Source organism: Carcharodon carcharias, chromosome 8, assembly GCF_017639515.1.
Source record: "Carcharodon carcharias isolate sCarCar2 chromosome 8, sCarCar2.pri, whole genome shotgun sequence".
In the NCBI taxonomy this organism is placed as follows: domain Eukaryota; kingdom Metazoa; phylum Chordata; class Chondrichthyes; order Lamniformes; family Lamnidae; genus Carcharodon; species Carcharodon carcharias.
The window spans coordinates 1,563,986-1,636,074 of record NC_054474.1 but is presented as its reverse complement, the minus strand read 5'-3'; positions in this window follow the sequence as shown (position 1 = coordinate 1,636,074).

Sequence of the window (72,089 nt, the reverse complement as noted above, 5' to 3'; positions counted from 1 at the left end):
GAATTGGGTGCAATACTCTGGTTGTGACCTAACCAGAGCTTCATAAATGTAAAGATACGACAGAGAAATGGGAACAGCTCCGATGGAATTCTGGGCCAAGATTAAATTTCTTCTCAGCCTTGTCTACTCCAATGGAAACTGTCCCAGTATTGGAATGTATAGTGAAAATATCCTTAGAGAGATTGAAGAGATTGGGTTATTAGTTGGAAGTTACAACTTTAATAATATAAGATACACTGGTGATGACACCATTGTTATTGCCAACTCTGAAAAGAAAGTGCAAAAAATTTTGGATGGAGTAGTGAGTGAAAGTGAGAAGAAAGGGCTGAGAATAAATTGTGAGAAAATAAAATGTCTTGTAGTGTCCAAAAGGAAAATCAGACCAGAATGTGACATCACAGTGAGGAACAAAAATGTCACACAGGGAGATCAGCTCTGTTACCCAGGAAATATGTTAACATCGGATGGAAAGTGCGACCAAGAAATGAGATGAAGGATTGGAATTGTCAAAGATGCATTTCTAAAAATAAAAAGATAATGACCAACTCAAAATTAGCCATGAAAAGAAAGCTGAGGATCCTGGGATGCTACATCACACCAACATTGACAGACGGAAGTGAATGTTAGATAATCAGTGAAGCAATGCGGAGAGGAACTGAGCCTGCAGAGCTGTGGTTTTTGAGACAAATAATGAAGATATCTTGGACAAGTCAGCCTACCAATGAAGAGGTGTTCTTAAAATCTGAGACCAAAATAACTCTGCTGACCAAGATCAGGAAGAGGCAGTTGGAATTTTTTGGGCACATAATGAGAAAGTCTGATTCTGATGGGAAAGATCGATGGTGAAAGAGATTGAGGTAGACAAAGAACCATCTTTCTAAAGAGCCCCGCAAACCAGATGAATGTACCACTAACGAAGATGACCCATGTCTCTCGAGCAAGATTAACATGAAGGCCCATGGTTGCCAATGCCCTTTTAGGACATGGTACCTGGAGAGAGACAGATTAGAATGTTTGCAAGATCAGAAAACCTAACTATGGATTTATGTACTGCTTCCATGCCAAGTTTCTGTTCCGTGGGAGAACCAAGTAATAATCAGATAATTTCCTTCTTCACAGAATCAGAATAGAATCTTTCATGTCAATGGAGTCCATTTGGCCCATTGTTTCTGTGTTAGCTCATTGACAGGGATATTTAATTCATTGCCCACTCTTTCTCAATAACCCTGTGAACTTTCCCTCTCCCATTGTTTTTATCTTCCTGATGCACACGTGCCATGTGATCAGCATCCTTTTGTCTTTTAATCATTTTAAAACTGCTGCCCTTAACAAAAAGCATTCCTATCCCTTTTAACATTTTCCTGTTAAGCTTCACTACATTCAGTATTCACTACATTCAGTATTCACTACATTCAGTATTCACTACATTCAGTATTCACTACATTCAGTATTCTGCAGCAGAGCTCACAATGTTCACTGTGCTGGGTCAGATTTTTAAGCACATGGTTCCACTGCTCCTTGGCCCTTTCACAGTGCAGCTGATAAGGAGAGACGCTGTATTGCTTTTAGCTGTTGATTTCAGGAAGGTGAACGAAGGAGTTAAATAACGATTTAAATTTATATATCAAGTTTTACAAACACTGAGCAACTGCCCTTTACAGCCATTGGGGTGATTATTTCTTTGAAATTCAGTCAGAGTTCTAAAGTGAGGAAACACCTTTGATCACAGCAAGCTCCCACAGAAAAGGTAATGATCAGATAATCTGTTTTTGTGGTTTTTTGAGAGATAATTATTGGTCAGGAGGCCAGGGACCATTCCCATGCCCTTCTTTGAATAGTTTGAAAGGCGAGTTAATGTCCACCCAAGAGGCCAGAAGGAGCCTCGGTTTAACATCTCTTCTGAAAGACAGCAAACAGTACAGCACTCCCTCAGTACTGACACTCCGACAGTGCAGCACTCCCTCAGTACTGACCCTCTGACAGTGCAGCACTCCCTCAGTACTGACCGTCTGACAGTACAGCACTCCCTCAGTACTGACACTCCGACAGTGCAGCACTCCCTCAGTACTGACACTCCGACAGTGCAGCACTCCCTCAGTACTGACACTCCGACAGTGCAGCACTCCCTCAGTACTGACCGTCTGACAGTACAGCACTCCCTCAGAACTGACATTCCGACAGTGCAGCATTCCCTCAGAACTGACCCTGTGACAATCAACACTCCTCAGTACTGACTCTCTGACAGTACAGCACTCCCTTGGTACTGACCTTCTCACGGTGCAGCACTCCCTCGGTACTGATCCTCGCACAGTGCAGCACTCTCTGAGTACTGATCCACTGGTAGTGCAGCATTTCCTTAGTACTGACCCTCCAACACTGCAGCATTCCTTCAGTACTACACTCCAACAGTGCAACGCTCCCTCAACATGGACCCTCCGACAGTGCAGCACTCCCTCAGTACTGACCCTCCGACAGTGCAGCACTCCCTCAGTACTGACCCTCTGACAGTGCAGAAAGCCCTCAGGACTGACCCTCTGACAGTGCAGCACTCCCTCAGTACTGACCCTCCGACAGTGCAGCACTCCCTCAGTACTGACCCTCTGACAGTGCAGAAAGCCCTCAGGACTGACCCTCTGACAGTGCAGCACTCCCTCAGTACTGACCCTCTGACAGTGCAGCACTCCCTCAGTACTGACCCTCTGACAGTGCGGCACTCCCTCAGTACTGACCCTCTGACAGTGCGGCACTCCCTCAGTACTGACCCTCTGACAGTGCAGCACTCACTCAGTACTGACCCTCTGTCAGTGCAGCACTCCCTCAGTACTGACCCTCTGACAGTGCAGCACTCCCTCAGTACTGACCCTCTGACAGTGCAGCACTCCCTCAGTACTGACCCTCTGACAGTGCAGCACTCCCTCAGTACTGACCCTCTGACAGTGCAGCACTCCCTCAGTACTGACCCTCTGACAGTGCAGCACTCCCTCAGTACTGACCCTCTGAGAATGCAGAAATCCCTCAGGACTGACCCTCTGACAGTTCAGCACTCCCTCAGTACTGACCCTCTGACAGTGCAGCACTCCCTCAGTACTGACCCTCTGACAGTGCAGCACTCCCTCAGTACTGACCCTCTGACAGTGCAGCACTCCCTCAGTACTGACCCTCTGACAGTGCAGCACTCCCTCAGTACTGACCCTCTGACAGTGCAGCACTCCCTCAGTACTGACCCTCTGAGAATGCAGAAATCCCTCAGGACTGACCCTCTGACAGTTCAGCACTCCCTCAGTACTGACCCTCTGACAGTGCAGCACTCCCTCAGTACTGACCCTCTGACAGTGCAGCACTCCCTCAGTACTGACCCTCTGACAGTGCAGCACTCCCTCAGTACTGACCCTCTGACAGTGCAGCACTCCCTCAGTACTGACCCTCTGACAGTGCAGCACTCCCTCATTACTGACCCTCTGACAGTGCAGCACTCCCTCAGTACTGACCCTCTGAGAATGCAGAAATCCCTCAGGACTGACCATACCGACCTTGTATCCTTCCTCAGTCCTGAACTCTCCCCCCACCCCTCCCCCCTCCCCACCCCACCCCCGACAGTGTATCCTCCTTCACTGCCCGGCAGTGTCAGATTAGATCTTGTGGTCAAATCTTCAGAGTGAGACTTGAACCCAATCCCTCTGGAGTAAGAATACTGCCACTGAATCTTACAATGGTATTCTGTCTAAAAATGTCCCTGATATTACAGCTTGGTGAAATCTGTTAAACTGACAACTCTACTTCAAACATTAACAGTTCCCCAAATGAAAAGCTGCTGAAAGAATGGCAGAGTGCAGCTGTGGATTATAATCACTTCCAACATCGCCTACCAGAGGTTAGACAACCCACAATCAGAGAGATTTCAAGGCTAATAAACCCTCTGTCAGGAGCTGTACCTGTATAAACTATCTCTCGCTTTCCCAAGGGAATGTAACAATTCTCTTTTACTACAGGTGCTGCAACATCTTATTTTATGACGTGTTTACAATTTACATTTTCTTATTAAGAACTTTGAAAATCAAGCTGATGAGCTGTTCTGTTGCCACATGCAAAATACTAGGATCAGATCACACATAAAATGTTGTCAGCGCTTGGATACAGTTTATGAGCTACATTTATTCACTACACCTTGTTTTGACCCTGGATTAATATTTTCCAAATGGTTAAAGCCTTCATTGCTTCCAAAGTTTAGTCTGAGCGGCTAAAGAATGAATCATGGGCTGCAGCTTTCGAGGCCCAGGGCATTGTAACTAGGGGGTGCGGGGCTGGAGTTACCCCAAAGATGCTCTGGGGAATACCCCTTCCCTCAGCCGAGGAAGTTCCCAGGTAAGGCTAGCAAACTTCCGATGCGAAATTGCGCTGCACTGGAAGCCAATCAAAAATCGCAAAATTCGAATGGTTCCAACTGTGCTACATCAATGGTTACCATAGAAAGGTTCGAAGAATTAAAACCATTTCTAGCTTCTAGATAACTGCTACACGGACCCACACTGCCCACTGCCTACACTCCCCACCCCCCCGCCAACTGGAGACCCCCCAACAGGACACCCCCACACCCCTGAACCCCCATGGGATTCCTCCTGCCCCTGTGAGTATTCCTCCCCCCAACCCCCACACGGAACTGCCTCACTACCACCCCCCGCACAAAGGGGCTCCCCCAGCCGCCTTTCACGGAACACCCCACCCCCCCCCCCACCCCAGCATGGGGCTTCCCCCTGTCTCAGGGGCTTCCCCGAATCCCTGATTACCTCTCCGCCCAGTCCCAGCCTGACCCAAACCCCCCCTCCCCTGACTGTCCAACCCAGCAACCCCTCCCCCAACTGCGCGACCCACCACCCTCTTGCTGTCTTAATGCACCCCCCTCCCCACCTTCCTGGCTGGCCGACGCCGGACGCAAATTCTAACCACTTACCTGACAAACCTACCTTCTCCCTGGCTTCCAAGTAACTGGACCTTTAAACTGACCTGATTTTTGGCAGCCGGTGCAGTAAAAAGGGGGACGTGGCCTCAATCCATCCTGTTCAGCAGCGCTGGGCTGAAGGCTTCAGGACCGCGCTGCCTGGCACAGCTCCCACCCTGCCTGCGTCAGAAGGTCGGGCAAAACAGGATTGAAAACATTTCAAGATAAGGGACGAGGAGCAGATTGGCAATCCGAGGGAGTTCAGCCCCGATGCATCTGGGTGTGTCAAATCGGTGAAATGCTATGTTAATGTTTTGCAACTTGAAGTTTTACGAGAATTATATGATAATTTTGCAAACGACCTTTAAGACTTGCCAGAATATATCATGATGATTAAGTTGGTGGCTCAGTTTAATTACCAGCACCTTCAATGGTCATCCAGCTTTGACTGTTACCTTCTATCTCTGCCCAGTCTGCCTCGAAGATTCTCGTGGGAATTTTAACACCCCCCCATCCACCCCACCAAAGTATGCCCCCACCTCACACCTCCAAGGATGGGGCTTGGCGATAGGTGGGAGGGTATAAACTTAAAATTTCACTAAGTGAACCTTATCGCAGCTCCCTCTGGTATGGATGGGGGTAGGGTATTGGTGCTGATGGTGGGGAGACTGAAAGACAAACCAGTTCTCAGGAGGCAGGTTGGTCAGTGAAATCTTTTCAGCATCTGCATTTAACCCTTTAACTCTTTTTATTTTGAGCTAAAGGAAAGCAGGTATCCCAGGTCTTGGAAACCCAACAGGTAAATGGAGGTGGGGAGGGTCTTTATTACATTGTGCTTGGGCCAGGCGCAAGTGATCACACAGAATCACAGTGCAGAAAGGCCCTTCAGCCTTCAGTCTGCATCAACACATGAGAAACACTTGACCTACCTACCTAATCCCATTTACCAGCACTTGGCCCATAGCCTTGAATGTTAAGATGTGCTAAGTGCTCATCCAGGTACTTTTTAAAGGATGTGAGGCAAACCGCCTCCACCACCCTCCCAGGCAGCACATTCCAGATCGTCACCACCCTCTGGGTAAAAAAGTTTTTCCTCACATCCCCCCTAAACCTCCTGCCCCTCACCTTGAACTTATGCCCCCTTGTGACTGACCCTTCAACTAAGGGGAACAGCTGTTCCCTATCCACCCTGTCCAAGCCCCTCATAATCTTGTATACCTCGATCAGGTCACCCCTCAGTCTTCTCTGCTCCAATGAAAACAACCCAAGTCTATCCAACTTCTCTTCATAACTTAAATGTTTCATCCCAGGCAACATCCTGGTGAATCTCCTCTGCACCCCCTCCAGTGCAATCACATCCTTCCTATAAGGTGGCGACCAGAACTGCACACAATACTCCAGCTGTGGCCTCACCAAGGTTCTATACAACTCCAACATGACCTCCCTACTTTTGTAATCTATGCCTCGATTGATAAAGGCAAGTGTCCCATATGCCTTTTTCACCAGCCCACTAACATGCCCCTCTGCCTTCAGAGATCTATGGACACACACACCAAGGTCCATTTGTTCCTCAAAACTTCCTAATGCCATGCCGTTCATTGAACACTTCCTTGTCAAATTACTCCTTCACCTCACAGTGTATCACCTCACATTTTTCAGGTTTAAATTCCATCTGCCACTTATCTGCCCATTTGACCATCCCATCTATATCTTCCTGCAGCCCAAGACACTCAACCTCACTGTTAACCACCCGGCCAATCTTTATGTCATCCGCAAACTTACTAATCCTACCCCCCACATAGTCATCTATGCTGTTTATATAAATGAAGAAGGAGACCCAGCACAGATCCCTGTGGTACACCACTGGACACTGGCTTCCAGTCACTAAAGCATCCTTCTGTCATCACCCTCTGTCTCCTACAACTAAACCAATTTTGAATCCACTTTATCAAATTATCCTGTATCCTATGTGCCTTTGCCTTCTTTATAAGTCTCCCATGTGGGACCTTGTCAAAGGCTTTGGTGAAATCCGTATAAACTACATCAACTGCACTCCCCTCATCTACACACCTGGTCACCCCCTCAAAACATTCAATCACATTTGTTAGGCATGACCTCCCTCTGACAATGCCAGGCTGACTATCCCTGATCAAACCTTGCCTCTCCAAGTGGAGATAGATACTCTCCTTCAGAATTTTCTCCAATAGTTTCCCTACCACTGACGTGAGACTCACTGGCCTGTAGTTCCCCAGTTTATCTCTACAACCCTTCTTAAATAGCGGAACCACATTAGCTGTTCTCCAGTCCTCTGGCACCTCCCCCGTGGCCAGAGATGAAGTGCCCCAGTGATCTCTTTCCTTGCCTCCCTCAGCAGTCTGGGACACAAATCATCCAGACCTGGAGATTTGTTCATTTTTAAGCCTGCCAACACCTCCAATAACTTGTCACTCCCTATATCAATGTGCTTAAGAACCTCGCAGTCTCTCTCCCCGAGTTCGATACCTTCATCCTCATTCTCTTGGGTGAAGACGGACGTGAAGTATTCATTCAACACTCTAGCGATGTCTTCTGGCTCCACCCATAGATTGCCCCCTTGGACCCTAATGGGTCCTAATCTTTCCCAGGTTATCCTCTTCCCATTGATATACTTATAGAATATCTTGGGATTTTCCCTACTTTTACCAGCCAGAGCTTTCTCATATCCCCTCTTTGCTCTCCTAATTGCTTTCTTAAGCTCCCCCTTGCACTGTCTGTACTCCACTAATGCCTCTGCTGATTTGCTTCTCTTGTACCTGCTAAAAGACTCTCTTTTCCTTCTCATCATAACCTGAATATCTCTGGTCATCCATGATTCTCTGGGATTGTTACTCCTTCCTATCACCCTAGAGGGAACATGTTGAGCCTGTACCCTCCCCATTTCCTTTTTGAATACCCCCCACTGCTCCTCTGTAGATTTCCCCACAAGTAACTGTTCCCAGTCTATCTTGGACAGATCCTGCCTTATTTTACTAAAATCCCCTCTCCCCTAATCCAAAACATGTTTTTGCAACTTGGCGATTTCTTTGTCCATAACAAACTTAAACTGTACCATGTTGTGGTCGCTATCACTAAAATGCTCCCCCACCACCACCTCAGCCACCTGTCTGGCTTCATTCCCCAGAATTATGTCCAGCAATGCACCGTCCCTTGTTGGACCCTCTACATATTGACTTAAAAGTTCTCCTGTACACATTTCAAAAAATCCACTCCATCTAAGCCCTTAACACTATGTCTATCCCAATTAATGTTGGGAAAGTTGAAATCACCTAATATAATTACCCTATTTTTATTGTTTTTACACACCTCCACAAAATGTGCACATGTTTGCTCCCCAATTTCCCACTGACTATCTGGGGGTCTATAATAAACACCTAATAATGTGGTTGCCATTTTTTTATCCCTAAGCTCTACCCACAAAGCTTCATTCAATGCCCCATCCAAGATATCATCTCTCCTTACTGCAGTAACAGACTCCTTAACTAATAATGCAATGCCTCCTCCTTTTTTACCCCTTCACTGTCTCGCCTGAAGATTCTATACCCCTGAATGTTGAGCTGCCAATCCTGCCCGTCCCTCAACCATGTCTCAGTGATGGCTACTATATCATAATTCCACATGTCAATCCTCATCCTTAACTCATCTGTTTTACCTGTAATACTCCTGGTGTTAAAGTAGAGGCCATCCAGCCTAGCCTTACTCCCTTGAAGCTTATTGCAGCTGTACTCCCTCTGACTTGATTGTTTTACTGTGTTATAATTTGTCCCTATTCTTCTAACATTCTGTGTCCCCTCCTCCTGCCAAATTATTTTAAACTCCTCCCAACAGCACTAGCAAACACTCCGGCAAGGATGTTAGTCCCACTCTGGTTCAGATGTAGACCGCCCTGCTTGTACAGGTCCCACCTACCCCAGAAACGGTCCCAGTGATCCAGGAATCTAAAACACTCCCTCCTGCACCAACTGTTAAGCCACATATTCATCTGTGCTATTCTCCTATTTCTGAGCTCGCTAGCACGTGGCACTGGGAGTCATCCAGAGAGTCCAACCTGAGACATCTTGCTTTTCAGTCTACTATCTAACTCCCTGAATTCTTGAATCAAGACCTCATCCCTCTTTCTACCTATGTCATTGGTACCAACATGTACCATGACCTCTGCCTTATCACCCTACCCCCTTCAGAACATCCTGGACCCTAGCACCAGGGAGGCAACATACCATCCTGGAGTCACATTGACGGTCACAGTAGCGCCTATCTATTCCCCTGACTATAGAATCCCCTATTGCTATTGCTATTCCTCCCTTCCTCCCCTCCTGTACAGACAGGCTGCTTGTGGTGCCAGAAGCTTGGCTCTGTCCGCATTCCCTGGAGGAACCAGCACCCTCATCAGCCTCCAAAATGGAATACTGATTTGTGAGCGGGATCCTAGGAGACTCCTGAACTACCTGACTGTTTCTCTTGGACTGCCTGGTGGTCACCCATTCCCTTCTTTCCTCAAGTCCCTTCATCTGCGGTGTGACCACCTCTCTAAACGTGCTATCCATGATGCTCTCAGACTCGCGGATGCCCCACAGTGTCCCCAGCTGCTGTTTCAGCTCTGAAACCCGAGTTTCCAGGAGCTGCAGCTGGACACACTTCCTGCACACATGCTGGTCCCGGGCACTGAAAATGACCCCGGCTTCCCACATGGAGCACGAGGAGCACACCATGGCTTTGAGTGCTCCTGCCAATTGATTCCCCCAGGACCAAAACAAGCCAACCCCCATGTGACTGGACCACCAAAACCATCTGAACCCCATTCCCAAGATTTCTGACCTCTCAGAATGCCCAAACTGTCACACCCACTCCTCCACCCCAAAAACATCCATCTCCCTCATGACATCTGACACACCCCCACTCCTGCAAATGGCCAACACCCTGCAATGACCAACTGTCCCAAGATGGGCCAAATCCTGTGAGGTTCAACACCCTCACCTGCAATACTGACTTCTCACCCACCATCAGCAGTTCTGCTGAAGGGTCATGAGGACTCGAAACGTCAACTCTTTTTTTCTCCGCCGATGCTGCCAGACCTGCTGAGTTTTTCCAGGTAATTCTGTTTTGGTTTTGGATTTCCAGCATCCACAGTTTTTTGTTTTTATGACAACTCTGTTTCCTGTTAGCTAGCCAATCTTCTACCGTGCCAAGATATTACCCACTACACCATGAGCTTTTATTTTCTGCAATAACCTTTGATGTGGCACCTTATCAAATACCTTCTGAAAATCGAATACAGTACGTGACCTGACATGTGGCTTCTTTAAAAAACTCCAATAAATTGGTTAAACATGATTTCCCTTTTACAAAACCACATTGACCGTGCCTGATTGCCTTGAATTTATCTATATGCTCTGCTATAACATCTTTAATAATAGCTTGTAACACTTTCCCTATGACAGATGTTAAGCTAACTGGCCTACAGTTTCCTGCTTTGTGTCTCCCTCCCTTTTTGAATGAAGGAGTTATATTTGCTATTTTCCAATGAAACCTTGCCCGAATCTAGAGAATTTTGGAGCATATCGATATTTTCTGGTTCACTAACGCCCTTTAGGGAAGGAAATCAGTTGTCCTTACCTGGTCTGGCCTACATGTGACTCCAGATCCACAGGAACATGGTTGACTCTTAACTGTCCTCGGACCTGGCTGAGGAAGCCATTCGGTTGTATTAAACCGCTACAAAGTTACAAAAAGGAACTAGACAGGCCACCCAGCATCGAACTAGACACCAGAAACGACCACGAATCAACCAGCCCTGTCAACTCTGCAAAGTCCTCCTTACTAACATCTGGAGCTTGTGCAAAAAGCAGGTTAAATTCAAGCCAACCAGTTACCGCTCAATCAGGCTACTCTTGGTCATCACCAAAGTGATGGAAGGTGTTATTGACGGTGTTATCATTGCTTATTCAACATTGAGAGTGCTATCATTGCTTAGTCAACATTGACAGCACTATCATTGCTTACTCAACATTGACACTGCTATCATTGCTTACTCAACATTGACACTGCTATCATTGCTTACTCAACATTGACACTGCTATCATTGCTTACTCAACATTGACAGTGTTATCATTGCTTACTCAACATTGACACTGCTATCATTGCTTACTCAACATTGACAGTGTTATCATTGCTTACTCAACATTGACACTGCTATCATTGCTTACTCAACATTGACACTGCTATCATTGCTTACTCAACATTGACACTGCTATCATTGCTTACTCAACATTGACAGTGTTATCATTGCTTACTCAACATTGACACTGCTATCATTGCTTACTCAACATTGACACTGCTATCATTGCTTACTCAACATTGACAGTGTTATCATTGCTTACTCAACATTGACACTGCTATCATTGCTTACTCAACATTGACAGTGTTATCATTGCTTACTCAACATTGACACTGCTATCATTGCTTACTCAACATTGACACTGCTATCATTGCTTACTCAACATTGCCACTGCTATCATTGCTTACTCAACATTGACACTGCTATCATTGCTTACTCAACATTGACAGTGTTATCATTGCTTACTCAACATTGACAGTGTTATCATTGCTTACTCAACATTGACAGTGTTATCATTGCTTACTCAACATTGACACTGCTATCATTGCTTACTCAACATTAACACTGCTATCATTGCTTACTCAACATTGACACTGCTATCATTGCTTACTCAACATTGACACTGCTATCATAGCTTACTCAACATTGACACTGCTATCATTGCTTACTCAATATTGACACTGCTATCATTGCTTACTCAACATTGACACTGCTATCATTGCTTACTCAACAATAACCAGCTCACTGACACTCAGTTTGGATTTTGCCAGGACCACTCAGTTTCTGACCTCAGTATAGTCTTGGTTAAAACATGGACAAGAGTGAGATGAGAGTGACTGTCCTTGACATCGAGGGAGCATTTGACTGATGGTGGTATCTAGGAGCCCAAGCAAAACAGGAATAATTGGAAATCAGGGGGAAAACACTCCACTGGTTGGAGTCATACCTAACACAAAGAAAGATGGTTGTTGTAGTTGGAGGTCAATCATCTCAGATCCAGGAGGTCCTGCAGGAGTTCCTCAGGGTAGTGTCCTCAGCCCAACCATCTTCAGCTGCTTCATCGATGACCTTCCCTCCATCATAAGGTCAGAAGTGGGATGTTCACTGTGCAATATTGAGTATAATTCACAACTCCTCAGATACTGTAGCAGTCCATGTCCAAATGCAGCAAGACCTTGACAATATCCAGGCTTGGGCTGACAAGGGGCAAGTAACATGTGCGCCACACAAGTGCCAGGCAATGACCATCTCCAACAATAGAGAATCTACCCATTGCCCCTTGACATTCAATGGCATTACCACCACTGAACCCCCCACCATCAACATCCCGGGGGTTACCACTGACAAGAAACTGAACTGGACTAGCCATATAAATACTATGGCTACAAGAGCTAGTCAGAGGCCAGGAATCGTGCAGAGAATAACTCACCTCCTGTCTCCCCAAAGCCTGTCCATCATCTACAAGACACAAGTCAGGAGTGTGATGGAATACTCTCTACTTGCTTCAACAATGCTCAATAAACACAAAAACATCCAGGACAAAGCAGCCCACTTGATTGGCAGCACCACCGACACAGAGTAGCAGCAGTGTGTGTACCATCTACAAGATGCACTGCAGCAACTTACCGAGGCCCCTTAGACAGCACCTTCCAAACCCATGACCACTACCATCTAGAAGGGTAATGGCAGCAGATAGATGGGAACACCACCACCTGGAAGTTCCCCTCCAAGCCACTCACCATCCTAACTTGGAAATATATCGCCGTTCCTTCACTGTCACTAGGTCAAAATCTTGGAACTCACTCCCTAACAGCACTGTGGATGTATCTACACCACATGGACTGCAGTGGTTCAAGAAGGCAGCTCACCACCACCTTCTCAAGGGAAATTGATCACACCTGTAGGGGGCGTTTTGCTCCGTGGCGCTGACATGACCGCTCTACTGGTCGGTTAGGGTATTGCTTCCCCTGGCCTGGAATGTCCCTGTTTCTGTGCTGTTTCACTGGCTGGAATGTGGGGTTTACTTTGTATCACAGTTTGCTTTCTCCTCTTAAAATGGACCTGTGTTGCACACAGAGTTCAGACTGCCTAATGATCTGGATAGTCTTCTCAAGGGTTAGTTACTTCTTCGCTTGAAGTGTGTCTGAGAATGTGTCACTTCCCACTCCGACAATTGTTCTATCCATAAGACCATAAGACATGGGAGCAGAAATTAGGCCAATCGGCCCATTGAATCTGCTTGGCCATTCAATCATGGCTGATAAGTTTCTCAACCCCATTCTCCCGCCTTCTCCACTTAACCTTTGATCCCCTTACCAATCAAGAACCTACCTATCTCGGTCTTAAATACACTCAGTGACCTGGACTCCACAGCATTCTGTGGTAATGAATTACATAGATTCACCACTCTCTGGCTAAAGAAGTTTCTCCTCATCTCTGTTCTAAAAGGTCTTCCCTTTATTCTGAGGCTGTGCTCTAGGATCCTAGTCTCTCCTACTAATGGAAACATCTTCCCAAAATCTAATTACCTGGAAAAATGCTGCCAGACCTGCTGAGTTTTTCCAGGTAATTCTGTTTTTGTTTTGGATTTCCAGCATCCGCAGTTTTTTTGTTTTTATTTCCCAAAATCTACTCTGTCCAGGCCTTTCAGTATTTTGTAAGTTTCAAATCCTGATTAGCTGAGATTTCAGTTCTCCATAATCACATCCTTCAGCCATTGTGTACCGCTCATTAATAAAGGATTGACAAGTTCCCCTGGCTGCTGGACACATTTATTAAAATTAGCCCTTTCAAGGGTTTTGTTACTTCTGAGGTTAAAATAAACGTTGAACATTAAATTTTGCAGATGATGCTGTGATTTCTTGTCTAGTTATTATATCATTACCTATCGGGCCGACTGAACAAAGCAGTGTGTTAACCTGTTCAGCTCCTGTCTTTTTTACCCAGACCTGAAGCAATCATATATCTAAGGAACTTCTTTCTCGAGAGCCCCCAATCTTGTGATTGATCTGGACCTTGGACAAGTCCAAATTGGAAGAGCTGATTTCTGATCAATGGTTAAAATTTTAAAATTGAATGTTTTTTAAAAGGTTTTCAAAAATCCGAGTTGGCGCCACCATGTGCTTCTTCACATAGGCTCTTGCTGGTTTGCTTGAGCTTCTGCAGTAATGGTATTCATGATCTCAGTGTTTAAATTTTTTCAACAATGGCTGCCTGGATCAACTATTTAGAATCTTCCCGCTTTGGCACCATGTCCTCAAGTCCTGGAAATGTCGAATCGGGGCTTTTTCTGTGTTTTTTTTAAGTTGCCTCCTTAGTTACGATTAATTTTTAAATGTTTTTTTCTTTGTTCGTAGTGAGCTCAGCCACCATGTGCTCAGGCGCTGACTCGGGAATGGGTTTCTCGCTCTGCGATTTAAATGGCAATTTCTAACCACTGCAGTGTTTAACTTTTTTCAGGAATCGTGTTGACCAGGGATTTTAAATTTTTAGTTCACCCCTGCTGTGTCTGCTGACTCTGCACATTCTGGGTATTGAAGCTGGATTTCCATGTGATTCAGTGTAGTCTTCTGTTGCAGTGAGGTATTCACATTTTGCCTTCAGCTTCCAAGCCTTTCTTTGGAGTTTTGTTCTGGCGATTTCCATCTGTGTTTTCACTTCTGGAGCTTTTCTTCAGGTCAGAATGTTTCTTTGTTGTTTTTCCTTCAATTTTCCAGGATTGGAATTTTCTTCTGCTGTCTCTATGAAGTTTTGAGTTGTTCCATTCGCTGCCACCATGTTGTAAAGTGTTGGGTATTGTTCAGTAGGTCTTACTAAGGTATCCATAATCTTAGGTAGTTCAACGGGAAGTATTTATTAACTACTGGAAACTATATACATAAGGACAGTAAAGCTCCAAGCTAGAAGCTGTCTCCATGCTTGCTTCTACACACAGCTCTATTCAAGACGACATTGACCCCTAGGTACAGGTCACGTGTTATTTTACATCACTGTGTGGATGATACCTGTACACAGACCCATTTTAACCCTTTATATCCCAGACCTTTATACTACAGAAGCAAGATACAGCCACCACTATGCAGAGACAGTGGCAAAGTTATAATGTTGGTGGACTAGTAATCCAGGGGCCCAGGTTAATGCTGTAGCAGTATGGGTTCAAATCCCACTTAGGGAACTGGTGAAGTTTAAATTCACTTAAAAGCTAGTCTCAGTAATGGTGATCATAAAACTGTTGCCCATTGTTGTAAAAACCCATCTGTTTCAGTAATGCTGTCCTTACCTGGTCTGGCCTACATGTGACTCCAGACCCAAAGCAATGTGGCTGACTCTTAAGTGCCCTGTGAAATGGCCTAGCAAGCCACTCAGTTCAAGGGCAATTAGGAATGGGAAATAAGTGCTGAACTTGCCAGTGATTGCCACATTCCTTGAAAAAAATTTAAAAAGTATAACTGAGCTCTGCTGCCTACAAATCTGACACACCAATTCTGATCTCAGACTGGAGTATGATGGTAGCTTTGCAATTCCTGTATCTGTAATAATGAGTTATTTTAATACCAAGTAGCCTTAGTTCAAAAGAAATTCTGCAAATTCTGCAGCATTGTCATATGACATTTGCATCGATTTGCATCTGGAGCTTTGATGCCAGGAATCCATTTAGAAAGAGCTCACGTTCTTCACATATGTCTGTTAGCGGCAGCATTCCTCACCCCTGACTGAGTTAGATAAAGTGAATCCACAGAGAGATGCTACTGCTCCCTATAAAATTATCCATCATTTTGAGCATCATATAGAAAGACTATGCTAACCTCAAAGGTTTAACTGGTTTATAAAAAAACATCATTTGCTGGAGCTTATTACATTATTAAAATAACATTCTGACTCTACCAGAATGAACTTACAGGTGACACAGCAAATAAAACCTCAACAAGAAAAATGTCTTTAGATTCTTGCTCTCCTATTCTGGAGCAGAAACAGTAAGAAAAATAATGAATGGGGGGGTCAGCACGTGACTAGGTTTTAGGGGCCACGTGCATGTTATTTCTCAGTTTGCTTTATGAGAGTGCAGTTAATTTGAGGAATTTGTTGTTATTTCTTTGTACACAGCAAACCACAGACAATGCTTCATTTTAGTCTGCCTTCTGGTAAGCAAAAAAGAAACCATTGCCTTATCTTAATGCAGATAGAAAAGTTTCTTGGGAGACATAGTTACTGAATTATGGCTCATTATATGAGCTGAGACTGTGCCCATTAACTCTGAGATCTTTCAAGGCAGAGGATAACGATCGTTCTCGAGATGTGATACCTGCAGGCATAAACCCCATGACACCCACAGTTAAGGAACATTATCGGTTGGTTGCATTGTTTTTAGTCAATGTTAATGGCTACGGAGTGCGAGAATGCATGGGTTTACCTGTAATGACGAGCCTTCACTTGCTGTCTGCACTGTTAGAATTTGTTTTATAGAAAAAGCATGAAAAGCAAATTAAGCAAGCAATGTAAAAAGTCCACATGGCCCATCAAGCCTGCTACTTGCACAAGATTGCATTGATGTAGAGTTTCTCAGGATGTCGCCAAGCATTTTACAGCTGGTGACATACTTTTTGAAGTGCAGTCACTGTTGCAATATTGGAAACATGACAGTCAAGTTTGCATACAGCAAGCTCCTATAAAGAGTAAGGTGGCAATCACCAAATATTAATAATGGAGGTTGAGGGTTAAATATTGGCGAGCTCACCGGAAATAACCTTGTTGTTGCTCTTCCAAATAGCATGATGAGATCCTTTGCATTCACCTGAGAGGACAGACAAGAACTTGGCTTCACATCTCAACCTAAACAAGACCCATCTGATAGTGCTGTACTCCCTCAGCACTGACCCTCTGACAGTGCAGCACTCCCTCAGTACTCACCCTCTGATATTGCAGAACCCCCTCAATACTGACCCTCCAACAGTGCAGTGGTCTCTCAAAAATGCCTCCCTAACAATGCACTGCTCCCTCAGGACTGACTCTCTGACAGTGTAGCACACTCTCAGTGCTCACCCTCCAGCAGTGTAGTACTCCGTTAGTACTGATCCCCTGACAGTGCACTGCTTCCTCCGCACTGTCTCTCTTTCAGTGAAGCACTTCCTTACTATTGACACTCCAACAGTGGAGCACTGCCTCACTACTGACCTTCCAACAGTGTAACACTCCCTCAGTACTGACCCTTTGACAATGCAATGCTCCATCTGTCCTGATCCTCTGACAATACAGCTCTCCCTCAGTACTGTTTCATTGACAGTGTAGTGTTCCCTCAGCACTGCCTCCCTGACAGTGCAGTGCTGCCTCATTACTGATAAATTAACAGTACAGCCCTCCTTCAGTGCTGATCTGCTAACAGTGCAGCACTCCCTCAGTACTGACCCTCTGACAGTGAGGCACTCTCTCAATATTGACCCTCTGACAGTGCAGCACTCTCAGTACTGACCTTATGACAGTGCAGCATTCCCTCAGTACTAACCCTCTGAGAGTACAGCACACCTTCAGTACTGACCCTTTGACAGTGTAGTGCTCCCTCAATACTAACCTTCTGACAGTGCAGCACTCTTTCAGTACAGACCCTCTGACAGTTCAGTGCTCCCTGAGTACTGATCCTCGGACAGTGCAGCGCTCCCTCAGTACGGACCCTCCGACAGTGCAATACTCTCACAGTACTGATCCTCTGACAGAGTAGCACTCCCTCAGCACTCACCCTCTGATATTGCAGCACCCCCTCAATACTGACCTTCCAACAGTGCAGAGCACCTTCAGTTATGCCTCTCTGACAGTGCAGCGCTCTCTCAGTACTGATCCTCTGACAATGCAGCACTTCTTCAGGACTGACCCTCCCACAGTGCAGCACTCCCTCAGTACTGACCCTTTGACAATGCAGTGCTCCATTAGTCCTGGTCCTCTGACAATGCAGCACTCCCTCAGTACTGTTTCGCTGACAGTGCAGCACTCCCTCAGTTCTGACCCTCGGACAATTCAGCGCTCTCTCAGTACTGACCCTCTGACAGTGCAGCACTCCCTCAGTACTGTTTCGCTGACAGTGCAGCACTCTCTCAGTACTGACCCTCTGACAGTGCTGCGCTTCCTCAGTACTGACCCTCCGACAGTGCAGCACTCCCTTAATACTGGCCCTCTGAGAGTGTGGTGCTCCCTCAGTACCCACCTCTGATAGTGCAGCACTCACTCAGTACTGCCCCTCTGACAGTGGTGCTCCCTCAGCACTGACCCTCTGATAGTGTGGTGTTCCCTCAGTACTGCCCCTCCAACAGTGCAGCACTCACTCAGTACTGACCCTCTGACAGTGCAGCACTTACTCAGTACTGACCCTCTGACAGTGTGGTGCTCCCTCAGCACTGACCCCCTGACAGTGTGGTGTTCCCTCAGTACTGCCCCTCCACCAGTGCAGCACTCACTCAGTACTAACCCTCTGACAGTGTGGTGCTCCCTTAGCACCGTCTCTTTGACAGTGTAGCACTCCCTCAGTACTGCACTGGATTTTCAGCCTGGAGTGGTCTTTGAACTCAAACTCACTGAATCACAGATGATGCTACACAGTATCTATCCCTCCGTCTCGAATTTCATGAGGGTGAGTAAATAGTTATCCCTAAAGAAATATCAAGCAGAACTGTTGAGGAAAGAGAAGGTAGCACTGTTTTTTTTTAATATTTGAAGGGTTACTAAAATATGGAATAAATTATCTCTGTTGGAGCTAAATCAATTCCATGACTTAAAAGGCATTAAGTGCTGAAGAAAAAAATGCATGAAGGAAAGGCAAGGAAATGAAATTAAAGTTTAATCTGGTGAATTCTTGAAGGAATCAGGTCAAATTTGTAGATATAACCTGCTCTAAGCTCTTTGATGAGTTATCTTAGCTGTGTGGATTCCACTAAACGCAGTTAAATAGAAATAAATAACTAGGATCTGCCATTAACTCAGTTTTAAGCCAGAGATAATTGTTACTGTTCTAACAACAGGACTACAGCAAATTCCTCTGAAGTATTTTGGAGATAACAGTGACACAGACACAATGGGCATAAAAGGAGGACTACTTACATACACTGAAGTTTAATGGTTTCAGATTGGGGCTAACCTTCAAAGCTGTAACAGCAACTTGGTACAATTTTCTCCACCAAATCATCACTTGCTGGTGACTGCCCCAACCACATCTTAAGGTCTCATTGCAACGAGCTGCAATTGGAAACCTGACTTCATTTTACAAGATCTGGAGCTGGAAACTTGGCAGTAAAAGGGCAGAGGAGCTGCCTGATCAAGAAGCCAAGTACCTTTTATAGCGCACCTTACCGGCCAGAAGGAGCAGGAGTTTGCTCTGTGCCCTCTCTCCCTCTCTCCTTTTGCGATTGTAGAAGTCCTGAAACACCCCTCCCATCTCCAGTGTCCTCCCTCTTCATTAGAAGCACTGATATCCCCCCCAGCCCTGACCTTACCTCTCCCTCCATGGCCTCTCGCTCCACTTGTCCCTGTTGTATGATATTGGATGCGCCTGCAGAGTTTAAAAGAAAGGGAACTCATTTCAGTTGGGTCCCTTGCTTCTTGAACAGAGGAATGAATTGATGCTGTGTCAAAAAAGTTTTTTCAGAGTATTAGAAAAGGGAAATAGCTTCAAACACTCTCATTTTAAAATAAGGAGAGTGGATTTCGTCCTGCACTAAAGCAAAGAGGTAGCCAAATATCAAGCCCAATTCAGCACAAAGAGTTGGAACTCTCTATACCTGGATTGATACATCCTTTTTAAATTCATTCATGGGATGTGGGCATCGCTGGCTGGGCCAGCATTTATTGCCCATCCCTAGTTGCCCTTGAGAAGGAGGTGGTGAGCTGCCATCCTGAACTGCTGCAGTCCGTGTGGTGTAGGTGTTGGAAAATGCAAAACCTGAAAATATTTTTTTCAAAGTTTAGGAGGTAAATATCTCCCCAGCAACCAGGTTCTAAAAAAAAAAAATCCGACAGCTGCAGACAGCCTGAGTTAAAAAAGAGATGATTGCACCAACAGCCTTAAAGGGGCAATGCCATTTAAAGCTGCAAATACAAGAATAAACATGCATGGACAGAAGATTCGAAGAGCCAGGTGCATTTTGAAAAAGGAATGGGCTAAACCAGACCAAAGGGTAGGAGTCTTGCAGAAGGAAAGATGATGGCATGGTGGTATTTTCACTGGACTAGTAATTCGGGGACCCAGGGTAATGCTCCAGGGACCCAGGTTCAAATCCCAATCTGAAAATAAAAGTCTAATGATGAGCATGAAGCCTACCTGGTTCACAACAGTCCTCATAGCCCTGGCCTACATGTGGCTCCAGATCCACAACCACTCAATTGTATTGAACAGCTAAAAAGGAATGGAACCAGAAGAAATTGGAAATGACAATGACAAAACCTCCTTACTAACATCTGGGGGCAAGTGCCAAAATTGGGAGAGCTGTCTCACGGACTAGTCAAGCGACAACCTGACATAGTCATCCTCATGCAATCATACCTTACAGATAATGTCCCAGACTCCACCAGCACCATCCCTGGGTATGTCGTGTCCCACTGGCAGTACAGGCCCAGCAGAGGTGGTGGCACATTGGTATACAGTCAGGAGGAGTTGCCCTGGGAGCCCTCAACATCGACTCTGGATGGGGAAATTCAATGTCCATCACCAAGGGTAGCTTGGTAGCCCCACTACCAACCGAGCTGGCCAAGTCCAAAAGGACATAGTTGCTAGACTGGGTCTGTGGCAGGTGGTGAGGGAACCAACAAGAGGGAAAAAACACCTGACCTCATCCTCACCAACCTGCCTGCTGCACATGCATTTGCCCATTCCAGTAACAGTAGAAATGACCAACATACAGTCCTTCTGGAAATGAAGTCCCATCTTCACATTGGGGATACCCTGCATCATGTTGTGTGGCACTACCACTGTGCTAAATGGGGTAGATTTCAAACAGATCTAACAACTCAAGTCTGGGCATTCATAAGGCACTGTGGGCCATCAGCGGTAGCAGAATTGTACTTGAACACAATCTGTAACCTCATGGCCTGGCATATCCCCAACTCTACAATTACACTGGTTCAATGAAGAGTGCAGGAGGACATGCCAGGAGCAGAACCAGGCATACCTAACAATGAGGTGTCTACTTGATGAAGCTATAACACAGGACTATTTTCATGCCAAACAGTATAAGCAGCAAGTGATAGACAGAGCTAAGTGATCCCACAAACAGTGGATCAGATCTAAGCTCTGTGGTCCTGCCACATCCAGTCATGAATAGCAGTGGATAATTATACAACTCGCTGGCAGAGGAGGCTCAATAAGGCAACACACCACCACCTACTCAAGGGCAATTAGGGATGGGCAATTAATGCTGGCCTAGCTAGCAATGCCCACAATGATTAAGAAAAAGACAATTTTTAATTTACAGGAGACTCACAGGATTAATTAAGGAATCAGAAGAAGTACAAGTTGATATGTTTTTATTTTTCTTTGATTCATTTGTGGGTGAAGTTCTGCACAGCCACCTTGTGGGTCAATACTCAATAACATTTGGTGAAATATTAAAAGGCTTTGACAGATATTTTAAATTCCAAGTTGTTGAGAATGAAGACCCCAGGATAAGGTCTCATACATCCCCAATAAAGCAGCAACGGTGCCAACAGACCCCAGAGATACAGAGCCATAAGACTCCAGAGTGAGGGAGGCAGATGGCAGTGTGAAGTGAGCAGATGACTGTGAATGAAGTAAAGCTATCTGAGGAAACTCAAAAGAAGCAAAATATACACAATGTAAATGAAGCTGTTTGATGGGAAAATGTTGGCATCAGTGTTGAATCCGAAGATTTGAAGTGCACAATTCAAGTGGACAATGTATCCCTGAAAACACACTATAGACTGAAGTCTTCAACGAACCAAACTGTTTGAGATCTGAACAGATTTCAGAGATGGCACAAAGATATCAGGAGGAGATAATGACCCTCAATTCCACAGTTGGCAAATTAAAGCAGGAGTTGGGAAAACTCAACTGATATACATCCAAACAGCAGGTGGAAAAGGCACTTAAAGAAGTTGTAACCCTGAAAGGCACTTTGAAGAATCAATTTACAGCCACAGGAAAATATGAGGAGCTAAAAAGATTGTTGAATATTACTTCAGAAAAAGCTGTATTTGAACTATCAGTAGCAACAAAGCAATTCACTGAAGCTCAGAGTGAATTGGCAGGAGATCAACAAGAAAATAAACAGTTGAAAGAACAGCTGATTGTCCTTCAAGATCAAATGCAAAAGGAATGTGTAACCATTCAGCAACATGAAGAAATGAAGACTGTCTTAAACAGTAGAATGGAAACATAGCACGAGAAACTCAAGGAGATGCTGCTGAATGACAGGAAAACTTAAGATGAAGCAAGAGAGCTTCATAAAGAAACGGAAAGACCTTCACATGGTACAAGAATCCCTTAGGTCAAGGTTTATTCCTCTGGAAAATTATGAAGAGAAGCAAAGTGAATTTAATGCCACTCCAGCAAACTGAAGAACCAGTTGACAGAGAAGACGCAGCAAGGTTCTTATTCCAGGAGGAAGCTGAAAGCAAGAAGAAAACCTCTGAAGAGCTGAAGGAGAAGTTGAATGGAAATGAGGAAAGGAAAAGCTGTAAAACTTTCCAAGCTGCAGATAGAGAAAGAAAAGGCAGAAATAATATCAAAGAATGTAAACCCAACACTGAAACACAAGGAACTAGAAGAAGAAAAAGCACTGGATATCACAGACATGCTGCGAACCACTGAACTGAATGAAAAGATTCAGAAGCTGCAAAACAACTTGCAAATAAAACACCAAACAAATATTTGGCTGAAATTGTGGAACAATTGGAAACAAAGGTTCCATTTGTGAAACACCAACATCCAGCAAGGAAATGATGGACACGATGGAAAAAGAAAGTTCAAGTCCTCTTTAGGGATGAACTGAGCGCCCATTCCCTTTCGAAGAAACAGGACAATCCTACAGACGGAATGTTAATAAAGAGAAACACAACTCAAAGAAGCATAAAAAGGGAATCAAATAGAGGTAACCAAGTACCAGAAGTAGGCAGGATGACTACCATTCCTCCAAACAGGAGAGACCAAGATGTGAAAGAATTATCAAGCCTCAATATCGTCTGAATTTATAAAGTGCGAGACAAGCTAGTGACGCCTACAATGAATAAGAAAAAGATATTTTTTTGTCTCCCCCACACCCTCCCCTCTCCTCCACACCCACCCATCTTCCTCATCCACACCTTCCACCTCTCGACACCCTCCTCCTTCCCCATCCATTTTCCTCCTCCTTCCCTATCACACCCTCATCCCCTTTCCCCAATCCCTCCCCGCTCCCCCATACCATCCCCCTCCCCGCTCCTCTTGACACCTTCCCGACTCCTTCAACCTCCCACAATCTCCCTTCCCCTTCCTAGTCAATGCCAGCTCCTTTTGTTTTCATCCCCACAGATGCTGCCTAACCTGCTGAGTGCTTCCAGCCTCTCGGGTTTTTTTTTTATAAGTTTCATCTGATTTCATCAATAACGCAACAGTTTGAAAGTTAGTTTCTGCTGGCTGTTGGAGTTGGTCTTCAACCAATCAGGATTTAAACATCTTTTATGTGTAAAATAAACTAGGGAAGACAAAGTAAGAGCTGAAGAGACAATGTCAAGAGTAACTTGTCATATGCCTGAGTACAGGTGGATGAAATGATTGGGTTAATTCAGAGCCAACAACAGCAGAGTTGATGTATTATTACTGCTGAGCTGAGAGCCAGGAATGAGAAAAGAAACATTGAGTTATATTGATCACAAACTATTGTTCTATTTTAAACAGACAAAAATGCTTATTTTGGCATTGCTGCAGTTTAAACTAGATCATTCTGTAATCAGATCTGAATTGGACCATGACAGTTGACTACACAAACTCCACAATTAACTGATCATTCTCACTGCAGCCCAACAATTGAATACATTAAGATTTTTTTTTCTGCCCAAATATTGTTGCTATTGTTGAGAAATCAAACAAGGTTTCTCATTTCCACATGATAGAATACACCTCCTAAGTTCCCTCTCGGTTGTGTTCACACAGACTTCTATTTCCCAGAGAAAGGTTATCATTGGTGTTTGATACACAGCGAGTATCTTGAGTGAGAAAATGTAATGACTCAAACTATAATTGCTTCTCCAGTCGTACAAATATAAAAAAAATGATTGAAGGAAATAGAAAGATATTTGTAAATGATTTTCTCAGAGTGCTGGGACTCAGCTGTTTCATGACAGGCAGTGTTAACTCTTTGAATATATTCCTGGAAAAACAGAGTCTGGGCATTCAGTCTCTTGTGCGCAGCTTCCAAACTCTTTCTTTTGTCTCTGTTGCTATCATGAAATCTCAGGCTAATGGTTTATATATTAAGACAATCTGATTTTCTTGTTTATTAGCAGTAGGTATACTCAGAGTATAGAGAGACATATTTGAGGCCTCAGCAGTGTTTATGTAGATAAATTAACTATCTCTGCTTCAAGGCACGCTCCAAGGATGTGTGAGTTGACAGTAGGACAACATTGCAGTGCTGATTCCCTAATCCAGGTTTTCTTCAAGTGCAGATACATGCTGGAATACCGGAACAAAGAATTTGCTTAGTAGTGCCACCTCATCCCTCAAATCCCTCTTCCAAAACCTACCTCTTTATATTTATTCTATTTCTTACACTTTTGACCACACCCTCTGCCTCTTCTCCTACCACTACTCTGAGGACATAAAAGATCTCATGGAATTATTTGAAGAAGCGATGTTTTCACTGGTGCCCTGGTCAATATTTATCCTTCAACCAACATCACGAGGACAGATGGTCTGCTTATTATGACAGTGCTGTTGGATCTAGCTGGGTGCTAACTGATTGACAGGTTTCCTGCATTATGACAGTGCTGTTGGGTCTGGCTGGGTGCTAACTGATTGACAGGTTTCCTGCATTATGACAGTGCTGTTGGATCTGGCTGGGTGCTAACTGATTGACAGGTTTCCTGCATTAGAACAGTGACAGGTTTTTTTAAAAAATGCTTCATTTCATATCAATTTCTTTGGGAAATCCTGAGTTTGGGAAAGGAGCTGTATGAATGAAAATCTTCCTTTTCTTCCTGTTTTTGATCTTTCTCTTGATTCATTCACGTTATGTGGGCTTCACTGGCTGGGCCAACATTTATTGCCCACCCCTAGCTGCCCTTGAGAAGGTGGGGGTGACCTGAGTAGTGGTTAAGTATTTTGGAACATTCTATCATCATTGAAATAAATAATTTGCATTAATTTAGCAACTTTCATAACTCTCGGTTGCCCCAAAACACTGGATACTAATTAAATACATTTGAAGTATGGCCATTCTGATGTAGGATATATGACAGCCAACGTTAGCATAGCAGATCCCGAAACCGGCAATGTGATAATGATCACATGACCTGTTTTAGTTAAGTTGATGCTGGATAAGTGTTCACCAGGAGGTGGAGTGGACTTGATGTAAAATTAAGTTATTGAAGTGAACTTTGAAGCATCCTGCATGATGGGAATGTTTGGTGCAGTGATCATCAAGCGTTTTGAATGAGTAAATGATGAAGTTGTTTATTTCAGAGATAAGGAATGTGAGATGGGGCTTTGTTCCGTATCAAAATTATAACACTGACTGTACGAAATAGGTTTACAATTTAGCCTCACACAGAAACATGGAATTCCACAAAAATAGTATGGGCACATTTTCATTCCCAAACGTCAAGACTCAAAAGAACCTGAACAACTCATTGTCCACAGCAGTTGGTGTTAAGCTGGTATGGAAGTCAGCTGTTAAGGCCATTGGCAAATGTTGTAATGCGTTTGTTGATTTTAGTCACATGTGGGTAGTTGAAGTGCTTCAGTTGATCAGCAACTCTGGACCAGGGGACAGAAGATCCCCAAGATCCCCTGTACCGACTGCTCTCTTCCTTTTACATGTGTAGGGGTGGAGATCAGGTGAGGACAGGGGTAGGTTCAGATTTTATTACCTGCCTGTTTTCCTCCTCATGTCCAAGTTGAACAAGAATCTGGGGACAGAAATGAAGTCAGACTGACCTGCCTCACACAAAGATTTTGTGAAATAAGCAAAGAGGGATATTTACTGAAGTGGGCATTATGAATGGTTTCAAGAGTTGTTTAGATGCATTGATGGATTGAGAGATGTGGAAGAGATTGCTCCCATAGGTGGAAAGATCGAGAACAAGAGGGCACAGATTTAAGGTAATTGGCAAAAGAAACAAAGCAACGTGACGAGTGCTTAGCATCTGGAATGCACTGCCTGCGAGTGTGGTGGAGGCAGTGTCAATCGAGGTTTTCCTAAGGGAATTGGGGCATTACCTGAAAAGAAACATTTGTAGGGCTACATGGGAAAGGCAGGGGTGTGGCACCAGATGAATTACACCTTCAAAGAGCCAGCACAGACACAATGGACCAAATGGTCTCCTTCTGTGCTCTAACCATTCTGTGATTCTATTGGCAGAATTTTAAGCTGATCAGGCGAGTGCACGCCTGACTGGATCGGATGGGATGATGTTGGGCGATCGTCCTGAATCGTCCCTCGCTTGCGAGGTAATTCGTTCGGTGGGCACACGCAAAAGTCAGAAGTATGCCAACTGGTAATTAAAAGGTGAATTAAGCTCATTAACAGAGCAATTGACTCCAGATTTCCGTGGTCTGTCCAACCTCACAGTTGGCAGGCGGGCAAATAGGCCAGGCGGCCTTTACATTTTTCATGAAATCCCATCCAAGGCCGGGATGAGGTTTCCGTTATGAAACAAAATAAAAATAAAAATCAGTGGGCAGCAAGTTTATCGTCTATATTTTCAGGTGTCTGATCCTGATGCTTGGACATTTTTTTTATGGCTTTTTGAAACATTATTTGTTGGTTTTTGGGTCTGCACTCCCTGAGGCAGCTCTCCGCCTTCAGGTAACTTTCTCTCAGCGCCCGCCCATGCTGCGCCGGCATTGATATCATCGGCCGCCCTATTCCTGCCTCCACCCAGGCAGCGCTGAGATTCTCAGCGCACGTTTCAAGCTGGCTGGCTGGTGATTGGCCGGCCAGCATGAAATAGCGGTTGGGGGCCGATCGATGTCAGTGGTCCGTTTCCCGGCTGATAACAGGCCCGCCGATTGCACCCACCTGCTGAAAATTCAGGCCTATGCGTCTATATAAGGGACAGTTCTGCACTCACAATTGGGAGGCTTCGGAGGGTGTATATCCTGGGCAATTGTAAATACACAGAACATGATGTTCTGACTGTTCTAATTATTATGTGGCCAATTGGCTTCTGCAATGTGAAATTGCCCTGATATTGAAATAATACTGATGCCTTATCAAAAAGAACAGACTTTTAGATCTTCCAGATACTAAATTTTCTATATTCAGAGAAAATGAATGCAGCCACATCTTTAATATCACTGGCAGCCCATAATTAGACAGTGCACTAATCTTTAAATCCTCTTTTAATTCCTGATACAGATCCTGAAGATTCTGTTTATTAACCTGCAACAACACTGAGTGCGAAACTAATCTGTTACTTTAATCTGCTGCCTGTAAATCGTCTGGGATAGGACCCTTTTCTCCTTTGATGTCTGTGTATCTGAAAGCTTGAGACAGTTTGGGAAATTGGGATGCTTTCAATAGTACTTGGCCTTTACATTACTCGTATTGCAAATCGCACTGATCAAAGGAGGTATTAACCATGGCAGAGCATCCAACATCAATTCTCCTTCATAGAAGAGCAAATGAAAATTCATTATTAGGTTGAGAATTATTGCAAAAGCAAAATATTGAGGATACTGGCAAAAAACACTCAGCAGACCAGGAAATGCCTGTGGAGAGAAACAGAGTTAACCATTCAGGTTGATTTCTGAGAATTATTGTGATTCGCTGATAACCTCACATTCTCGTGCAGTACTGAGGGAGTGCTGCTCTGCCAGAGATGAAGTCTTTCAGATGAGACACTAAAACCAAGGTCCCAGTTGCCTGCTTGGGTGGAAGTTAAAGATCCTGAGGATAATTATGAAGATGTATGTGGGGGGGGCCGGGGGGGTGAGGGGGTTGGGGGGCGGGGGGCTGGTGGAGGGGGGCATGGGGGTTATCCCCAGTGTCCTGGCCAATATTTATCCCTCAATCAACATTGCAAAAAGACAGATTATCTGGTCATTATCACATTGCATTTGTGGGAGCTTGCTGCGTGTAAATTGACTGCTATATCTCCCACATTACAACAGTGATTACACTTCAAAAGTGCTTCATTGGCTGTAAGGCGCTATGAGATGTCCAATGGGCTGGATAAATGCAAGTCTTTCTTTTTTCTTCATCACAATTCTTCTCAACCTCTTGTTGTCTTGTGTAGTGGCCCTTCACGTAGTTTCTTCAATATGTCACAAAACTATCATATTTTTCACAATATTACTGTTGGCTGATGAGTGTGAGTGTGGATGGTTCTGTCTGTGTGACTGATTTAATTTAATTAGAGTCAGATAGACTGCAAGGTGGAAATTATTAAAAGGGTATTTGAAATGCTATTGAGTGAGCTGGAGTATAAGGGTTGGTAGGTAAGGTATGAAAGAACTTTTCATTTTTAGATAAGTGAAGCAGTTGTTTGATTTTCAAAGGGATGGTAGGATGTTTCCAATTAATAAGATAAATAGGGCAAAACAATAGTGTTTATTTTTCCCAAAATGAAAAAGGTCATTTTGACAACTTGAAAGCTTTTTATATTATGGGAAAATTAAATTTCCAAAGACATGTGGAACAATGGGATTTTACACCTTACAGAGAGAGAAATTTACATAAAGAAGAAGTTAGGTTATATGGGGGTGGCACTGTAGCATCTTGAAAGGTTCACCATGTAAAGCAGCCTAGGGGAAAAGTCTCTAACCACTTTTGCAGAAGTCTGCTGTGCTCCAGCAACTAATGATCTGCTAAAAGCCTTTGGAATTCCACTGTCAAGTGGGTGTATGCGGCAACCTCGCTGGATTGCCTACTTTAAATTTAAAATCTATTTCGGACTGTTGCCTCAAAGGGGGTGTAGAGTTGAGAGTCAAGTTAATTAGGAATTTTGGAGTTTGTTATAATGTCAAGTAACTGTAATCTTATGTCTGTGTTTGAATTCTTTCCTTTTGTTAATAAATGCTTTAATTTAATTTTTAAAATCTCTAAAGTTGTTAGTTGTGTTTATTACTCTTTAATTCAGTGCACAAATCTTCTTGTAATAAATAAAAATTGCAAAACCATTGTGATAGAGTGAGCAGGTTTCCCCAGTGGATTTGGTCTGCCTGGCAAATGCCACCTGCCACATCATAATAAATTTAAAAAGTTTATTCTATACAAACACAAGTGGTGACGCTGTGTTGTGCTGTATAACATCCATGATTACTATGTTTATTGATGATTCCATATACATTAAGGTTTATCAATGCTGGTGTCGAGTTTTGTGTGATGCATCAGTGTGCGGTCATACACAAAGTTTGAAACTGGGCAATTATCTTTTGCCATGTTCTTATAATGATATACAACAAATAAACTCAAGGACTCATAAGACACAAGGCACTAATCACAATTAACAAATTTGATAAACACATTATAAATTCATTTATGAAGACTAGGTGAACAAGAACAGTCTTACATTTGCTGTAAAGCTTGGAGAACCAGAGGCTTTCCTGTTCTGCTGCTTACAGCAAAAGTGAAACTAAAACTGGAACACGAAATACACACATCATTTATCTTTTAGTTAAGCATTCAGAGGCAAACCCACATTCTTAAAGATATACTACAACATCCCCCTTTCTTTTTAAAGTTACAATCCCCCTTCCAAAGAAGTGCAATTATTTACTATACATTTTCATGTTTAGTTACCATCACATTATTGCGTGGATCAGATATATCTACGAGTCTCTAAAAAGTAAAGGTAATCTGCTTGTACACTTAGATTTTGTGATGGTAACTTGTCGGGAGGTTTCCTTAGTTTTTCATGGTGACTTGTGGGATTGACATTCATGGATGTTGTTCCTGGTTTCATTTGGGATCTTGTCCTTGATGCAATAGGACTGTATGGTGGTTGAGGATCTGGATTGGATCTGATTTGATCTCAGTTACACCTCACCATTGAGCCTTTGTATATAATGACTTCATAAGACCTTGGTTCTGAACAAATCCTTGTCACCATGGCTGGTTGCCACATACCTTCTGTGGGATCCTGGATGTGAACGCATCCCAGCTGCCAACTTGGCAATTATGCACATAAATTTTTATCATACACATTAACCATTTCCCCTTGCAGTTTTAAAAGTTGCTTTCTAGTTTCTGAAAGTGTAAAATGGGGAAGAGTAGTTAATTTGATATGCACTGGTCTGCCAGACATGAGCTCTGCTGGTGATGGAATCATTGTACTTAAAGGTGTCATCCTCAGGTGTAACGTTGCAATGTGTAGATCTTGCTTGGTCTGTCTATATTTGAGAATTAGGGATTTCACTGTGGAAATCATTCATCAAGCTAGGCCATTAGATCCAGGGGAATGAGGAGACAAAGTAGTGTGATCACTATTCCGCTTTTCACACAAATCCTGAACTTACCAATAAATTGTGGACTGCTATCCATAATGAACTCTCTAGGAATGCCAAATAAACTGAAGCTAGCACATAAGAGTGTGAGTGACAGTTTTGCTTGGCATATCATGGAATTGTCAAATAATGGAGTACTTGGAAAAGTAGTCAGTGATGATGATGAAATCAGTGCCATGGATATGAAAGAGGTCAGAAGCGACTTCAGGCCAAAGATTGGTAGGAACTTCATGTGGCATCAATGGTTCTTTGTGTTGACTTGGCATATTCTCTATATGCCCCACACTTCTTGACAACATCATTGTTCATACACAGCTAATAGCTATGAGTTTTGTCGTCCGATCTATGCCCATGTGTGAGCGATGAAGCTGCTGAAGCGTATCAGGTTGCAAAGATTCCGATATGAAGACCTGCCTGCCTTTAGCAATGACACCCTGGGAGATGCCTAGCTCATCCTGGTAAGTCCAAAATGGTGTCACGTGTTTGTGCACATATTGAATTGAATATGGCCATCCTTCATTGATGGTTGTGCACCATTTCTGTAGTGTGGAGTCTTCCTCTGTTTCTTTATGCAGCTGCTGACATTTGCATTGTGCAAAATGTACCTGATCAATTTGGAGCCCATCTTCAAGCTTCATGTCGATCAAGTCAACTTGTGGATCTACGGCTACATCTTCTATTTTCACTGGCTTAGGTAATCTGCTAAGTCCATCTGATGTGACCATCAAGTTACTGGGCTTGTACCCAATCTCACAGTCATAACCTTGAATCTTTATGAAGAGACGGTGCAATCTTGGCAGTGCACTGGTCAATGATTTTCACCAAATCATCTACAGTGGCTTGTCGTCAGTCTCTACCACATATCTTTTGCCAAATAGATAGGTATGCAAATGTACGATTCCAAAGACTAAAGCTAATGTTTCCTGCTTGGTGTTGGAGTAATTGGATTGTGTGACAGACAGAGATTTTGAAGCAAATGCATTTGTTTGTCATTTTGTAGTATGGATGCACCCAGACCTTTCTGTGACATATCTACCTCCAGGGTAGTTATCTCCCTAGGATTGTAAAATTACAATGTTGCTGCTTCTAATAATGACTGTTTCAGTGTTTCGAAGGGGTCTTTGTGTCTTTATGCCTCAGGAAAGACACATCCTTCCTCAATAATTCCCTTAGCAATGAAGATCTTTGAGAAAAATTGGGAATGCATAGAGGAAGAAATTAAAGAGACCTGAACACCTTCAAAGTTCATCCTTACCTTGAGCAATTGGCAAGGCTTTAACATCCTCTATTTGACTTGGATCAGGACATCTGCCAGTACTGGAATAAATAGAACCGAAGAAATTGATCTTCTGCACATTGATGCCACAGTTCAGACAGTTGAACACCAATACATCTTTCCTTGCCACTTGCATCAGTAAATGTGCATTATGGACAATGTTATAGCTTTGTTCTTCCCACAACAGCTATATTATCATTGACATAAATGCATCCAATTATGGTGCAAACAATTGGAGCTGGAAAGAGATCCTGGCTAACGGAGACCCTGAAAGGAAGACATTGAAAACAAGATTTTCTGAATGGTGTCCAAAACGTAGTAAACTCTTGGCACTTCACTGTGACATGCACTGACCAATAACCATGCTTGGCATCAACCTTTAAGAAGAATTTTGCAGCTGCTAATCTCAGATTTATCTCTTCTAATGTGGGTAATTTGTAACGGCAATATTTCAAGGTTGTGTTTAAATGTTATGGTTGGAGGCATACTCTCAATCATCCATCCTTATTTATGACACATGTAATGGAACTGCACCAACCTGTGTGCTCCTGTACTCTTTCAATAGTTCCATCTTTCTCCATTTTGTCTAGTTCAACCTTCTCACCAAGTCTCCTTAGACAGCACCTTCCAAACCCACAACCACTGCTATCTAGAAGGACAACGGCAGCAGATGTATGGGAACACCACCACCTGAAAGTTCCCCTCCAAGCCACTCACTAACCTGGCATGGAAATATATTACCATTCCTTCACTGTTACTGGTTTAAAATCCTGGAGCCCCCTCCCTAACAGAACTGTGGGTGCGCCAACACAACATGGACTGCAGTGGTTCAAGAAGGCAGCTTATCATTGCCTTCTCAAGGGCAACTAAGGATGGGCAATAAATGTTGGCCTAGCCAGTGATGCCCACATCCCGTAAATTAATTTTTAAAAAAAACTTGTATGTGGATGCTGCACTTAGGTGGTGGATCAATTGATGGGTTTGCATTCTCCTGCAAGTGTAGTGTTACAGCTTCCTGGAAATTTCCAATCTTGTCAAAGCACCCTGGATATTTAGAAGTTAGATCATGAACTAAGGCGATAGGAGTAGTTTCTGAAGTTTATGTGTCTTGTGATGTCTGAATGATTGGATTGTTACCAATATGAGCTTATGGCTTGCCAGTATCCATGAAATTGCTGGGACTTTAGTTTCCATGATGTAGAATATCAGTCACGCCAAGAGGATTGATTGTACCTGCACTCCAGGGCTATGGATACTGCACATAGAATTAGTGAACTGTTGCATGTTGAAAATTTCACAGCAGTAGGTTTCACCATGGCCTTCCACATCTGCTAATATGTGTCTTTGAGAATTCACAGAGGTGGTATGTTGGCACTTTTCCCTGTGTCTATCTTGACCAATAATGAATAGTTACCAACCTTCTCATGATTTGAAATTTGGCAAACACTTCCAATGGTGCGATGGCATCTACATGTCCTGGGAGATTGACAGTGTGAAGCATATGCTCATCACTCTTCATATCATCTCATTGTGCATACCATCATCAGTTTCTGGTTTGTCAATCAACTCATGTATATGATTCTGACAGGACACCGGATGCTCAGTCTTGTTGCTTGAAAATAGCTGTTGCCTTTGGTGTGTTTGGATCAGTGCACTGATCATTGTAGCTCCACTAGCCTTTGCTCCAGTGCACTTCATTTTTTAATTCATTCATGGGATGTGGGCCAGCATTTATTGCCCATCCCTAGTTGCCCTTGAGAAGGTGGTGGTGAGCTGTCTTCTTGAACCGTTGCAGTCCATGTGGTGTAGATACACTAACAGTGTTTTTAGGGAGGGAGTTCTAGGATTTTGACCCAGTGACAGTGAAGGGACGGCGATATATTTCCAAGTCAAGTTGGTGATCCTACCAAGGTGGGCATGCTATCTTTCTGATTTCGTCCCCTATATCTGTTTCTCTGTTTGAGAGTGTAATATTGTTTTTGAGACAATTCCACCTCCTTTACTAATTTTGTGGGGTGCTTGGCTAGTGGTGGAATATTATATCGAAGGTGAGCTACGTAATCTTGGAGGTTTGGGAGGACACTGTCTATTGGGAGATGTGTTGAGGCATGATCCCAGATAGGGATGATTCTTTCCTGTAAAGTCTGGTCCTCCAATGTGGGTTTAAAACAGAAAGTCAGATCCTGAACAGGGCACCACATATTATTGTGTATCTTACGCTGGCTCACGCTGGTGGCAACACTGTATGTGCTGTTGCCCTCATAGGCCACCTGTGGTGGAACATGGTCCTGGGTCAACACCTTCATCACGCAGTTGAGTGGTTGTCCACTTTCTGATTTGAATTCACACACGGTTATTGACCTTATTCAGATGATGTGGACACAACATTGCCCCCCTTTCCTGGCACCCCTTTAAAACCATGTCAGACATAAAGGTCTCCCATTTGACCACATATGGAGGGGCTTTTTGGTGCGAAACATGTTCCCCATTTCTAATGACCCCAATATTCTCCAGCCGGTATATTGGCACCGGCCGTTGTGACTGGCCCATTACTGGCATCCTGAGAACCACTCCCATTATAGCTTGTTATGCCGGCCACAGTCAATCGGGACTGGGTATGATTCAGAAGCCAATCACAGCTGGCATGGGTTCATGAGGTTATCTTGAGTGCGCATAGCCCTTAAGTGTTTGTTGTTGACACATGATGGTACGCGACCCTGTTTCAAATCTTCCAGATTACTCTGGCCCTCATTTAGGGATCACACCCCATATATCACACACGCATTGTCCTGGGTGGCCCAGTTTGATGCCTTCCTGCCTTCTTTTATTAATTTATTTATTGCCTGAGCATCATTTTCAGCTCAGTTATTATCTCCTTAAGGATTGTCATGACTTGGTTTTCTTGCAGCTCTTGCCCTTCTATTTCATCACCTTCCTAGTATTTTCTTAAATTGGCCTCGTAGGGTATTGACCTGCAAGTGGAGTTGGGTATTATCCAAAATACTGATTAGTGACATCCCTGTATTAAATACAGTAGCAGTGTCATTATTAATTCCCTCTTCTCTTCCTGAGTTGGAGTGCCGGCTACTACCCAATTTGTACAAACTCCCTTGAATTTTGTTCCCATAATCAAGTTCCCATAACATCTCGTAGTGCATGTCATGGTAACACTACCTTCCCTGTCGGAATTAAAACTAACCCCCCATTCCTGGGTCCAGGTGTTGTTATGGGGCACCTGACTTCTGTGACTCAGGCCTTTGGGGCTCACAGTGGAGGCTGCCTGTCAAATTCTACCATTTCAGAGGCATTGACGGTATTTGGGGGATCTGGGACCATCCAAGAGTCTAAACTTTGAATCCGGTCCAGTCTGGATCCGGATTCCTGCCATTGGTGTTTGAAGGCAATGGCTACCCACTTGTAACATTTGTGTTCAGATCCCCTCACACATATATATATATTCCTTGCTCCTCCTCCCACTATTCGTCCCAGTAACCTGTCTAAATGAATTGTTTCCCAGTCTCTCCCAGTCCCTGAATACATCGGCCTTACTCCTCTCTGTCTTTCGTAGCCACCAGCACCATCCCACTGAGACATTTCCCTGACACTCAGGCACACCCACCTTCCCTCGTCCACCCATACCTTGCTAGCTCTAATATTTAATCGTGGGCAGGGCAGTGATGCATCACCAAACTGGTAGCCAATGGAGTTGCAGCATTTGGTCGAATTTGACCTCAACCAACCCAGCCACTTACACGCATGGGAATGTATGTTTATCCTGTCTGTGCCCCATGGTTTTCCCCCCTGTGTTACAATGGGTCCAGTTCCCCCAATACACACATAGGTGAAGGGCATCTCAATATCCCCTCGCTCCATCTGTCCAGCTCCAACCAGGATCATTGCTATAGTCAGCTACAGGGCGCTTCCCATTTTATTCCCTTGGATCCGATTTACTTCTATAGAGAAAGGGGAAAAGAAAAATAGCACTGCTCTGTGAGGGTCCTCCCCTTTAAAATAGATATCTCAGTTTCAGGAGAAATTTTGAAACATACTCATCCACAGAAAATCTTTATCTCACACACCTTATCTCGCAATATTATAACTTGGAAAACACATTAAACAAACAGCTGTTTGAAAACCACATACAAAAACAGACCACAAGAGGTGCAGTAACTTTCAAGTGGCACAGACAATGACTCAGAGACACACAGGGAAATCAAAGAGACAAAAAACCCACTCCCTCTCTCTCTCATTTAGCACAAGCGTACAACACAATTGGATTTAACGCTCCCAACATCCATTCACTGACAGGCACTGAGTGCTGGAGCACAGACACACAAATTCAAACAAAACACTCTATTAAAACACACAGACAGAAACTGAATCCACCCACATTCACACAGGTTTGTTCTACTGTTCACACCTCATTTTAACCAAACTGTGGGCATATCAACTTCATCTCTTATACTTTCCCCTAACCATTTTCCATAGACCCAAAGCGGGGTCTCTTGCGGCTCAGGGTTGGGGGTATGAGGAGGGGTCCCTGAGTCGGAGTGTCCAGTTGCTCCTCTTTACTCCCCTGCTGTCCGTGTTCTTGTCATCATCCCAAAACAAAGGGGAGGGACCCACATTCCATTGGCTCATGAAGGTCCCTTGAGCCCTGGTTTGTTTTACTGTCTTTTCCCCAGGATCATACAGTTTACACTGGTTGATGTGGAACCACTTTGCCCGCTTTGGCAGCCACACTGAGTACACCTTTGGGCTTGCCTTGTCCATGATGCTATATGGCCCAATGTGTAGCGGATCGAATGCTCTGACCTAGACATAATTCCTCACCATAACTTGTTCCCCTGCCTTCCACTCCTGCACCTTGTTTGGCTCTAACAGCTACAATTTGTTTTCTGGTGTTGGTTCCCCATATTATTTGCTGCCTCCCAGTATATTTCCTTCAGGGTCCCATCTGGGTCCTTCGCAAACTTATCCCGGGTGACCTCCCTCGTTTGGGTTTCAGTCAGGACTGGCGCTAGTACGTGAGTCAGGGTCCACGTCGCCCTCCCTGCCATCCGTTCATGTGGGAAGTGCCCTGTGCTCTTAGAGAGACTGGCCCTGATGTTTATTGGAACCAGCAGCAGGATCTCATCCCGCTTCTTTGGGTGCTCTCCTACCTCTTTCCTGAGCCTTTCCTTTTGGGCCAGGTTCATTCTTTCAACTATAGCAGACGACTAGGGGTTGTGGGCCACAAGCCATTTCCCTTGAATCCCCAACAGCTTCAGAGTGACCTGCCTGACGTGTCAGGTGAAGTGCCTCCCCTGCCCGAGGCAGTCCTCATCGGGAGAATATGTCCTGGACCAGGGTAACAACAGTAGTTATTGCCATGGCTGTTCAGCAAGGGAAGGCTTCTACCCACTTAGAAAACACGTCCACCAGCGCCAGGCAATATTTGTTGCCTGATTTAGTGGTGGGCAGTGGTCTGATGAAGGGCCTTTCACCCTTCCGATGTGTCCCAGTGAGGCTTTCCTGCGATGGGGGTCTGTGTTGTAGGCAGCGCACACCAAGCAGCAGATGCAGCATTCCTTTACCTCCTCCCTGGTATGGGGCCTCCAACCAGCCTCCTGTACTCTCCAGGTCATCTCCAGGTCATCTCCGGTCCGGGATGTCCAGCCCCCATAGGCTCGCTGCATGAACTCCTCCCGGTACGGCGTAGACAGAACCCATTTTTCTACCTTAAACAGCATCACTTCCTTAACCACCACATCCACTGCTCCATAAGGACCACCAAGTGGCTCCTGCTCTCCCTTTTTCTGAATTACAATTCTCCTGTTCTTGGTCCTGAGGCAGGTCTGGGGGCAAATTTACAGTCCATGGACACTCCCAGCCCGTTAAAGTGGCTACCACTCCCGATGGGTATGGCTCCCACAACTTTCCTTCTGTAGCCTGCTTCCTTGCCAGCTCGAGAACCTTTTCATTGCTGACCCATTTGGGTCCTGTTCTGGAACATGCCTTCACTTTCGGGATATAATATCCCCCCTGTTGCCCGTGACATCCAGTATCATTTTTAGCAGCGGGGCCGTTACCAGTAGCTTCCCGTCTGCAGACTTGACTCCTTGTTGGGATTGCACATGAACATCGAATCTGAGCATATGGTGTAGGGGGTTAGGAATGCTCCAGGGTGTGTGACCACATGAAAGCTGCCTGCTCAGCTGGCTGTACGCTCAGTGACCTCCTCTATTCCTGCCTCCAGATCACAGATCCCGCACCCCGTCATACAGTCCCCGTTTGTTACTGAGCATACACCCATCCACGTATACGTCTCTCCCTGTCGGGTGCTCCCCAGCTCGGAACCCCACACCTATGTCCCACACCCCTTCCACCCAGCACACACGGTTCATCCTCAGTTTTAGCAGGCTGAGGGCTAACTTGGGTTCTGCCAGTTTCTCCAGCCTCAAGTTAATTTGGGAGAACAGCTGTGTCCAGCGAGCAATGCGGCTGCTGCTCACCGACCCATCTTTTATTCTGCCATCCAGCAGCATTTGTGTCACAGTCTGACAGGTCAAGAGCGTCACTAGAGATGCCCCTGTAAATGCTTCACAGCCCAGAAGGTCACCAAGAGGTGGCATTTGCAGTTCAAATAACTCCTCTTCACTTCTGTCAGGGCTCAGGAGGCCTTAGCCTGTTATGCCGCTCCTGGAGCAACGCTGCACTCCGGTGATTGCTACTTCCAAATAAAAATCTTCGTCCCCATTCATTACTCCCAGAGTGGGGGCAGTTTGGAGATTCTTTTTCAGGTGGATGAATGTCTCCTGGCAACTTTCACCCCATTCCCAGTCGACCCCTTTCCTAAGGAACCTAAGCACAGGGAGTCTCTGTGGCTGCGTAACCTTCGATGAACTCCCGTCAGTACCCAGTTATACTCAGGAAAGATCTCACCCAGGCACATTCTTCGGGCTGGGTAATCCCTGTACTGCTCTTCTCTTTGCCTCATCTATTGACCTTTCCCCTGTTCTGATTGTCAACCTGAGAAACTGCATCTCCCCCGTCCAATTTTGGCTTTCTTGGGGTTCACCTTGAACCCTGTTTCCTTTAACAGATTCAACAGCTCATTAAATAGGGGTCTGTGATCCTCTGAGCCACCTGACAACAGTAACAGGTCATCCACATACTGGACTAGCTGTCTAGGCTGGCTAAAACCCTTCATGGCCCTCAGCCATGCACTGGTGGAAAATTGTGGGGCTAATGTGGGAACTTTGTGGGAGGCACATCCAAATATACCATTGCCCCTTAAACATAAGACCACAAGACATAGGAGCAGAAATTAGGCCATTCAGCCCATTGAGTCTGCTCCGCCATTCAATCATGGCTGATAAGTTTCTCAACCCCATTCTCCCACCTTCTCCCCGTAACCTTTGATCCCCTTACCAATCAAGAACTTATCTATCTCGGTCTTAAATACACTCAATGACCTGGCCTCCACAGCCTTCTGGGGCAATGAATTCAATAGATTCACCACTCTCTGGCTAAAGAAGTTTCTCCTCATCTCTGTTCTAAAAGGTCTTCCCTTTACTCTGAGGCTGTGCCCTCGGGTCCTAGTCTCTCCTACTAATGGAAACGTCTTCCCCATGTCCACTCTATCCAGGCCTCTCAGTATTCTGTAAGTTTGAATCAGATCCCCCCTCATCCTTCTAAGCTCCATCGAGTATAGACCCAGAGTCCTCAAACGTTCCTCATATGTTAAGCCTTTCATTCCTGGGATCATTCTCATGAATCTCCTCTGGACCCTCTCCAGGGCCAGCACATCCCTCCTGAGATACGGGGCCCAATATTGCTCACAATATTCTAAATGTGGTCTGACCAGAGCCTTATAAAGCCTCAGCAGCACATCCTTGCTTTGATATTCTAGTCCTCTTGAAATAAATGTCAACATTGAATTTGCCTTCCTAAATACCGACTCAAACTGCAGGTTAACCTTAAGAGAATCCTGGACTAGGACTCCCAATTCCCTTTGCACTCCAGATTTCTGAATTCTCTCCCCATTTAGAAAATAGTCTATGCCTCTATTCTTCCTACCAAAGTGCATTGACTCACACTTCCTCACATTGTATTCCATCTGCCACTTCTTTGCCCATTCTCCTAATCTGTCCAAGTCCTTCTCCAGCCTCCCCGCCTCCTCAATACTACCTGTCCCTGCACCTATCTTTGTAGCACCTGCAAACTTAGCCAGGATGTCCTCCGTTCTTTCATCTAGATCATTAATATATAAAGTGAAACGTTGTGGTCCCAACACTGACCCCTGCGGAACTCCATTAGTGACCGGCCGTCATCCTGAGAAGGACCCCCTTATCCCCACTCTCTGCCTCCTGCCAGACAGCCAATCTTCTATCCATGCTAGTACCTTGCCTCTAACACCATGGGTTCTTATCTTACTGAGCAGCCTCCTGTGCGGCACCTTGTCAAAGGCCTTCTGGAAGTCCAAGTAGATAACATCCATTGGCTCTCCTTTGTCTAACCTACTCGTTACCTCCTCAAAGAATTCTAACAGATTTGTCAGGCATAACCTCCCCTTGATGAAACCATGCTGACTTTGCCCGATTTTACCATGCACTTCCAAGTATTCTGAAATCTCATCCTTAATAATGGACTCTAAAATCTTATCAACGACTGAAGTCAGGCTAATCGGCCTGTAATTTCCCGTCTTCTGCCTCACTCCCTTCTTAAACAGGGAAGTTACTTTAGCAATTTTCCAGTCCTCTGGGACCCTCCCTGACTCCAGTGATTCCTGAAAGATCACCACTAACTCCTCCACTATCTCTTCAGCTATCTCCTTCAGAACTCTGGGTGTAATCCATCTGGCCCAGGTGATTTATCCACCTTCAGACCTTTCAGTTTTCCTAGCACCTTCTCCTAGGTATTGGCCACCATACTCACCTCTGCCCCATGACTCTCTTGAACTTTGGGGATGTCACTCGTGTCTTCCATTGTGAAAACTGATGCAAAGTACCTATTCAGTTCCTCCACAATTTCTTTGTTTCCCACTACTACTTCTCCAGCGTCATTTTCCAGCTTCATAAATGTGAAATTGTCTGGTCTTCCCATTTTAATGAGATATACCGAAACCTGTTTGCCATGTCCAACAAGGTGAACTTGTAAACTTTGTTCACCTGTGATGATCGCTTCGTACTTACACCGATCCTTGAGTAGCTCTTTGATGCTGTACATTTTGGATTTGTCTAGATCTTTCTGGAATGTTTCAAGGGAGTGGATTTGATCACTAATTCAACAGTTCTGTCTGCTAGCTCTGTGGTTGAAAAATCACAGTATGTACCCTTTTCTCGGCATCTGCTGATGAAGTGGTTTATGGATTCTGTAGGTTGTTGCCAAAATGAAATGAACTGTAGCTGATGAATAAGGAAGTTTAACCTGATTCTAAACAGGTATTCCACTTAAGTCCATATCTTTTGAGATTCTTTCACTCATCTTTTGTTAATCCTGACATATTCAGCCTGTGTAGACCTTCATTCCCAATTGCTAGGTGAATTTTTATGATTTGCTTGGCTGGTTCAGACAGAACTAAATGAAGAAACCATCGCTCTGTGCGCTGTTAAAACATTTTGAATTCAGAAAGTAGGTCGGGTGCATTCCATTTCAAACTAGGGAATTTTGACAATGTCCCTTTGACCTTTCTGCTGCTTCCATACCCAGGATGAGTGTCACTGTAGCTGTTTGCGGTGTGTTTAAGGGGGAGATAATGGTGTAGTGGTATTTTCGCTGGACTAATAATCCAGATACCCAGGGTAATGCTCCAGAGACCTGGGTTTGAATCCCACCACTACAAATGGTGAAATTTGAATTCAGTAAAAGTCTGGAATTAAAAGCCTAATGATGTAAAAACCCACCTGGTTCACTAATATCCTTTACCTGGTCTGGCCTACATGTGACTCCAGACCTTTTGAACACCTCTTGACCTTATAAAGTGACATAGATAGCTGTGACCTCTTAAACATCTTCTGAAGTGGCCTAGCCACTCAGTTGTACCAAACCACACTAAAAAGACTCAAATGAAAGAAACCAGATTGAAGGAAGCTCCAGAAATGACAATGGCCCTGACAACCGTGCAAACTCCTCCTTACTAACATCTGGGGCTTGTGCCAAAACAGGGAGAGCTGTCTCACAGACTAGTCAAGCAACAGGCTGACATAGTCATCCTCACGGAATCATACCTTACAGATAATGTCCCAGAAACCAGCTTCACCATCGCTGTCTGTCCTGGCGGTCGGACAGGACATATCCAACTGAGGTGGGGGCAGTGATTATACAGCTGGGAGGGAATTGCCCTGGGAGTCCTCAACACCGACTCTGGACCCCATGAAGTCTCAAGGCATCAGGTCAAACCTGGGCAAGGAAACCTCCTGCTGATTACCATGTACTGCCTTCCCTCAGCTGATGAATTAGTGCTCCTCCTTGTTGAACACCTCCTGGAGGAAGCACTGAAGGTGGCAAGGGCTCAGAATGTACTCTGGGTGGGGAATTCAATGTCCATCACCAAGATTGGCTCGGTAGCATCACCACAGACTGAGCTGGTCGAGTCCTAAAGGACACAGCTGCTGGACTGGTTTTAATTTTCCAAAATTCCCTAGATTCGGGGAAGGTTCCATTTGATTGGATAATATTGAATGTAACTCCTTTATTCAAAAAGGGAGGGAGACAGAAAGCAGGAAGCTACAGGCCAGTTAGCCTAACATCTGTCATAGGGGAAATGTTAGAAGTTATTAGCAAAGATGTTATGGGAGGGCACTTAGAAAAATTCAAGTCAATCAGGCAGAGTCAACATAATTTTGTAAAAAGGAAATCATGTTTAACCAATTTATTGGAGTTCTTTGAAGGGGGTCAGGTGCTGTGGATAAAGGGGAACTGGTGGATGTGCTGTACTTAGATTTCCAGAAGGCATTTGATAAAGTGCCACATCAAAGGTTATTGCAAAAAGTAAAAGCTCCTGATGTAGGGGGTAACATATTAGCATGGATAAAAGATTGGCTAGCTAACAGGAAGCAGAGAGTTGGTATAAATGGGTCTTTCTCTGGTTGGCAGAGTGTGACAAGTACTGTGCCACAGGGATCAGTGCTGGGGCCTTAGCTTTTTAAAATTTATATAAATGACTTGGATGAAGGGATGGATGGGATGGTTGCCAAATTTGCTGATGATACAAAAATAGGGAGGAAAGTAAATTATGAAGATGATGTAAGGAGGCTATAAAGTGCCATAGATAGGTTAAGTGAGTGGGCAAAGATGTGGCAAATGGAGTATATTATGGGCAAATGTGAAATCGCTCATTTTGTCAAGAAGAATAAAAATGAAGTTTATTATCTAAATGTGGAGAGATTCCAGAGCGCTGAGATTCAGAGGGATCTGGGTGTCCAAGTGTAAGAATCACAAAAGGTTAGTATGCAGGTACAGCAGGTAATTAAGAAAGCTAATAGAATGTTATTGTTTATTGTGAGGGGAATTTAATGCAAAAGTAGGGAGGTTATGCTTCAGTTGTACAGGGCATTGGTGAGACCACATCTGGAGTATTGTGTACAGTACTAGTCTCCTTTTTTAAAGAAAGATATAAATGCTAAAGAAACAGTTTAGAGAAGGTTTACTAGACTAATACCAGGAATGGGCGGGTTGCCTTATGAGGGAAGGTTGGACAGGTTAGGCTTGTATCCACTGGAATTTACAAGAGTAAGAGGTGACTTATTTGAAATCTTTAAGATCCTGAAGGATCTTGACAGAGTGGATGTGGGGAGAAGGTTTCCTCTTGGGAGAGAATTTAGAACAATGAGCGACCCCTTATTTTTAAACAGAGATAAGAAGAATTTTTTTCTCTCTGAGGGTTGTGAGTCTTTGGAACTCTCCTAATCAAAAGGCAGTGGAAGCGGAGTGTTTGAATATTTTCAAGGCAGAGCTAGATAGAATCATGATTAACAAGAGGGTGAAAGGTTATCGGGGGAAGGCAGGAATGTGGGGTTGAGGATACAATCATTTCAGCCATGATTTTATTGAATGGCGGAGAAGGCTCGAGGGGCTGAGTGGCCTACTCCTGCTCCTAATATGTATGTTCAGATGTAACACAGTCCCTAAATGACATAGCTGCTAGATTGAGTCAGCGGCAGGTGTTTAGGGAACCAACAAGAGGGAAAAACATGCTTGACCTTATCCTCATCAACCTGCCTGCCGCAGATGCATCTGTCCATGACAGCATCAGTAGGAGTGTCCACCGCACAGTCATTGTGGAGACAAAGTCCTGTCTTCATATTGAGGATACTCTTCATCATATTGTATGGCACTACCACTGTGCTAAATGGGATGGATTTTAAACAAATCTAGCAACTCAAGGCTGGGCAACTATGAGGCACTGTGGGCCATGCGCAGCAGCAGAATTGTACTCAGACACAATCTGTAACCTCATGGCCCAGCATATACCCCACTCTACCATCACCATCAAGCCAAGGGATCAACCCTGGTTCAATGAAAAGTGCAGGAGGGCATGACAGGAGCAGCACCAGCCATATCTAACAATGAGGTGTCAACTTAGTGAAGCTACAACACTGGACTACTTGCATGCCAAACAGCATAAGCAGCAAGTGATAGACAAAGCTAAGTGATTCCACAATCAACAGGTCAGATCTAAGCTCTGCAGTCCTTCCACATCCAGTCATGAAAGGTGGTGGACAATTAAACAATTCAATGGAGGAGGAAGCTCCACAAATATTCCCATTGTCAATGATGGGGGAGCCCAGCACATCAGTACAAAAGATAAGGCTGGAGCACTTGCTACAATCTTCAGCCAGAAGTGCCAAGTGCGTGATCTATTTTGGCCTCCTCCAGAGATCCCCAGCATTACAGATGCCAGTCTTCAGCCAATTTGGTTCACTCCGCATGACCCCCACTATCAACATCTTGGGGGTTACCATTGACCAGAAACTGAACTGGACCAGCCATATAAATACTGTGGTTACAAGAGCAGGTCAGAGGCTAGGAATCCTGTGGTGAGTAACTCACCTCCTGATTCCCCAAAGCCTATTCACCAGGTACAAGGCACAAGCCAGGAGTGTGATGGAATACTCCCCACTTGCTTGGATGAGTGCAGCTCCCACAACACTCAAGAAACTTGACTCCATACAGGGAAAAACAGCTACTTGATTAGCACCCCTTCCACAAACATTCACTCCTCCAACAACGACACACAGGAGCAGCAGTGTGTACCATCTACAAGATGCATTGCAGGATTCGCCAAGGCTCCTTAGACATTCTAAGTCAACGTCTATTATCATCTAGAAGGACAAGGGCAGAAGATAGATGGGAACACCACCACCTGGAAGTTCCCCTGCAAGTCACTCACCATCCTGACTTGGCAATATATCACCGTTCCTTCATTTGTTGCTGGTTAAAAGTCCTGAACCATACTTACACCACATGGACTGCAACGGTTCAAGAAGGCAGCTCACAACCACCTTCTCAAGGGCAATTAGGGATGGGCAAAAGATGCTGGCCCAGCCAGTGACGTCCGCATCCCGTGAATGAATTAAAAACAAAGCTCTACCATGAAGACGAGTTGTGGCCGAACTGAAGCACAGAGTAATGATGCTGTTGCTTTCTATTCAGTTTACTTTTCAGGAGATCCCCATGCCACCCATTATAAATACTGCCTTCTCTGGTCTGATTTTTATAACTTTGGTTTGGTTTTTGACTCTCTCTTGCCTGGTATTGATCCGGTCCACACCTCAGCCACTCTCCTTCCCTGATCGAGGGAACTTGCTGCTGGTCCTCTCGATGTGCTCCACTCCCAGAACTGACAGCCTCTGCATTGCAATCTCAACATGAGGGGTACTTCTGTTTACCCTTGCTTGGTGCTGTGCCTCTAACGCTTTCCTTTGCAGTCATCAGTCTGCACTTTCAACACTCTCTGATGCTGCAGCTTTGTTGTGATCTGAGCGAAATGTCAAACTTCTCAAGCATGAACTATCTTTGTTCACCATTTTGTACCTATACTTAATCTTTTCCCATCCTTGCCATCATATCATGGCTTTCCTTAAAGGTGTATTTAAGTGCCACCATTGTTATTTAAAAGGAATCACTGCTGATATCCATTTTAGTGTTCTTACAATGATGGAAAAATGTGGGATGATAAGGAAGAGCCAGCATGGATTTCTAAAGGGGAAATCATGTTTAACTAACTTGCTGGGGTTTTGTGAAGAGGTAACCGAAAAGGTTGATGAGGATTATGTTGTTGACATAGCGTACATGGGCTTTCAAAAGGCATTTGATACTGTGCCACACAACAGACTTGTGGAGAAAAGTTATTGCTCATGGAATAAAAGGGACAGTAACAACACGGATACAAAATTGGCTGAAAAATAGGAAGCAGAGAGTAATGGTCAATGGATATTTTTTGTGCTGGAGGAAGGTTTGTAGTGGAGTTCCCAAGGGGTCAGTATTGGGATCTTTGCAGTTCCTGATGTATATTAATGATCTAGATCTTGGTGTACAGGGGACAACTTCAAAGTTTGCAGGTGATATGAAGCTTGGGACTGTTGTGAACTGTGAGGAGGATGGTATGGAACTTCAAGAGGACATAGACAAGTTAGTAGAGTGGGCAGATAGGTGGCAGATGAAGATCAATGTGGAGAAATGTGAGATGATGCATTTTGGTAGGAAGAACATAGACAAACAATATAAAATAAGGGGTGGAGTTGTAAAGCGGGTGCAGGAGCAGAAAGGCTTGTATCTTTATGTGCATGGATCATTGAAGGTGGTAGGACATGTGGAGAGAGCTGTTAATAAAGCATATAGTATCTTGAGCTTTATTAATAGGGGCATAGAGTACAAGAGCAGGGAGGATATGCTGAATTTATATATGGCACTCATTAGACCTCAGCTGGAATTTTGTGTATAGTTCTGGGCACCAGGTTTTAGGAAGGATGTGAACACATTGGAGAGAGTGCAGAAGAGATTTACAGGAATGGTTCCAGGGATGAGAAACTTCAGCTATGAGAATAGATTGGAGAGGTTGGGACTGTTCTCCTTGGAGAGGAGAAGGCTGAGAGGAGACTTGATAGAAGTTTTCAAAATCATGAGGGAGCTGGACAGGGTAGATAGGGAGAAGCTGTTCCCACTCATAAAATGATCAAGAATGAGAGGGCACAGATTTAAAGTGATTTGCAAAAGAAGCAAATGTAACATGAAAAAAATCTTTTTCACACAACAAGTGTTTTGGGTCTGGAATGCACAGCCTGGAAGTGTGGTGGAGGCAGGTTCAATCGAGGCATTAAAGAGGACATAGATGATTATTTGAATAGAAACAAGGAACAGGAGTGCAGGGAAAAGATAGGGCAATGGCAATGGTCATAATGCTCATTTGGAGAGCTGGTGCAGACATGATGGAGCAAATGGTTTCCTTCTGTGCTGTTAAGATTCTGTGATTCTGTGATGTAAGTCCTTGAGCTCATTTGCTGTACAAGGGAATTGAAGAACAAATGGGAATGGTAACCGGAAGTAAGAGTTTGTTGTGAGTTTTAAGGCTGTTTTCCTTTGAAAATGCTGTAAAGTGTAATTTTAAACCGCAACTTGCACTTGTGTTTAAGGGCACGATTCTTCTTGGAGCCAAGGAAAATATCTTGTGACATCTGCACTAATCACCGGGTGCCATGTCTGCTTATAAAGGACAGCACATTCATCAATACCACAGCAAGAAGCCAGGTTGGCAGCATGAGCAGCAGTCTCTGGGAGTGACTCAGAATTAAATCTGTTTTGCCTAGGGTTGTGTACATTCGGTGTCCTGATCCATAGGACTAAGTTACACATGTGATGTAAAGACTGAAGATACTTCCCATGCTGCTTAATGTTCGTGAGACCACAATGTCTGACAAAAATAATTTCACCCATACTCAAAACTAGTACTCATAAAAATCACATATAATTCAGAATGGACAATTATTAAAAAAAACAGCTTGAACTAATTCAGCACCTTTAACAGTTAAAATACCACAAGACAACTTTCGGGAGCATTACCAAATGACACTTGATGCTGAGCCAAATAGAGGCTTTGGGATCGGACTGGTGACAGAAGCTTTGACAGCAGGTGGGTTAGAAAAGGTGACTTAAAGGTGGAAAGGGAGATGGAGAGGTGAAGCAGTTTAAGAGAGGGAGTTCAGGGGCAACTAGGGATGGGCAATGAATGCTGGCCCAGCCAGTGAAGCCCACTTGGTACGAATGAGTTTTTAAAAATCTAAACCCTGGTACCCAGGCAGCTGAAGACATGGCCACAATGGTGGAATCAAAACCTAAAAATTAAAATTGTAGAAAAAGGGAATTTGAGAACAAATGGGAATGGTAACTGGGAGTAAGAGTTTGTTGTGAGTTTTAAGGCTGTTTTCCTTTGAAAATACTGTACAGTTTCATTTTAAACAGCAACTTCTACTTCTGTTTAAGGGTGCAATTCTTTTTGGAGCAAAGTAAGGTATCTTGTGAGATCTGAACAGATGTGCGTGAAGGCAGATTTAAATTTGTACAACTCTAGACAACTCAGTGAGTAACTGCTTGATTCGGTCTGTAGCCAAGCAGAAATCCAGGCTCGAACCCTGTGTTAGGAAATAGTTTTAGTTTAAGTAAGTTATATTGTCGTTTGTAAGTGTTAGGAATGAGTTTTACCTTTAACACTTAAGTTTGATTTGTATTTCTCTATGTGTGTGTTAAGAAAGATCAAATAGAGTTTAAGTTTCACATTAAAAGGGTGCTTATATTTCTAATGATGTTTTTTATGACTTTTGCAGCTAGATTAAGCAAACAAGGGTAGGAAAATGGACCGTTGCCTAGCAACAGGGGGCTAGGGAGGCAGGTCCCTCCCACAGATATGCACAGAAAAGCTAGGAACAGCAGTTTGTTTTGAAGCTGTTGGAGTTCGAAGTTGGTTTCGAAGACAGCTGCCAAACAGAAGCCACTTAGCAGGGGCAGGTAGGCATCTCCAAACGAAAGTTAGTTGTAGTAGCTGGCAGAGAGAGAGACTGGAGCAAGAGGGACAGATAGCCAATCTCAAACTGAGGAAAAAAAAACAAAAATCAGGTTGATTGGAAGAGGCGGAAGTCGAAAGAAGACATTCTAGTCAAAGGAAGGACAGGAACCTGGGAAAAGGTCCTGTTAATGAAGTTAAGAGTGAGGGGCTGAGGGAAAGGCTCCAAGCTTCAGATTTAAAGAGACAAAAGCTGCAGAAAGCAGATTTAAAGTGAGAACAGCTTACAAGAGGCAAGAAGGTTCAAAGAGACAAGTGAAAGTCTGTAACTCTTTGCTATGGGCATGTGAAGCAGTGGTACTGTTGCCAGCTGGGTTGGTGAAAGAGAGTGCATGGAAGACAGCTTGAATGTATGTGGTGACTCAGGGAAGAGGAACATTGGAAGGAGAGTTCGAAACCCTAGAGGTGAACCCTTAAGGAAGGTGTCTGATAGAAAGCATCAGTTTGGGAGAAGATTCCAAGGTGAGGCCTTGGAGAGTGAGATTTAAAAGCCTCAGTGAAAGATGGAATTCAGTGAGACAGGTTGGCTTATGCTGTGAAAAACATCTGGAGGGAGTTGAAGAGAGACCCATAGCATCTGTTTGAGGTGGCATCTGTCACTTGTTTTCAGAGTGTGGTGTGTCTGATCACAAGCTGCTTATTGGTACATGGACTGTGTACTTACTGTGGGCATTAGAGTATAAGACAGCTTTTATAACTTGTGTTATCCTTACAAATCTGTATACATCTGTAAAAGTATAGTTGTAGGTGGAGTATTATAATATAGTTCATCTTTCCTTATTGAATAAATGTTTTATTCTTTTGCTAAAAGTTGATTAGCTGACTTCTGTGACTCTTATCAGTAGCTACTCTCCATTTATCTAAACAAAAAGTAAAACTAAAAGTTGGGTTCCACTCTGGGATCAGGCTTGTCCAGGGGTAACCTCAGCTAAGGGTTGATTGTCATGTGCCGTGATGTAATTGATAGAAAACTCAAGTGGTTTTTGCAGTCAGTCCTCATTTGTAAGAGCTTGGTGAGAGCCGCCAGCACTAATTGGCAGTAGGTTGATTGGGAGCATTGGCCCAATCCCAGGCACTCATCAATATCCCCTTAGAAAGGAGGTGAACCTCTCAATGAAGGTTAGTCAAAAGTGGTTTTCTGAAGCAGCATGTAGAAAGACATTGTTCAAGATCCTCCCCATTCTCTGAACCAGACAGTGAGGTCCTTTAACAATCCGCAAAACAGATTATCTGGTTATTGTCTTATTTATTTATGTGACCTTACTGTGCTCAAACAAGTCCCCTATGTTACAACAGTGATGATACTTTGAAAGTATTTCAATAGTTCAGTGCTTCAAGATGTCGAGGTCATGAAACAAATGCAAGTCTTTCTGTTCTTTCTTGACTCTGAGAGAAGACACACAACTGCAAAATAACTGTTGTTATGAAGGAAGCAGATTGAAAGAAGTGTCAATTTTATACAATTTTGGATTTTGAAAATACAATTGTGCCATTCAATGTACATTTCCTTGCCTCTGTAGCCTCGTTGTATTGAAATGAAGATTTGTGCAGTGCCTATATTTGTTCAGTCATTTCCAGGGTCTTAGAGCTGCAGCATCTCTTCATCTCTCAATCTGCCATTTCTCCCACAATTTATTATCTTTTGAAACTCAGACTCGGGAATTGCCAAACCAGCTATTTCTGAATTTGGCTTTTCTTCTAATGTACGACTTTCAGTCCTGTCTGTGTCCTCTGCAGGGGCAATGACCCATCACCAAGGGTGTCTAAACTTGGGCAAACTGAACTTTTATTTCTCCTGCTTAATTCAGTCAGATAGAATTTATTTGTGTGCCACTTTCATGCAGTCATTTACTCGCTCAGCAGAGCACAACCGGAAGAAATTAAGCTCGCTCATATTGACATAGTTCAGTTACTAGCACTCTCGGAAGGTTGTGTGTTGGATACAGCTCAGAAACAGATATTTCAGCCCAACAGCCCAGACCAGTGTTGATGCTCCACTTAAGCCTTGTTCCTTCTTTCCTCACCTAAACCTGCATCCACTCAATCAAGACCTTTCATCATTTTAAAGACCTCAACAAGGTCGCCCTTCAGCCTTTTTTTCCAAGAAAACTGGGTCAGCCTATCAATCCTTTCCTGATTTCTCTACCCAGATATTTATGATATTATCTTTATAAATTTTCCCTGAACCCTCTCCAGTGCCTCCATATCCTGTTTATAATATGGTGACCAGAGTTGCACACGGGCTCAAACCTCTGATTGACAATAACCTGACTCCAGGTTTCCAGTAGATCATGGATGGGGCAATTTTAAACGCCAAAGATGAGTTTATTGAGGGTAGCTGGGAATTAAAAATGCTAATCCCTCAAACTAACTTAGGAGGAGGAATTGTCAATGAATTCTTTTGAGGAAACTGCGTTTATCCATTTTTACAGCTCAGATCCCAGGCAGCTTTCCCACCGCACAAGCAGTTCAATCTGCCCAGTGGGAAACGGAAACATCTAGAAAGATGTCCCATAGTTATATTCTGCATGGTGTCGAGGAAACCTGTGCTTCTAGGTTTCCTGTCTCGGAATCCTTCCCCACCATGATGCACCCACCCCCCATCCTGTCTGCCCCCCACCCCCATCCCCTGACCACCAGCCCATATCCCTGTCCCTTCACCTCCAGCCCACATCCCTGTTCCCTCACCACCAGCCCACATCCCTGTCCCCTCACCTTCATCCCAGTTCCCCCACCTCCTTCCCTGTCCCCCCACCAGCCCTGTCTCCCCACCACCATCCCATTCCTGTCTACCCACCCCCATCTCTGTGCCCCCCTGCACCCCCATCCCTGTTACAACATGTTGTAGGTTGATTACATAGTGATAAAAGAGGAGAGTGAGGATTAATGAGTTCATTTAAAAGATTCTTCACTGTTGCCTGAAATTGCAATGATTTTCATTGAATTCACTCCCATGCACAGCCTCTGTAAACATTGAACATTCCAAACCATTAGCAACTCCGTGCAGGACCTCTCCTGTTCATTTGCGAAGTTGGCCTAATTCCACTTACTTTTCGTGCTTGTGTTTACTAATCAAGAAAGATAAAGGAAAGATAAAGGAAAGCTTTAATCCATGTGTGTAACTAGTTAGGTATCTAAGGATTTCCAAAAGATTGGACAGTACTCCCTTTGTAGCCCAGACTCAAAGCTTCGTTGACAATGGGATGAGACAACCAACCCTCCAAATAGATCACTCAAATCTAGTAGAATGGAATGTTAGTATTTATATCTAGTGTAAATATATAAAGAGAAGGGAGGTTTTGCTCCATCTGCACATAGTCCTGCTTCCGCGCTTAGATTGTTGTTTACAAATTGGGTGTTGTACCTTGGAAAGGAAATAGTGCAGTGAAGATTCCCCAGAATGTTATGAAGGCTCTAAGGGTTAATCTCTAAGGGAGAGATTGCGTAAATCAGGCTTGGATTCCCTGACTGTAGAAGGTTTAGGTGTTACTGATTGAAGATTTTCCAGTTTTGAAAATAATTGATAGAGTAAACAGACAGAAACATTTTTTTACAGGACCACAGAATTGTTACGGTGTAGAAGGAGACCATTCAGCTCAGCATGTCCGCACTGGCTTTCTGAGCATTTTAACTTAGTGCCATTCTCCTGCCTTTTCCCCATAACTCTGCACATTATTTAAATAGAAATAATCATCCAATGCCTTTTTGAATGCCTCAATTGATCCTGTCTCCACCACACTTCCAGGCAGTGCATTCCAAACCCTGACTACTCGTTGTGTGAAAAGGTTTTTCTCACCTCATAGAGTCATAGAGGCCCATCGAGTCTGTGCTGGTCAAACAAGTACCTAACTATTCTAATCCCATTTTCCGGCACTAGGCTCATTGCCTTGTATGCCATGGCAACGCAAGTGCACATCCAAATATTTCTTAAATGTTATGAGGGTTTCTGCCTCTACCACCATTTCAGGCAGTGAGTTCCAAATTCCCACCACCCTCTGTGTGAAAAAATTCTTCCTTACATCCCCTCTAAACCTCCTGCTCCTTACCTTAAATCTATGCCCCCTGGTTATTGATCTATCCACCAAGGGGTAAAGTTCCTTCCTGTCTACCCTATCTATGCCCCTCATATTTTTGTACACCTCAATCATGTCCCCCCTCAATCTTCTCTGCTCCAAGGAAAATAACCCCAGTCTATCCAAACTCTCCTCATAACTAAAACTCTCCAGCCCAGGCAACACCCTGGTAAATCTCCTCTGCACTCTCTCTAGTGCAATCACATCCTTCCTATAATGCAGATTCCAGAACTGCATACAATATTCTAGCTGTGGCCTAACCAGCGTTTTGTACAGTTCCAGCATAACCTCCCTGCTCTTATATTCTATGCCTCGGTTAATAAAGGCAAGTATTCCATGTATCTTCTTAACCACCTTATCTACCTGGCCTGCTAACTTAAGGACCGGTGGACATGCACACCAAGGTCCCTCTGATCCTCGGTACTTCCCAGGGTCCTACCACTCATCATGTGTTCCCGTGCCTTGTTTGTCCTGCCCAAGTGCATCACCTCACGCTTATCCAGATTAAAATCCTTTTGCCACTGATGAGCCCATCTGTCCAGCCCATCTATATCCTCCTGTAATTTAAGGCTATCTTCCTCACTATTTACCACTCCGCCAATTTTCCTGTCATCCGCAAACTTACTGATCAACTCTCCTACATCCAAGACTAAATCATTTATATATACCACAAACAGCAAGGGACCCAACACCGATCCCTGTGGAACCTACTGGACACAGGCATCCAGTCACTAAAACACCCCTTGATCATCACCCTCTGCTTCCTGCCACTCAGCCAATTCTGGATCCAAAACAAAAACAGAATTACCTGGAAAAACTCAGCAGGTCTGGCAGCATCGGCGGAGAAGAAAAGAGTTGACGTTTCGAGTCCTCATGACCCTTCGACAGATGCTGCCAGACCTGCTGAGTTTTTCCAGGTAATTCTGTTTTTGTTTTGGATTTCCAGCATCCGCAGTTTTTTGTTTTTTTCAATTCTGGATCCAATTTGCCAAATTGCCTTGGATCCCATGGGCTCTTATCTTCGTTATCAGTCTCCCAAGTGGGACCTTATCAAAAGCCTTGCTGAAGTCCAAGGTCTACACACCTGGTCACCTCTTTGAAAAATTCAATCAAGCTGGTCAGACATGACTTCCCCTTAACAAAACAATGCTGACTGTCCTTGATTATCCCTGCCTCTCCAAGTGGAGATTAATTCTGTCCCTCAGAATTGCTTCCAATAATTTCCCCACCACTGAGGTTAGACTGACTGGCTTGTAGTTCCCTGGGTTATCCCTTCCTCCCTTCTTGAATAGCGGTACCACATTGCCTGTCCTCCAGACCTCTGGCACCTCTGCTGTGGCCAGAGAGGTATTGAAAATTATTGCCAGCGTCCCTGCTATTTCCTCCCTTGCCTCACTCAACAGCCTGGGATACATTTCAACCTGGCCTGGGGATTTATCTATTTTTAAGCCTGCCAGACCACTTAGAGCTTCCTCCCTTTCTGTGCTAATTTCTTTAATTATATCACAGTCCTTCTGCCTGATTTCCACACCCACATTGTCCCTCTCACTTGTGAACATCAACACAAAGTATTCATTTAGAATTCTACCTATGTCTCCAGGCTCCTTACACAAATTATCACTATGGTCCTTAATGGGCCCTATTCTTACCCTGGTTATCCTCTTACTCTTAATGTACTTGTAAAATAACTTTGGATTTTCCTTTATTTTACCTGCCAATGGTTTCTCATGCCCCCTTTTTGCTCTCCTAATTTCCTTTCTAAGTTCCCCCCTACACATTCTATACTCCTCTAGGGCTTCCGCTGTTTTGAGCCTTCAGTATCTGCCATAAGCCTCCCTTTTTCTCTTAATCCAATCCTGTATATCCCTCAACATCCCGGGTTCCCTGGATTTATTGGTCCCACCCTTTATCTTTACTGGAATATGTTAGCCCTGTACTCTCCCTATTTCCTTCTTGAATGGTTCCCACTGCTCTGACGCAGATTTACCCAAAAGTAGGTGCTCCCAGTCCACTCTGGCCATATCATATCTGGTCTTATTAAAATCGGCCTTCGCCCAATTTATAACTCTGATTTCTGGCCCATCCTTGTCCTTTTCCATAACAACCTTGAATCTAACGGAGTTATAATCACTATCTCCAAAATGCTTCCCCACTGATTCTTCTACCACTAGCCTGGCTTCATTCCCTAAAATTAAGGCCAGGACCATCCCCTCTCTTGTTGGACCTTCTACGTACGCATTTAAAAAGCTCTCCTGAATGCATTTTAAGAATTCAGCTCCCTCTAAACCTATCACACTATGACTAACCCAGTTAATGTTGGGGAAGTTGAAATCCCCCACTATTACTATCCTATTATTTTTACACTTCCCTGAAAATTGCCTACATATCTGCTCTTCTATTTTTCGCTGACTGTTTGGGGGCCTATAGTACACTCTTAGCAATGTGATTGCTCCTTTTTTATTTTTCAGTTCTACCCAAATGACTTCATTCGAGGAGCCTTCTAAGATGTCTTCCCTCCTTACTGCTGTAATTGATTCCTTGATCAATATTACGATACCACCCCACCCCCCTCCGTCTTTTTTAACTCCTTCCCTACTTGCCTGAAGACCCTATACCTTGGAATATTGAGCTGCCATTCCTACCCCTTTCTCAATCATGTCTCTGTGACAGAAATTACATTATACTTCCATGCGTTAATTCGTGCCCTCAACTCATCTGCCTTATTCCTCAGACTCCTTGCATTAAAATAAATACCATCTAACCTTGCCAAGTTCCCTTGTGCCTTAACTGGCCTATAATTTCTTTGCCTTCCAGACTCACTTGCTCTCTCTTCTAATTTTGGCTATGCATCTCCCCCTGCTGACCCTCCTTTCAGGATCCCATCCCCCTGCTAGTTTGAACCCTCCCCAACAGCACTAGCAAACCTCCCCACAAGGATGTTGGTCCAATTCTGGTTCAGGTGCAACCCGTCTGCATTGTACAGGTCCCACCGCCCCCAGAAACGGTCCCAATGTCCCAGAAATCTAAAGCTCTCCCTCCTGCACCATCTCTCCAGCCACGCGTTCATCTGGACTAACCTCCTAGCGTTTGGCACCAAAAGTAATCCAGAGATTACTACCTTTGAGGTCCTGTTTTTCAATCTGTTTCCTGGTTCCCTAAATTCTACTTGCAGGACCTCATCTCCCTTTCTACCTATGTCATTGGTACCAATATGTACTGTGATCTCTACCTGTTTGCCTTCCCCCTTTAGAATGAATTGCAGCCATTCTCATAAACCTCTTCTGCACTCTCTCCAATGAGTTCACATCCTTTCCTATAATGTGGAGCTCACAACTGCACCCAATGCTCCAGTCTAACCAGTGTCTTATATAAGTTCATCATAACCTCCCTGCTCTTGTACCCTATGTCCCTATTAATGAAGCCTGGAATACTGTCTGCTTTAGAAACAGCTCTTTCTACCTGTCCTGCCACCTTTAATCACTGTGAGAGTCTAGGTCAGAGAGACAGAAAAATCTGAGTCAGGCCCTTCAGGAGAGGTAAGTGTGGACCTCTTACTTACAAAAAGCAGTAGATGCCAGCTCAATTAATAATTTTAATTCAATAGAGTTTTGCTAGCAAAGAATATAAAAAAGGAATGGAGTATTGTTGAAGTTAAGGTACAAATGAGCCATGATCTCACTGAATAGTGGTTCAGGCTTGAGGAGCTGAATGACCCCCTCCTGTCCCTATGCTAAGATGCTCAACCCATAGTGATTTCGAGCTGGGGCACTTATTTGCTTTCTCTTGTACTCCTCCTCCTCGATCCTTGTTAGAATGTTAATGCATTTTTTCTGGTGGCCCAAGTGATCAGTTCGAGATGCTCCTGTGGTCACTGACTCAGTTCAAATTTCATTGATCTTGAATCTTTAACCTAAAAAGCTGCACTCGCTTATTCTATCTCAGTGACTGGGCACCTCATTTATACTCAATTTATTTGACTGCAATTTCGACTGTAGCTTTTCCTCTGGCTCTTGTGCATCACAGTTACATTTCACATCAGTTACAAATGCCCTATCATTCGAAATTTCAACCTTGATTAATGGGCTGTAGTTTGTCCAGAGTTACAATTCTCAAAGGAAATGTAGTGAGTGCTTGGGAGGAACAGGTGACTTTAGAATTGAGGTTCCCAAATCTTTTCATCACTGGGGGTTTTAGTTAATGCCAATCCCATGGTGGGCATTTAATCGGGTGTGTGGGTGGCAGGCAGACACCCCACCACCTTCCACCTCTACCCAAATAAAGTCCGTGGCCGAAGACCCGTGGATGACCTTCCTACATCCCTCCAACCAATTGAGGTCCTTAATTGGGCAATTAATGACCACCTAAGGGTCTCATCGCATTGGGTTTGCCATCCGGGGAGCACAGCAAGGGGAGCAGAGCAAGCAAACCCTAACGTACAAGCTTTTGGTCTCCCAAGGTGGCCCCCTGTCCAAACGCACTCTGTGCCTGTGATTAAGAAACCTGGCATTGGGAAGGGAGGGGCCCACTGAGGCCAGCCCCCACCCTTGTTTCTACACCCACCTCCACCACAAGACCCATCCTGCAAAAGCCCTTCCGCCATCACTCTCCTGAGTCCATGGATCTAACAAGGATCCAAGGCCTCCGCTGTATATCTTTCCTGCAGCAGCCATTGCCTCCCCAGTGACATTCCTGAGTAAAAGAGCTGCTGGCCTTTGATTGGCTGGCAAATGTCGGTGAGCAGGACATCTGCCCTCCGGGGTCCATGGTCCTGGGGGATGGCCCAACAGTGACCTAAGTGCCTGAGCTGGCCTTCCCCAAAGCAGGCAGCGCAGGTCTCTCACCAGCTCTCCAGCTGGCAGACAAGGCCCCCATCTCTTCCATAAAATATATCCCCCCCTTCCCTCCCCTCCCCTCCCACACCATACCTGGGTTTGATTATAGACTAACTGATTGAGATTGATTGATCATTTATAGTCAATAACTCCATTATCATTGGATCATGTGACTACCAGTTTGTTAGAGGGCAAACTAAATGGACCCCCAGAAGGTTAGCCATGATTTAAAATTTTAATCACTCTCTTGGTTTCTCTGTGTGTCTTGCATATCTGACTAGAATTACTGATAATATTACTGAAAATATTACTGCACATCTAGTAACATTAGAATGTAGGAATTGTGAGACAAGAAAAAATGGATCCTGTTTTTTTCTTGTCTCACAATTCCTACATTCTAATGTTACTAGATGTGCAGTAATATTTTCAGTAATATTATCAGTAATTTTTGAAGCCAAAATAACTTGGGCCAAAATGTTCTGTTTGGTAGGCGGGTGGAGCAGCTGCTGATGGGAGTGGCCGTGGACCCACTCGCCGCCCGCGATCAGGTTCGCGCTGCCATTTTGAAGTGTGGGGGGGGCTAATTAATGTCCACCAAACGCATTTCCCACTCCCGTGGAGTTTGGGATTCTGAAGTTTGCGGTGGGTGTGTACAGACCTCCAGGCCCAATGGCGACCCGGCGGTCTATTTAAAAAAAGGCCTGGCAGCCTCCTTGATGCTGGTTAATATGGCCAGCTACAGGTGGCACAGCAGGGGGTCTGCACAGCGGGTCAATGCTGAGGGAAGGTCAGAGGAGCAGGGCCAGGCTGCAGGGTCTGTCACAGGGACAGGGCCAGGCTGCAGGGTCTGGTACAGGAGCAGGGCCAGGCTGCAGGGTCTGGTACAGGAGCAGGGCCAGGCTGCAGGGTCTGTCACAGGGACAGGGCCAGGCTGCAGGGTCTGGTACAGGAGCAGGGCCAGGCTGCAGGGTCAGCACCAGGAGCAGGGCCAGGCTGCAGGGTCTGTCCCAGGGACAGGGCCAGGCTGCAGGGTCTGTCACAGGGACAGGGCCAGGCTGCAGGGTCTGTCACAGGGACAGGGCCAGGCTGCAGAGTCTGGTACAGGAGCAGGGCCAGGCTGCAGGGTCTGTCACAGGGACAGGGCCAGGCTGCAGGGTCTGGTACAGGAGCAGGGCCAGGCTGCAGGGTCTGCCCCAGGGACAGGGCCAGGCTGCAGGGTCTCCCCCAGGAGCAGGGCCAGGCTGCAGGGTCTGTCACAGGGACAGGGCCAGGCTGCAGGGTCTGTCACAGGGACAGGGCCAGGCTGCAGGGTCTGTCACAGGGACAGGGCCAGGCTGCAGGGTCTGGTACAGGGACAGGGCCAGGCTGCAGGGTCTGTCACAGGGACAGGGCCAGGCTGCAGGGTCTGTCACAGGAGCAGGGCCAGGCTGCAGGGTCAGGTACAGGAGCAGGGCCAGGCTGCAGGGTCTGTCACAGGGACAGGGCCAGGCTGCAGGGTCTGTCACAGGGACAGGGCCAGGCTGCAGGGTCTGTCACAGGAGCAGGGCCAGGCTGCAGGGTCTGTCACAGGAGCAGGGCCAGGCTGCAGGGTCTGTCACAGGGACAGGGCCAGGCTGCAGGGTCTGTCACAGGAGCAGGGCCAGGCTGCAGGGTCTGTCACAGGAGCAGGGCCAGGCTGCAGGGTCTGTCACAGGGACAGGGCCAGGCTGCAGGGTCTGGTACAGGAGCAGGGCCAGGCTGCAGGGTCTGGTACAGGAGCAGGGCCAGGCTGCAGGGTCTGTCACAGGGACAGGGCCAGGCTGCAGGGTCTGTCACAGAGACAGGGCCAGGCTGCAGGGTCTGGTACAGGAGCAGGGCCAGGCTGCAGGGTCTGGTACAGGAGCAGGGCCAGGCTGCAGGGTCTGGTACAGGGACAGGGCCAGGCTGCAGGGTCTGTCACAGGAGCAGGGCCAGGCTGCAGGGTCTGGTACAGGAGCAGGGCCAGGCTGCAGGGTCTGTCACAGGGACAGGGCCAGGCTGCAGGGTCTGTCACAGGAGCAGGGCCAGGCTGCAGGGTCTGTCACAGGGACAGGGCCAGGCTGCAGGGTCTGTCACAGGAGCAGGGCCAGGCTGCAGGGTCAGGTACAGGAGCAGGGCCAGGCTGCAGGGTCTGTCACAGGGACAGGGCCAGGCTGCAGGGTCTGGTACAGGAGCAGGGCCAGGCTGCAGGGTCTGTCACAGGAGCAGGGCCAGGCTGCAGGGTCTGGTACAGGGACAGGGCCAGGCTGCAGGGTCTGTCACAGGAGCAGGGCCAGGCTGCAGGGTCTGTCACAGGAGCAGGGCCAGGCTGCAGGGTCTGGTACAGGAGCAGGGCCAGGCTGCAGGGTCTGGTACAGGAGCAGGGCCAGGCTGCAGGGTCTTCCCCAGGAGCAGGGCCAGGCTGCAGGGTCTGTCACAGGAGCAGGGCCAGGCTGCAGGGTCTTCCCCAGGAGCAGGGCCAGGCTGCAGGGTCTGTCACAGGAGCAGGGCCAGGCTGCAGGGTCTTCCCCAGGAGCAGGGCCAGGCTGCAGGGTCTGTCACAGGAGCAGGGCCAGGCTGCAGGGTCTTCCCCAGGAGCAGGGCCAGGCTGCAGGGTCTGTCCCAGGGACAGGGCCAGGCTGCAGGGTCTGTCACAGGGACAGGGCCAGGCTGCAGGGTCTGTCACAGGGACAGGGCCAGGCTGCAGGGTCTGGTACAGGGACAGGGCCAGGCTGCAGGGTCTGTCCCAGGGACAGGGCCAGGCTGCAGGGTCTGTCACAGGGACAGGGCCAGGCTGCAGGGTCTGTCACAGAGACAGGGCCAGGCTGCAGGGTCTGTCACAGGGACAGGGCCAGGCTGCAGGGTCTGGTACAGGAGCAGGGCCAGGCTGCAGGGTCTGGTACAGGGACAGGGCCAGGCTGCAGGGTCTGTCACAGGGACAGGGCCAGGCTGCAGGGTCTGGTACAGGAGCAGGGCCAGGCTGCAGGGTCTGTCACAGAGACAGGGCCAGGCTGCAGGGTCTGTCACAGGGACAGGGCCAGGCTGCAGGGTCTGGTACAGGAGCAGGGCCAGGCTGCAGGGTCTGGTACAGGGACAGGGCCAGGCTGCAGGGTCTGTCACAGGAGCAGGGCCAGGCTGCAGGGTCTGGTACAGGAGCAGGGCCAGGCTGCAGGGTCTGTCACAGGGACAGGGCCAGGCTGCAGGGTCTGTCACAGGGACAGGGCCAGGCTGCAGGGTCTGTCACAGGAGCAGGGCCAGGCTGCAGGGTCTGTCACAGGAGCAGGGCCAGGCTGCAGGGTCTGTCACAGGGACAGGGCCAGGCTGCAGGGTCTGGTACAGGAGCAGGGCCAGGCTGCAGGGTCTGTCACAGGGACAGGGCCAGGCTGCAGGGTCTGTCACAGGGACAGGGCCAGGCTGCAGGGTCTGTCACAGGAGCAGGGCCAGGCTGCAGGGTCTGTCACAGGGACAGGGCCAGGCTGCAGGGTCTGTCACAGGGACAGGGCCAGGCTGCAGGGTCTGTCACAGGGACAGGGCCAGGCTGCAGGGTCTGTCACAGGGACAGGGCCAGGCTGCAGGGTCTGTCACAGGGACAGGGCCAGGCTGCAGGGTCTGGTACAGGAGCAGGGCCAGGCTGCAGGGTCTGTCACAGGAGCAGGGCCAGGCTGCAGGGTCTGGTACAGGGACAGGGCCAGGCTGCAGGGTCTGGTACAGGAGCAGGGCCAGGCTGCAGGGTCTGTCACAGGAGCAGGGTCAGGCTGCAGGGTCTCCCCCAGGAGCAGGGCCAGGCTGCAGGGTCTGGTACAGGAGCAGGGCCAGGCTGCAGGGTCTCCCCCAGGAGCAGGGCCAGGCTGCAGGGTCTGTCACAGGGACAGGGCCAGGCTGCAGGGTCTGTCACAGGAGCAGGGCCAGGCTGCAGGGTCTGTCACAGGGACAGGGCCAGGCTGCAGGGTCTGTCACAGGAGCAGGGCCAGGCTGCAGGGTCAGGTACAGGAGCAGGGCCAGGCTGCAGGGTCTGTCACAGGGACAGGGCCAGGCTGCAGGGTCTGGTACAGGAGCAGGGCCAGGCTGCAGGGTCTGTCACAGGGACAGGGCCAGGCTGCAGGGTCTGTCCCAGGAGCAGGGCCAGGCTGCAGGGTCTGGTACAGGGACAGGGCCAGGCTGCAGGGTCAGCACCAGGAGCAGGGCCAGGCTGCAGGGTCTGTCACAGGGACAGGGCCAGGCTGCAGGGTCTGGTACAGGGACAGGGCCAGGCTGCAGGGTCTGGTACAGGGACAGGGCCAGGCTGCAGGGTCTGGTACAGGAGCAGGGCCAGGCTGCAGGGTCTGGTACAGGAGCAGGGCCAGGCTGCAGGGTCTGGTACAGGAGCAGGGCCAGGCTGCAGGGTCTGTCACAGGAGCAGGGCCAGGCTGCAGGGTCTGGTACAGGAGCAGGGCCAGGCTGCAGGGTCTGGTACAGGAGCAGGGCCAGGCTGCAGGGTCTGTCACAGGAGCAGGGCCAGGCTGCAGGGTCTGGTACAGGGACAGGGCCAGGCTGCAGGGTCTGGTACAGGAGCAGGGCCAGGCTGCAGGGTCTGGTACAGGAGCAGGGCCAGGCTGCAGGGTCTGTCACAGGAGCAGGGCCAGGCTGCAGGGTCAGGTACAGGAGCAGGGCCAGGCTGCAGGGTCTGTCACAGGGACAGGGCCAGGCTGCAGGGTCTGTCACAGGAGCAGGGCCAGGCTGCAGGGTCTGTCACAGGGACAGGGCCAGGCTGCAGGGTCTGTCACAGGGACAGGGCCAGGCTGCAGGGTCTGGTACAGGAGCAGGGCCAGGCTGCAGGGTCTGGTACAGGGACAGGGCCAGGCTGCAGGGTCTGTCACAGGGACAGGGCCAGGCTGCAGGGTCTGTCACAGGGACAGGGCCAGGCTGCAGGGTCTGTCACAGAGACAGGGCCAGGCTGCAGGTTCTGTCCCAGGGACAGGGCCAGGCTGCAGGGTCTGTCACAGGGACAGGGCCAGGCTGCAGGGTCTGTCACAGGGACAGGGCCAGGCTGCAGGGTCTGTCACAGGGACAGGGCCAGGCTGCAGGGTCTGTCACAGGGACAGGGCCAGGCTGCAGGGTCTGTCACAGGGACAGGGCCAGGCTGCAGGGTCTGTCACAGGGACAGGGCCAGGCTGCAGGGTCTGGTACAGGAGCAGGGCCAGGCTGCAGGGTCTCCCCCAGGAGCAGGGCCAGGCTGCAGGGTCTGGTACAGGAGCAGGGCCAGGCTGCAGGGTCTGGTACAGGAGCAGGGCCAGGCTGCAGGGTCTGTCACAGGGACAGGGCCAGGCTGCAGGGTCTGGTACAGGAGCAGGGCCAGGCTGCAGGGTCTGTCACAGGAGCAGGGCCAGGCTGCAGGGTCTGTCACAGGGACAGGGCCAGGCTGCAGGGTCTGTCACAGGGACAGGGCCAGGCTGCAGGGTCTCCCCCAGGGCCAGGGCCAGCCTGCAGGGTCTGTCACAGGGACAGGGCCAGGCTGCAGGGTCTGGTACAGGAGCAGGGCCAGGCTGCAGGGTCTGGTACAGGGACAGGGCCAGGCTGCAGGGTCAGCACCAGGAGCAGGGCCAGGCTGCAGGGTCTGTCACAGGAGCAGGGCCAGGCTGCAGAGTCTGTCACAGGAGCAGGGCCAGGCTGCAGAGTCTGTCACAGGGACAGGGCCAGGCTGCAGGGTCTGGTACAGGGACAGGGCCAGGCTGCAGGGTCAGCACCAGGAGCAGGGCCAGGCTGCAGGGTCAGCACCAGGAGCAGGGCCAGGCTGCAGGGTCTGGTACAGGGACAGGGCCAGGCTGCAGGGTCTGTCACAGGGACAGGGCCAGGCTGCAGGGTCAGGTACAGGAGCAGGGCCAGGCTGCAGGGTCTGGTACAGGGACAGGGCCAGGCTGCAGGGTCTGTCACAGGGACAGGGCCAGGCTGCAGGGTCTGTCACAGGGACAGGGCCAGGCTGCAGGGTCTGTCACAGGGACAGGGCCAGGCTGCAGGGTCTGGTACAGGGACAGGGCCAGGCTGCAGGGTCTGTCACAGGGACAGGGCCAGGCTGCAGGGTCTGGTACAGGGACAGGGCCAGGCTGCAGGGTCTGGTACAGGAGCAGGGCCAGGCTGCAGGGTCTGGTACAGGAGCAGGGCCAGGCTGCAGGGTCTGTCACAGGAGCAGGGCCAGGCTGCAGGGTCTGGTACAGGGACAGGGCCAGGCTGCAGGGTCTGTCACAGGGACAGTGACAGGCTGCAGGGTCTGGTACAGGAGCAGGGCCAGGCTGCAGGGTCTGGTACAGGAGCAGGGCCAGGCTGCAGGGTCTGGTACAGGAGCAGGGCCAGGCTGCAGGGTCTGTCACAGGAGCAGGGCCAGGCTGCAGGGTCAGGTACAGGAGCAGGGCCAGGCTGCAGGGTCAGGTACAGGAGCAGGGCCAGGCTGCAGGGTCTGTCACAGGAGCAGGGCCAGGCTGCAGGGTCTGTCACAGGGACAGGGCCAGGCTGCAGGGTCTGTCACAGGGACAGGGCCAGGCTGCAGGGTCTGTCACAGGAGCAGGGCCAGGCTGCAGGGTCTGTCACAGGGACAGGGCCAGGCTGCAGGGTCTGGTACAGGAGCAGGGCCAGGCTGCAGGGTCTCCCCCAGGAGCAGGGCCAGGCTGCAGGGTCTGGTACAGGGACAGGGCCAGGCTGCAGGGTCTGTCACAGGGACAGGGCCAGGCTGCAGGGTCTGTCACAGGAGCAGGGCCAGGCTGCAGGGTCTCCCCCAGGAGCAGGGCCAGGCTGCAGGGTCTGTCACAGGGACAGGGCCAGGCTGCAGGGTCTGTCACAGGGACAGGGCCAGGCTGCAGGGTCTGTCACAGGGACAGGGCCAGGCTGCAGGGTCTGTCCCAGGAGCAGGGCCAGGCTGCAGGGTCTGTCACAGGGACAGGGCCAGGCTGCAGGGTCTGTCACAGGGACAGGGCCAGGCTGCAGGGTCTCCCCCAGGAGCAGGGCCAGGCTGCAGGGTCTGTCACAGGGACAGGGCCAGGCTGCAGGGTCTGTCACAGGGACAGGGCCAGGCTGCAGGGTCTGTCACAGGGACAGGGCCAGGCTGCAGGGTCTGTCACAGGGACAGGGCCAGGCTGCAGGGTCTGGTACAGGAGCAGGGCCAGGCTGCAGGGTCTGGTACAGGGACAGGGCCAGGCTGCAGGGTCAGCACCAGGAGCAGGGCCAGGCTGCAGGGTCTGGTACAGGAGCAGGGCCAGGCTGCAGGGTCTCCCCCAGGAGCAGGGCCAGGCTGCAGGGTCTCCCCCAGGAGCAGGGCCAGGCTGCAGGGTCTGTCACAGGGACAGGGCCAGGCTGCAGGGTCTGGTACAGGAGCAGGGCCAGGCTGCAGGGTCTGGTACAGGAGCAGGGCCAGGCTGCAGGGTCTGGTACAGGAGCAGGGCCAGGCTGCAGGGTCTGGTACAGGAGCAGGGCCAGGCTGCAGGGTCTGTCCTAGGGACAGGGCCAGGCTGCAGGGTCTGGTACAGGGACAGGGCCAGGCTGCAGGGTCTGTCACAGGGACAGGGCCAGGCTGCAGGGTCTGGTACAGGAGCAGGGTAGGCCAGCGGGGGGCCAATATGCCCTTCTCGAGGAGGTGGCAGCGTGATGGGAGGAGGAGACCCCCCCCCACATGATGAAACATGCCTGGGCGGAGGTGGCAAAGGTGCTCAGTTCCCAGGATGTGGTGCCACACACCTGAATCCAGTGCTGTAAGCGCTTCAACAATATGTTGCTCTATGGAAGGGTGAGAACCACGTTGGCATTGGGCATTTAACCCAGCAGGTAGCCTTAGAATCACAGAATCACACAGTGCAGAAGAGGCCCTTCGGCCCATCGAGTCTGCACCAACACGTGAGAAGCACCTGACTGACCTACCTAATCCCATTTACCAGCACTTGGCCCATAGCCTTGAATGTTATGATGTGCCAAGTGCTCATCCAGGTACTTTTTAAAGGATGTGAGGCAACCCGCCTCCACCACCCTCCCAGGCAGCACATTCCAGACCGTCACCACCCTCTGGGTAAAAAAGTTTTTCCTCACATCCCCCCTAAACCTCCTGCCCCTCACCTTGAACTTATGCCCCCTCGTGACTGACCCTTCAACAGCTGCTCCCTATCCACCCTGTCCATGCCCCTCATAATCTTGTACACCTCGATCAGCTTCTGAGGGCCCCCATCTCCCCAAGTCTTAGCCTTGTGACTGCATTGACTCATGTTGCCCACTTGTTACACGCTGGGTGGTCAAGCAGATAGTGCCCATGCTTACATCAGCCTGAGTGGTTAATGAGGAGATGGGTTCTCTCCGCACCATGTGTTGGTCTTAGTCACACATGACTAGTCTGGGGGCAATCTGCAGGCGATGCAGCTCGGCACATACTCAGAACTCCAGGACATGTCCTATTCACAGTGATGAGATGGTGGAAGGGGAGCCTCAAGGCCTCATGGCCAAGAGCCATCTGATACCCTTAACACCAGACCTAGTTGCACCTCCTTGCCATGGGAGCTAAGGCCATGTGTTTCTTAAAATGATGGATGTGTCCAAGGTGGCTGTTGGGTGGGGGTGGGGGGACTTTGGGAGCAGCTGTACTATATTTTGGGACCAATCAGCAGTAGCATGGACAGGAGGCACTGGAGGCCTGAGATGGGCCACTGTGGTTGGGGTGCAGTGTGCGCGTGCAGAGTACATGTACGATTAGCCGCATTGAATGGTCTTCTCTGTTTTGCAGGAGAAAAATACTCACAATGCCTCTGAGCATTTGTGGACTGCAGACAGCCAGGCCCAGTTGGTGATACTGAGCCATTTTGAACAGGAGGCCCTGGAGCTTGGGAGGTACCATGTGCCCAGGTCCACTGGTGTCGGTGAGGCTGGGGTGGTGCGGTCAGGCATTTGAGGTGCACAGTGACATCTGCTCTGTCTTCCCACCATCCAAAGCACTGATAACTGTTTGAATCATTACAGTAGCAACATTCTCATCACAGACTGATAGAGTCAGACGTGTGGATCATAGACAAAGGTACCTCGGCCCTTCGAAGGTGTGCGTGTCAAACACCTTCCAAAGTCACCTTATCCCATTTCTGGCCAGTATGCCCATGGCCTTGCATGCTTTGGCATCGCTACTGCACATCCAAATACTTATTACATGTTAGGAGGGTTTCTGCCTCCACCACCCTTTCAGCCAGTGTGTCCCACATTACTGTGTGCAAAAGTTCCTCATCACCTCACCTGTCAACCTCACACCCCTTACCTTAAATCAATGCCACCTGGTTACTCATCCCTCTGCCAAGTAGAAAAGCTCCTTTCTGTCCACCCTATTCATGCCCCTCAATAATGTCACCCGTTAATCTCCTGCACTCCAGGGCAAATATCCCCTATAGTCTATGCTATGTGTCCTCATAACTCCCACTCTCTAGGCCAGCATACATCCTGGTCCCCAACCTCTCCCCACTCCAATCACATCCCTCCCGTGAAGCGCTGATCAGAACTGAACGCAGAACTATAGCTGTGGACTAGGCAGCGTTTTCTGCACTTGCAACATGACGTCCCTGTTCCTATATTCTATTCCTTGGCTAATAAAGGCAAGTGTGGCATTTACCTTCTTAAACACCTTATGTACCTGTCCCACTACCTTATCGGGCCTGTCGACATGCCCAGCAAGGTCCCTCTGATCCTCCTTAATTTCCACAGTCCTACCCTTCCTTGTGTATTCCCGTACCTTGTTTGTCCTGCCCAAGTGCATCACCTCACACTTATCCACATTCCATTTGGCATTCCTTAGGACATCCACCCAGCCCGTCTGTATCTGCCTGTAATGTTTGGGTCTCCTCCTGACTATTTGCCACTCCACCAATATTCGCCTCCATAGGTTCTGGAAGGTTGAGTGCATTATGAGCCTGGGGGAAAGGGATGAAGTGTGTCACTGTGTGGACACTAACTGATCCACTGTCCTTGTTGTTATTTTCAGCAACATCAGAGCCTGTCGACCAGGATCGATTCCAGATGCCCCCTCTCACACCTGAGGGCCCTGAACTGTCACCTGCATCACACCATTTCTGCAAGGCAGGCACCAGCGCAGATACCAGCACATCAGTGGGAATTGCAACATCGGCTAGTGTCCCGGGGCACAGGGTGAGGGCACTTCACAGTCACTGCAGGAGCTGGCAGAGACAGACAGTGCCCATGGCGCCAGCAGTCGGAGAACTGCAGGGGACTAGGCACATGCTCAGTCGGTGCCTGATGTTGTGCCTCTGGAGTCATCCGCGATGGACCAGCTGCAGGAAATGCGGCCGGGTGTGCGGGAACATCTGGGAGTGATACATGAGGCTGTGCTTCACTTGGTGTCCATGGTGGAGGAGTCCACATGGAGCATCACTGATGCCATGAGCCTCATGTCAGAGCATCATGCTTCCTCCATGGAGACAGTGGCAACTCTCGTGGAGAGGCGATTCCAGGAGAACAATCAGCTTCTCCTGGGGTTACTCTCCGTCCTGCGAGCCCTCACAGTGCCAGTGACCACAGCTGGTCAGTGCCAATGTGGGAGATGGTGTGAGCTTCAAGCTTCCCAGCTCGTTGCCCATCCATCGACGGTGAGCAGGGAGGTCTGGGGTGACCTCACGTCAGCGCAGCAGCTGCCTGGCATATCTGTAGGCACCTCTCGGGGTGCTCTGGATGAGGGCACCAGCTGCTCTGCCCTTCTCCCAGTGACCGCTTCATCGGGTGAGTCTGTGACAACTGGAGAGATGCAGCTGTGGAACTGGCAGCTCCCTCCCAGGCGGGGCCAGCACAGGCTCCACGGGCCAGAGGACGGCCACCAACGTCATCGAGGCCAACAGGACAGCAGAGTCAGCAGCTGGCTCAGATACCACTCCCAGCGAGGGGGCAGCAACAAGATGTGGTACCCGTAAATGAAATGAAAGGCACCTTAGGCAGACCATGGGTTTCTCACTGGTGCTTTTGTATTGGCCCGAAATTAGGGAATTATTATTTCTTGATGTTTGAAAAATGTTTTGCTTTCATTTTGTTTCACCTTATGATGGTGAAAATTAATCTAGATGTGTTACCATGGCTGAGGGTGGCTCCTTTGTGCTGCATTTGTATGTTTTTCATATGTGCCATGAGTGTTTGAGTGGACATTGAGGTTTATGTCCAAAGCCCTTAGTTGCAGCTGATGAAGTGGCAGATTTAACACTGAGGTGCTGAGTATGGAAGGGCCAGGCAAGGCTGGTCCTCCTGATCCATTTGTGTGGAGCCAGCTGAAGGTTCATTGGATTAAAGTCTCCCGGGTGTCCCTGCCTCCTTGGTGTAGTCCCGGGTCAGTGTTCAGCCCCTCATCATCCCCCTGTGCCTCTTCATCCCCAGAATCAGTGCTGGACTCATCGTGTGCAACCGCATCCACTGCATCATCTTCATCGTCCACTGCGTCCCCCCTTTCCAGTGCCAGATTGTGGAGAGCGCAGCATGCAACCACTATCACCGAGACATAATCTGGGGGCTACTGGAGTGCGCCCCCTGAGCGGTCCAGGCATTGGAAGTGCATCTTGAGAAGACCGATGGCTCTCTCCACCACAGCCCTTGTGGAGACGTGGCTCCTATTGTACCGCTGCTCAGCTTCTGTTCTTGGATGGTGGAGAGGTGTCATAGCCACCTTCTGAGGGGATAGCCCTTGTCACCCAGCAGCCATCCATCCAGCCGGGCTGGAGCACTGAAGAGCCCCGGCACCTGGGAGTGTCTGAGGGTGTAGGTGTCATGGGAGCTGCCTGGGTACCTTGCACAGACTTGTAGAATCAGCATCCTGTTGTCACACACTATCTGCACGTTCATGGAGTGGAAGCCCTTCCTGTTGATGAAGGCACCGGGCTCACCTGCTGGCACCTTGATGGCCACATGTGTACAGTCTATAGCACCCTGGACACGGGGGAAGCCAGCAATGGCCGCGAAGCCTCTGGCTCACTGTGTCTGACTTGCCTGGTCCCAGCGGAAGTGGATGAAGGTCAATGCCCGTCTGAACAAAGCATCTGTAACCTGCTTGACACAAGTGTGGACAGCTGATTGGGAGACACTGCAAAGATCACCCACCGACCCCTGGAAGAAGTCAGAGGCATAGACGTGGGGGGCAACTGTGAGCTTCAGAGCCACTGGAATGGGGTGTCCACCCACACAGTTAGTAGAGAAGACAGGTCCAATCATCTGACAGATATAGTTGACTGTCTCCCTTGAGAGACGGAGCCTCCTTCAGCACTGCACCTCAGTCATATTGAGGTAGCTGCTTCACTGCCTGTAAACCCTGGCAGCAGGATTGTGGCATCTTCTGCGGCCCCTTCCGCCTTGGACAACCTCTTGGCCCTGCGCCCTTTGTGCCTGCGCCTGGCCTTCCAAAGGTGGCTCCCCTGGAGGCTGATTGTCCACTCCTGGCCTCCTCCTTATTCTATCCCTCCCTTCCTCCTCAGAGGAGCTGCCTCCAATTGAGGTGTCAGAACCCATACCCAGGCTAAATGGATGCCTCCGGAAAGCTGCAGACCCGATAAAGATTCCTGACTGCAGATTGCTGAGCTGAAGCTTCAAAGTACACAGAGAACTGCTGGAATTCGTTCTGAGCTGCTACAGATCACACAGACAAGTTTAAAAAAACTTCCTGTAATAAATACTCACAAACCAGATTGACAACCCCACTGAGCCCTCTTATCCTGCCCGTGGATGAGCTTTATTAAAAAGTTGCTTACCAGCCTTCCTGTTGTGCCCGTGTGCCGAATCGAAGATCACACGGGCATCTGAAAATCGGCGTCGATTGCTGAATCAAGGGCCTTAACTAACCCGATAATTAATGTCAGGCACGCATCACACATCATCGTGCACCCACCCAATGAAATATCGCGATGGCGCGCAGTGATGTCAGGACGCTCGCCTGATGTCACCGTGTGTCATTTTACACTCTGACGTGTGGGACCTGCCCCCCGCATAGCTTCTGGAAAATTCTGCCCTTAATGATCAGTGATTCAATGGAACACTGACAGGAATTCATGCCTAAGTATAGGAAGAAAATTCTGGTCTTTTTCTCTGTTCATTTTAAACTCACTGAACCCCTGGCAGATCCCTCCAATTTTCACAATTACTGTTTTGTGAATCCACAGCAGGAGGTTAAAAGAGTTCATGTCATTATTACATATCTCTCCACCATCTTCTCTTATGAGAATTTTAATTATTTCCACAGCGGAGATCCCTTTCCCACTGACCTCTGTTCCTCATCCCAAACAGTTATGATTCGGTCAACTTGGTCCTTTTCCCTCAGAATCACTAGCTATAGTTTCAGGCTTCACCCTGGGCCTCATAGGGGAGCAACGCTGGATATCCCCCCAACATCAGGTACAGGGACTGGGATATGTGATTACCCTGTCAGCAGGCAATGTGCAAACTTCATGTCGCCTGCTTGTTTCCATGCTTATGGCATTCAGCCCAGGGCTAAGCACATTGTGGAGTGGCCACATACACCTCAGCAGAGGGCATAGGCCAGTGCCAGTTAAAATAGCCTGCTCAATAAAATGCAGCAAACTACAGCCAGAAACAAATAGCTGAGAAGCAGCTATTAAAGATTAAAGAACTGAGTATAATTGAATGAGGACTTGCACACATAGATAACACAGCATGGGAGGGTTTGTGGAGATCATAGAGAAGAGAGACAAACCAGGGGCCCCAACTGAAGGAATCCAGGTCAAAAAATGGACTCAGAAGCCAGTTACATCGCTACGAAAGCATCAACACATAATGCAGCCCACAGCTAGCTCTTAATTGAAAAGCAGGCATAGTTAAACTGACCGTCTCGCTTTCATATTCAGGGAACAATTCCCTAATTCCTGGTGCACCAGGAGGTCATGCTGGGGTCAATAGCTTTCGGTTGGGCCCCTGTTAGGTTTAAAAATAAAGCTCATTTATCAGGCAAAGTAAAGCTGACATTAAATTAGTCTCTTCACAGAATCACACAGTGCAGAAGAGGCCCTTCGACCCATCGAGTCTGCACCGACACATGAGAAACACCTGACCTACCTAACTAACCTCATTTACCAGCACTTGGCCCATAGCCTTGAATGCTATGATGTGCCAAGTGCTCATCCAGGTACTTTTTAAAGGATGTGAGGCAACCCACCTCC